The sequence below is a fragment of the Pongo abelii genome, chromosome 1 (genome assembly GCF_028885655.2).
Source record: "Pongo abelii isolate AG06213 chromosome 1, NHGRI_mPonAbe1-v2.0_pri, whole genome shotgun sequence".
NCBI lineage: Eukaryota > Metazoa > Chordata > Mammalia > Primates > Hominidae > Pongo > Pongo abelii.
The window spans coordinates 190,279,736-190,351,824 of record NC_071985.2 but is presented as its reverse complement, the minus strand read 5'-3'; the positions used below and the strand labels follow the sequence as shown (position 1 = coordinate 190,351,824).

The 72,089-nt window shown below is 41.8% G+C and overlaps 1 protein-coding gene across 1 annotated transcript; it reads right to left on the bottom strand.

The window, feature by feature from the left end:
- Window positions 1-42,486: 42,486 nt before the first annotated feature.
- On the bottom strand, window positions 42,487-65,163 carry LOC100451284 (L-amino acid oxidase-like). The gene is given in 12 exon segments (XM_054549378.1): window positions 42,487-42,871; window positions 43,682-44,503; window positions 44,506-44,695; window positions 44,697-44,738; window positions 45,030-45,110; window positions 45,637-45,705; window positions 46,165-46,344; window positions 46,791-46,857; window positions 52,172-52,380; window positions 52,682-52,896; window positions 64,463-64,587; window positions 65,114-65,163. Coding segments are annotated over 11 exon segments (1,842 nt in total). The 3' UTR covers window positions 42,487-42,871; window positions 43,682-43,889.
- Between the last annotated feature and the right edge of the window lie 6,926 nt (window positions 65,164-72,089).

The window sequence follows — 72,089 nt, the reverse complement described above, 5'->3', positions numbered from 1 at the left end:
AGATAGTCACATGCAGAAGAATGGAAGAAGGCCCATATCTCTCATCACATACAAAAATTAATGCAAGATGTGTTAAAGACTTAAATGTAAGACCTGAAACTGCAAAAATGCTAGAAGAAAACCCACGAAAAACTCTTCTGGATATTGGCCTAGGCAAACCACTTATGACTAAGACCTCAAAAGCAAATGCAACAAAACAAAAAATAGACAAATGAGACTTAATTAAACTAAAAAGATTCTGCACAGCAAAAGGAAAAATCGATGGAGTAAACAGACAACCTACAGAATGGGAGAAAATATTTTCAAACAATGCATCCAACAAAGGACTAATTTTCAGAATCTACAAGGAACTCAAACAATTCAACAACAAAAAAACAACCCCATCAAAAGTGGGCAAAGACATGAACAGACATTTTTAAAACGAAGATATACAAGTGGCCAACAAACATACAGAAAATGCTCAACATCACTAGTAAGATGAGAAATGCAAATTAAAACCACTATGAGATACCATCTTATACCAGTCAGAATGGCTATTATTAAAAAGACAAAAAAGAACAGATGTTGATGTGGGTGTGGAGAAAAGGGAATGCTTACACACTGTTGGTGGGAATGTAAATTAATACAACCTTTGTGGAAAACAGTATGAAGATTCCTCAAGGAGCTAAAAATAGAACTACCATTCTATCCACAGTCTCACTACTGTGTATCTACCCAAGGAAAAGAAATAATTTTACAAAAAAAACAACTGCACTTGTATGTTCATCACTGCACTATTCAGAATAACAAAGTCATGGAATCAACCTAAGTGTCTGTCAGTAATGACTGGATATATACCATGCAATACTGTGTAGCTGTAAAATGAATGAAATGGTGTCTTTTGCAGCAACATGGATGAAACTGGAGGTCACTGTCCTAAATGAAATAACTCAGGAACAGAAAGTCAAATACCACATGTTCTCACTTATAAGTGGGAGCTAAACAATACTTTCACATGGACATACAGAGTGGAATCATAGACATTGGTCCCTCCAAAATGTGGGAGGGTGGGAGGAAGGTGAGGGGTGAAAAATTATCTACTGGGCACAATGTGCACTATTTGGGTTATGGGTATACTAAAAGCCTAGACTTCACAACTACACAATATATTCATGTAACAAAAGTGCACTTCTACCCTCTAAATCTATAAAATAAAAATTAAAATGAAAGAAATGAATTGAGGATCAGAAACTTGCTTTGCATCACATGGTTGGTGAGTGATGATGACACCAGGAATCAGATCCAGGATTTCCTAGCTCCATAGCCCATGCTTTTTACACTTACATTGCAAAGCCCACTTCAACCAAATTTCTCTGATTCCTCACATCCTCTTCTCACACGATTATACCCCAAAATAATCCAACCTTTCCTGGATGAACTCTTAGCCATGGCTTCCTCAAGCTAAGGTTTTGAAGCATGGCAGGTTAGCAGAGCCAAAAGAGAGTTGAGTTTTGCTTTAAGTGTTTTCTCAAGTTGTTAAAACTGGCTCTCAAATTGGTATCTTTAATTAGTAATTGAATTTACTAACATTGTATAAAGTTTGTGAATTCAGAGTGAGTAGAGCCCATTGCCTTTTCTTTGCTTATTTGCCTTATTATAGAATTTCCAAAGTTTATCTTGGTCGTAACTCCTGACTTGGGGCCTTCAAGTGATATTAGGCCCCTGAGAGTAATTCTCCTTTGAATCCAGAGCCTTCTGACCTTACGAAAAAGGAGATGTTTGTCTTTCCCTAGACTTTTTTTTTTTTTTGAGACGGAGTCTCACTCTGTCACCCAGGTTGGAGAGCAGTGGCACCAGCTTGGCTCACTGCAGCCTCTGCCTCTTGGGTTTAAATGATTCGTGTGCCTCAGCCTCCCGAGTAGCTGAGATTTCTCTAGACTTCTTGTGTCTTTCTTGTGGTAGAAGCAGGAAAAAAAAAAAAGAATTAAAATTGTTACAGCATATGAAAAAAAAATCTCGGGACTAGGTTCCCTAGAATTTGGAAACGTTTGTTTATGATTTTTTTTTCTTTTTTTGGGGGGGAAACATTTCTGGTTTTTCTCATCAGGAAGTTTGTTTGTATATACAATAGTTAGTTGCATGGGTAGTAGGTTGTGTTTAGCAATGTCCCTGAGTGTGGCTCACCAAGGGGTTGGCATTTGGTTTAGCTTTTGCAAATGAGATGTTCTTAGGAACTTTGATATTGATTGAAGATTTGGAGGTGATCAGAGGTGAGTTCATTGCAGCAAAGAATATTGTCGCATAGGTTAGTTTACTCTCTTTTTTCTTCTTATATGTGTGTATTTCTTTATTTTTAGCCTGTTCTTGCTATGTGATTATTTATTATGATTCCTGCTGCCTAGCATCAATTCTTCCCTATTTTCCAATCCTCATTCTCCAGCCTTTTATTATTTCTGTTAACCCCAATAACTTCCCTTATTGCTTAAAAAAAGCTCTTTCATATCAAGAGCCCTGATACAATTATTGCTGGTATATATAGCAAAACTATTGACTTCTATACTTTATTTTATTTTATTTTATTTTATTGAGACAAGGTCTCACTCTGTCACCCAGATTGGAGTGCAGTGGTGCAACCATGGCTCACTGCAGCCTAGACCTCCTGGACTCAAGCAACTTCCTGCCTTGGCCTCCCAAAGTGCCAGGATTACAGCTGTGAGCCACCATGACAGGCTTTATATGTTATATTTATATCAGGCCATCTCACTAAAAACTCAGTTTCAATGCTTGTCCTGAATTTTGAATGTTAATTCTAATAGTTTTCTCCATTGATTACTCTGCCTCAGAATTTCTGGCTATTCAGATTATCTGCAAACAATCTATAAGTAAGAGAAAATTTTGTCTCTTATTTTCTTAAATTTGTGCCTCTTGCTTCTTGCCCTTGTATTGAGTAAGACGTCCAGAAAAATACTGAAATAGTGGAGTGACAGAATGAGATTTGCTGTAGTTTTTAGTTTTGGGTACATATAAGGCTTACTTATATTTCTAGATTACTAAGCATTTTTAAAAGAAGTCAGTGTTGAATTTTATGGAATGTCTTTTCAGCAACAATTAAGTTGATCATGGTTTTTCTCTTTTCCTAAGGTTAAACCATCCTAACATTTCAGTGTTGATAGTAGTGGTAATCATAGCATTGATACTTGACGTTTTTTAAGTGTTATTATGCCATTCAGTATTCTTAGTTCTTTATGCTCAACTTAGCATCATAACTCTTTTACAAGATCTTTGGATGTCGCTCTTCTGGCCAGAAACCTCTGTGGCCCATGGCACCATTGCCCAATTTTTGCTTGGGCCGCTGGGCTCATTCTGCCCACTTGATCTGGCAGGCTGCACTTGGCTCATGTTACCCGGCTGGATCCTATGCCTGCCAAGGGCGAGCCAGGCATGGAGTGGTGAGGAGTGTGTGAGTGAGGGTGAGGTCCAGCCACTGCACACAGTCAGACATGCCAGCTGCTGCTGTGGGGCAGGCAGCTCCAAGTGCCATCATGGGTGCCAGCTCTGCAAGGCTGTGGCAGGTCCAGGTGCATGGCAAGCAGCTTCCTCATCTGGCACTGGGGAATGCAGTAGTGCCCGAAAGCTTGGAGATGCCAGGCACCACAGGACCACAAAGAGGGAGTCACAGCTTTGGCTCAGGGAGCTCCTAGGTCTGGGATCCCCAAGGGGTTGCAGCTCTTCTCTCCTTCCCTTTGCCCGCAATGTGGCAAGCAAGGGGCATGTTTCTGCCCTGTTTGTGTTACAGCTGTTAGTTCTGCCATTAGATCAGTCCTGAGTTCTTGTCCTGCAACCAGGAAGAATGAGGTAGGCAGAGAAGTGGAGGGTGAGCAAGATGAAGAAAAGGTTTATTGAACAATGGATGAGCTCACAGGACACCTGCAGGGGGTAGCTCCTTTCTGCAGCTGGGGTGTCCCAACAAGTGTTCAGCTCCTAGCAGTGGAGACCCTGGAGTGGAAAGCTCCTCTCTGCAGGCAGGTCATCCTGTCATCTCTGCAGCTCTCAGCAGACAGAAGGCCCTGGAGTGGGTTTCTTCTTTCTGCAGGCAGGCCTTCTGGTAGTCTCCTGGGGTAGTTCCTTTCTATAGCTGGTCTCTGCAGCTCTGGCTGAGCCAAGGGCTTTTATGGGCCTCAGAGGGGAGGAAGTGCCTGCCACTTGGTCCAAGGGTGGCCATGAGTGGCCAGGAAAAGGCACCACAAGTTTCCACTCCAGTCTGTGAAACTGGCAGCCCAGCCCTCAGCCTTCAGGCCCTTACTGGCCTGAAGGTGGGGCCTCACCACGGGCCCACCCCTTCCACCATCTTCTGTCTGCCTCCTGCCACCATTCATGGTTTCTGGGCTCATAGCAAATTTGCTTTGAGATCAGAGCCAGTGCTGACAGCAGGGAGAACCCAGGCAGCAGGAGCAGGCACTTCTGAGCCTGCAAGGGCAGGGGTACCTTCCTGGGCACCCAAGAGTACAAGGATGCCTGAGTCTGCAGCTGCAGTTTGTGTGGCTGCAGCTGCGCAGAACTGGGGAGGGGGGCAGGGATCCTGCCTGCTCCATGGAGGGGGAGACCTGGATGGGTAGCCATGGTTTGAGTGGCTGCAGCTGTACCTGAGAGTGCAGGGAGGCTGGGATCTGCAGCCATAACATGGAGGGCTGCAGCCACAACTTGAGCAGCTGTAGCCCAGCCCAGAAAGGCAGTAGGAAGCCCAGGTCTGCAGTGTGTTTTGGGTGGCTTTGAGTGGCTACAGCCGTGCCCAGTAGGGCAGAGATCCTGCCTGCTACATGGAGCAGGAGGCCCGGGTCTGCGGCCCTTGTTTAGGGGGCTGCAAGAGCACCTGGTGAGCTCCTGCCCCAACTCAGAAGGGGTGAGGCTCTCATTTGTCCCCAGCTCCTTTGGGCTCCATGGCGCATGCAGTCCCAGTGGCGCCTCCCTGCTGCAGTCCAAGTGATGGCAAAGGCAGGCCATCTGGAGCACCGCTACTATTGTATTATTACCATGTTGATTTATGAATGAAGAAAATGAGGTACTGAAAAACGTAAAAACTTGTCTCTAAATTACGTAGCCACCTTTTGGCCATGACATTATTATTCCTTTAGAACCCTGCTGATTTTAATTTTCCTGCTTTAATTTTCTTCAGAAATTTTACAACTATATTCATAAGTGAAATTAGTCTATGATTTTCTGTTTTTGTGTGCTATCATCCAGTTTTAATATAAAGATTATGTTTTTCTCGGCCGGGCACAGTGGCTCATGCCTGTAATCCCAGCACTTTGGGAGGCCGAGGCGGGTGGATGATGAGGTCAGGAGATCGAGACCATCCTGGCTAACATGGTGAAACCCCGTCTCTACTAAAAATACAAAAAAAATTAGCCAGGTGTGGTGGCAGGCGCCTGTAGTCCCAGCTACTCTGGAGGCTGAGGCAGGAGAATGGCCTGAACCCAGGAGGCAGAGCTGGCAGTGAGCCGAGATTGCACCACTGCACTCTAGCCTGGGTGACAGAGCAAGACTCCATCTCAAAAGAAAAAAAAAATTATGTTTTTCTCAAAGCATTAGCTTTGAAATGTTCTTCCTTTTTCTGTGCTCTGCTGTTTCCCATTTCATTTTCTAAATTAGTTTGTATTATATTTAATAACAGCAACCATTTACTGAGCACTTACTTGGGTTAGGCACTATGTAAAACCCTTAACATACATTAGGCTATTTGTTCGTCACAATTGAAAAACATTTTTTTTTATTTATAAGATGTATTAGTTCTTTCTCTTGCTGTTATATGGAACCGCCCAAGACTAGGTAATTTATAAAGAGAAGAGGTTTAATTGACTCACAGTTCCACATGGCTAGGAAGGCCTCAGGAAACTTACAATCATGGTGGAAGGCACCTCTTCACAGGGCGGCAGGAGAGAGAATAAGTGCAAGCAAGAGAAATGCCAGGCACTTGTAAACCATCAGATCTCGTGAGACTCACTCATCATTATGAGAAAAGCGTGGGGGAAACTGCCCCTATGATCCAATTACCTCCACCTGGTCCTGCCCTTGACAAGTAGGGATTATTACAATTCAAGGTGAGATTTGGGTGGGGACACAGAGCCAAACCATATTATAAGATTTTTTTTAAGTTCATTTGTCCAAGGTTACACAGCTAATATGGGTAGATAAGGGTGTGAATCTAGGCTATCTCACTCTACAGTTGGGTATATTCTTAACTTGAGTGTCAGGAGTGTGGGAGACTATAGCTACAGGTCCAGCTTGCTCCTGGACAGAGGATGTATGCAGAGGAGATGCCTCATAAATGCCCAGAGTGTGGTTGGAGATGCAGTCATAGCTCCCAACTTGCAGAACAAGAACAAGAACAAGAACCCACACAGAACAGAAACTGTATCATTGCTTCCAGTGTGGGGAAAGCTTCAGCCCCAGTTAATTTCTTTTTATGCATAAAAGAGCCCACACAGGGGAAAGGCCTTCAAGCATTTAGTATGTGGGAAAAACTTCAGTTAGAGCTCAAGTCTCATCGCTTATGAGAGAACCCATACTGGGGAGAGACCTTAAAAATGTCCCACTTGTGGGAAAGGTTTCAGCAACAGTTTTAATTGTATCACTCATCAGAAAACTCATAAAAAAGTGTTATATGACCAATATGGAAAAAGGCCTTGCAACAACTAGTGCCTTAATTGACTGGTTATGGGGTAGGAAGGGGGGAATCCAGACTGATTTAGAGTCAGACAATGTGTATCTCTCTCTCAAACCTGTGTAAAAAGTCTGTTTCTGAATTTAAAAAAAAAATTTTTTTTTTTGAGACAGAGTCTTGCTCTGTCACCAGGCTGGAGTGCAGTGGCGTGATCTCGGCTCACTACAACCTCCGCCTCCCTGGTTCAACTGATTCTCCTGCCTCAGCCTCACCAGTAGCTGGGACTACAGGTGTGCACTACCACACCCAGCTAATTTTTGTATTTTTAGCAGAGACAGGGTTTCACCACATTGGCCAGGATGGTCTCGATCTCTTGACCTCGTGATCCGCCCGCCTCGGCCTCCCAAAGTGCTGGGATTACAGGCATAAGCCACTGCACCAGCCCTCTGAATTATAATATTCACCTCTTTTGCTGCTGTGTCTGTCCCACAGACCCTGGCCAATGGATGAAATGAGTACTCAGACACAGGTATGCAGTGTAAGAGCAGCAAGGTGACTGTCTGGCTCTAGTGGCCAGAGAGCAACCCTGAGAAGCTGGAGCTGCTTGTTTTTATTCAGTGCAGGCACAGTGCGGAAAACCTGGAGGCCACACAACCTGTAGGTAATTAACATTTGTAGTTCCCCTTCCAGGGAATGTCATGCACGTGGATAATCAAAAATCAGTTCCTTGTCAACGTTAAGTAAACAAGCCTGTTTAAGATAAATTCCCCCACACTCCGTTATACCTACTCCTTGCCCCTCTGCCTCAAGATTATAGAACAGCTGCCTTCAGCTATTCTCCCCCAGGGCTCTGTGCAACCTTCCAACCTTTCAGAAGGTTTGCGTCCTTTCCCTATAGTTTTTCCCACCACTCTAACTGATCTCCCAGATGTTTTACATCTGATGTTGTTTGCTTATTGATTATCCAAGGGGACTTGGATTTTACTCTTGATTCCGTTTCAAACTGCCATCTTAAGTTCTCCCTCTCTGTGAAACACTTTTGTTAGCCTTTGTGGATATTTAGAGAAAGATTTTTACACACACCAAGTTGCCCATGAGGTCTTTACTTCATTTTCTTAATGTATTTATGGCGAGGTAGGGAATATCCCTTCCTGATGAGGCTGGTGAGAAACAGGAAAACCAGGGGATCAGTCATGAAGCAAAGATGACGTTCCTAAATTGAGTCATGGTACCTCTATTAGGGCAGCATTCATTTCCCTGACCACAGCTGAGGCACTGATGAGTTGCTTTGTTCACTTTTCTGACCAGGATAGAGGTAGTTGACTCTCTCATCCATATTGTCTACATGGGAACAGATTTTGTGGCTTTGTTCTGATGCTATTGAATCTTGAGTAGTAATCCTATGTGTGGGGTGGTACTGGATAGGGCAGGGAGGTTGTTTTGTGGAACTTAGCCTAGACTAGGTTAGTGGGCAGGAGAAGGAGCTTGGTGGAAGCAATGTATTCTACCCTCTGGGAAGAATGCTGTCTCCTCATAAACCTTCATCTCTCCTTGCTAGAAGAAAGCTTGCTTCTTCCGTCCTCAGTGTTTTACAAACTTAAGGTTGAGATGTATAATCTGACACAGGGCTGAATATTTGAAAGTCTGGAGAGTCCTTGAGTATAGTTTCAGATTTCCTATTCCTTCATAGAATCTACCGAAACCATTGGTCCTCAAAGCCTCAGAAATCACTGAGTTACTTATAATTCTCATACAAAAACTGTTTTGCTATCTCTGTTTACTCTTACAGGTTCTCTTAGACAATATCTGTATAAATACACTTGGCTGGGCATGGTGGCTCATGCCTGTAATCCCAGCACTTTGGGAGCCCGAGGCGGGTGGATCACCTGAGGTCAGGAGTTTGAGACAAGCTTGTCCAACATGGTGAAACCCTGTCTCTAATAAAAATACAAAAATTATCTGGCTGTGGTGGCGGGCGCCCATAATCCTAGCTACTTAGGAGGCTGAGGCATGAGAATTGCTTGAACCCGGGAGGGAGAGGTTGCAGTGAGCTGAGACTGTGCTACTGCACTCCATCCTGGGCAACAGAGTGAGACTTTGTCTCAAAGCAAAACAAAACAAAACAAAACAAAACAAACAAAGAAACAAAACACACTCAGTACAGTAGAAATATAAGCTAGTGATATAGTTTGGATCTGTGTCCCCACTCAAATCTCATGTCCAGTTGTAATTCCCAATGTTGGAGGTGGAGCCTGGTGGGAGGGGATTGGATCACGGGGGTGGATGTCCCCCCTTGGTGCTGTCCTGGTGTTAGTGAATGAGTTCTCATGAGATCTGGTTATTTAAAAGCGTGTGGCACCGTCCCGCCTCTCTTCCTCCTGCTTCATGAAGTGCTGGCTTCCCCTTTGCCTTCTGCCATGATTGCAAGTTTCCTAAGGCCCCACCAGAAGCCAAGCAGATGCTAGCATCATGCTTCCTATACAGTCTGTGGAACTGCGAGGCAATTAAACCTTTTTTCTTTATAAATTACCCAGTCTTAGGTATCTCTTTATAGCAGTGTGAGAACAGACTAATACAGCAGGTATGTAATAGGATGTTTTAAATCCTGTATCTGTTTATTTTATTTTATTTTAAAAATATGCCATATTATAAACCTTTTTATTAGGGAAAGCTTAATTTTTTTAATTTACCTTTCTTTTTGAGATGGGGTTTTCGCCCTTGTTGCCCAGGCTGGAGTGTAGTGACAAAATTTCGGCTCACTGCAAACTCTGCCTCCCAGGTTCAGGCAATTCTCCTGCCTCAGCCTCCCAATTAGCTGGGATTAGAGGCATGCGCCATCATGCCCAGCTGGTTTTTTGGTATTTTTTAGTAGAGACACGGTTTTACCATGTTGGCCAGGCTGGTCTTGAACTCCTTACCTCAGGTGATCTGCCCCCCTCAGCCTCCCAAAGTGCTGGCATTACAGGCGTGAGCCACCACCCCTGGCCTACTGTATCTGTTTTAAGTCTGTGTGCATATATTCCAGCATTATAGATTCTCTGTATTACATAAATCACATAAATTCTCCTGTTGGTAATTAATGACTAAGTTAATGTAGAATATACCCTTTAGACACTTAGATTCTCTGAGTGCAACTTTTTCTGTGAATTTTGCATATGACTTCATCCTTGTGGCCAACTACATTGCTGCAGAGAAAGTTGAAACTGGTACAGGTTGAGGTTGATCCAAAGTTGTCTCTGATTTGGAAATCAGGTGTAGAGATAGGATTGGTGAATATGATGTCATCATAGGTTTCTCTGTGAACCTGAATACAAAATAATGCTTGAAAAAAATTTTTGTTCTTATTATTCATGTTCATGATGTTGAAGCCAGAGCTCTTTTCCAAAACCTTCAAGGTGCCTCTGGAGTTACGAAGCTTGAGTTCACATTTGCATAAGTTGCAGCATAATGTCTTGTATGTTGTTAAACGGCCCAGTACTTCTTCCCCACACTCCTTGTTCAGCATCACACTGAAAACCTTTAGTATTTTTACTTTTTTGCATTTATATCCTTCATAGTTTATTCTGAAACCTTCAAAAGATATCAATCCATATCTGCCTAGAATCACTTGAGACCACCAAAAACAAACAAACAAACAAACAAAAAACCCAGAATACATTGGTCTATACTCTCAGGGAGTTTGCAAACCTATTTGGCTAGAGATTGACATCCTTGAATAGTTGGTAGAATTTACTATTGAAGGCACTTATACATTGAGTCTTCCTTGTGTGAAGATTTTAAAATTATGAATTTGATCTATATTATAATTATAGGACCATTCACAGTTTAAGTTCTTTTTGTGCCAGCTTTTCTATATTGTATTTTTCTAGAAATTTTTTCATTTCATCAAACTGTACAAATTTATGCCTTTTAATATCTATAACCATGTCTTTCTTTTCCTTAGAGGTCTTTTTTGTTTTGCTTTCTTTTTTTGCCTTCTCTCTTTTGTCTTCATTAGTCTTCCAAAAAGTTTACCAATTAGTCCTTCGGTTTTGTTGAGCCTTTCTATTGTATGTCTGCTTTTCATTTCATGAATTTCTAGTTTTTAATTATTTACTTTTCTTGAGTTTATATTTTATTCTTTTACTGATTTCTTGATTTCAATATTTTAAAATAATGATTTCATTATTTTAAAAGCTTTATGGTTTTAAATAAAGCTATTTTAAAATGATGATTTCATTATCATCATTTTAAAATAGCTTTATTTAAAACCATAAATTTTCCTCTAAGTACTGTTTTAGTTTTGCTTCCACAAATTTAGATTTATAGAATTTTCATTATCATAAGGTTCAACATATACTCATTTTCAGCTGTGGTTTTTCTCCTTTGGCCAGTGGGGGTTTAGAAATTTTTTTTGTCATGTATTTTTAAATTTTCAAATACATGAGGATTATTTGCTAGTTATCTTTAAAAATTGATTTCTGGACTAATTGTGGTAAAAAAAATACTCCATATGATTTCAACCCTTTGAAATTTGGGATTTGCTTTATGTCTCCGTATTTGGTCAGGTTTTACAAATGCTCCAAGGATGCTTGAAAAGAATATATATTCCACAGTTTTGGAGAGACAAAGTCTATGTATTTTCTATTGGGCATGATTATTAATTGCTCTTTTAAAATCCTTCATATATTACTGAATTTTTTGGTCTGGGTTTAGTATCAGTTACTAAGAGAAATGTGTTGAAATTTCCCACGCTAATTGTAGATTTATCTATTTTTCCTTGTAATTCTGCCAGTTTCTACACTATATGTTTTTGAGACCATGTTTTGATGCATACACAATAGAATTGTTATAACTTTTTGGCAAATTAAAACTGTTATCATTATGAAATATCTCTCTTCACCTCTAATACTACTTTCTTTCTCTTAAAGTGTATCCTGTCTAATATCACTAAAGACAACCCAGCTTCCTTTGGTTAAGTTTGCATGGTAGCTCTTTCCCATTGTTTGATATTCAAGCTGTCTATATTCTCATGTTTTAGATATATCTTATGAACAATATATCTAGTTTTTTTAGGGTAACAGATTTATGAAGATGTAATTCACATATCATACAATCTAACAGTTTACAGTGAATGATTTAATGCTTTTTTTAGTATATTCAGAGTTGTGCAACGATCACCACAATCAATTTTAGAACATTTTCAACATTGCCAAAAGAAACTCTGTATCCTTTATCAGTCATCTCCCAATCACCTTGCCACAATTGAGTTCCCTATTCTGCACATTTCATATCTATGGAATCAAACAATATGTGGTATTTTGGGTCTGGCTTCTTTTGCTTGCCATAATGTTTCAGCCGGGCATGGTGGCTCAGGCCTGTAATCCCAGCACTTTGGGAGGCTGAGGAGGGTGGATCACCTGAGGTCAGGAGTTCGAGACCAGCCTGGCCACATGGTGGAACCCCGTCTCTACTAAAAATACAAAAATTAGCTGGGCATGGTGGTGGGCACCTGTAATCCCAACTACTTTTGGGAGGCTGAGGCAGGAGAATCTCTTGAATCTAGGAAGTGGAGGTTGCAGTGAGTTGAGATCGCACCATTGCACTCCAGCTTGGGCAACAAGAGTGAAACTCCATCTAAAAAAAAAAAAAAAAAAGGTATAATGTTTCAAGGTTCATACAGGTTGTAACATATATCAAGTACTTCAATCATTTTTTATGGTCATATAATATTCCATTTTATGAATAGACCATTTTTTTTTTGCTCCATTTATCGGTTGATGGACATTTGCATTGTTTTCATTTTTGGCTATTATAAATAATGCTGCTCTAAACATTCATGTACAAGATTTTGTGTAGACATATGTTTTCATCTCACTTCAGTATATACTTAGAAGTAGAATTGCTGGTTATATAGTAACTCTATAACCTTTTGAGGAACCATTTTTCCAAGTTGGCTGTGCCATTTTCATTTCCACCAGTAATGTGTGAAAGTCCCAATTTCTCTTTTATCTCTGCCAATAAGTATTATTATATGTGGTTTTGATTATAGCCATCCTAATGGCGTGAAGTGGTATCTCATGGAGTTTTTGATTTTCATTTTACTGGAGGCTAATGGTGTTGAGCATCTTTTCATGTGTTTGCTGGACATCTGCATATCTTCTTTGGAACAATGTCTATTCAGATCCTTAGCCTACTTTTTCATTTGTTTGTCTCCTTATTATTGACTTGTAAGTGTTCTTTCTATATTGTAGATATAAGTTTCTTATCAGATATATAATTTGCAAGTATTTTCTCCCATTCTATAGGTTATCTTTTCGCTTTCTTGATAGTGTCCTTTGCAGCATAAAAGTTTTAATTTTGAGGAAATCCAATTTGTCTATTTTGTTTGTTTGTTTTTGCTTGTACTTTTGGGTCTGATTTAACAAATTATTGCCTAATCTGAGGCCATGAAGATTTACCCTTTATTTCCTTCTAAGAGCTTTATTTTATGTCATTTATATGTGTGTGTATGTATATTATATATATACTTTTTTTTTTTTTTGAGACAGTTTCCTGCTGCCACCCAGGCTGGAATGCAGTCGTATGAACACAGCTCACTGCAGCCTTGACTTCCTGAGCTCAAGCAATCTGCCCTCCTCAGGCCCCCAGCTAGCTGGGACTACAGGTGCGTGTCACCACATCCAGCTACCTAAGAGCTTTCTATTTTTAGCTCTTACATTGAGGTCTTTGATCCATTTTGAGGTAATTCTCATATATTATGTGAGGTGGGAGTCTGTATTAGTCAGTTCTCACATTGCTATGAAGAACTACCTGAGACTGGGTAATTTATAAAGAAGAGAGGTTTAATTGGCTCGTGGTTCCATGGGCTGTACCAGAAGCATGGGTGGGGGAGGCCTCAAGAAACTTACAATCATGGCGGAAGGTGAAGTGGAAGGAGGGACATCTTACATAGCCAGAACAGGAGGAAAAGAGCAAAGTTGGAAGTGCTAAACACGTTTAAACAACCCAATCTCATGAGAACTCACTATCATAAGAACAGTAAGGAGGAAATCTGCCCCAATGATCCAATCACCTCCCAGCAGGCGCCTCCTCCAGTACTGGGAATTACAATTTGACATGAGATTTCAGCAGGGACACAAATCCAAAGCATATCATTCTGCCTGCGGCCTCTCCTAAATCACATGTCTTTCTCACACTGCAGAATCCAATCATCCTTTCTCAACAGTCCCCCACATTTTAACTCATTTCAGCATTAACTCAAAAGTCCACAGTCCAAAGTCTCATCTGAGACAAGGTAAATCCCTTCCACTGATGAGCCTGTAAAGTCAAAAACAAGTTAGTTGTTTCCAAGATACAACAGGGGTACAGCGATTGGGTAAATACACCTGTTTAAAAAGGGAGAAATCGGCCAAAACAAAGGGTCTACAGGCCCCATGCGAGTCCAAAACCCAGAAGGGCGCTCATCACATCTTAAAGCTCCCAAATAATCTCCTTTGACTCCATGTCACACATCCAGGCCACACTGATACAAAAAGGGTGTGCTCCCAAGGCCTTGGGAAGCTCTGCCCCTGTGGCTCTGCAGGATACAGCCTCCCTCAGCTGTTTTTACAGGCTGGCATTGAGTGCCTGCAGCTTTTCCAGGTGCACAGTGCAAGCTATCACTGGATCTACCATTCTGGGATCTGGAGGATGGTGGCCCTCTTCTCACTAGGCAGTGCCCTAGTGGGCACTGTGTGGGGGCCCCAATCCCACATTTCTTCTCTGTACTGCCCTAGTAGAGGCTCTCCATGAGCACACCACCCCTGCAGCAGACTTCTGCCTGGACCTCCAGGTATTTCTATACATCCTCTGAAATCTAGGTGAAAGCTCCCAAGCCTCAACTCTTGCCCTCTGTGCACCCACAAACTTCTTACCATGTGGTAGCTGTCAAGACTTGTGCCTTGCACCCTCTGGAGCAGTGGCCTGAGACATATCTGGGGCACCTTTTAGCTATGGCTGGAGCTGGAGCAGATGAGACATAGGGAGCAGCATCCTGTGGTTGCACAGGGTAGTGGGGCTCTGGGTCCAGCCCATAAAACCATTCTTCCCTCCCAGGCCTCTGGGCCTGTGATGGGAGGAGCTGCTGCAAAGGTCTCTGAAATGTCTTAATTGCATTTTCCCCATTGTCTTGGCTATTAACATCTGGCTCCTCTTTACTTATGCAAATTTCTGCAGCCTAGCTTGAATTCCTCCCTAGAAAATGGGTGATATGGTTTGGCTGTGTCCTCACCCAAATCTCATTGTGAATTGTAGCTTCCATAATTCCTTCATGTTGTGGGAGGGACCCAGTGGGAGATAATAGAATCATGGTGGCAGTTTCACCCATACTGTTCTCGTGGTAGTGAACAGGTCTCATGAGATCTGATGGTTTTATAAGGGGAAACCCCTTTCACTTGGCTCTCATTCTCTTCTCTTGTCTGCTGCCATGTGAGATGTGCCCTTTTGCCGTCTGCCATGATTGTGAGGCCTCCCCAGCCATGGGGAATGTGAGCCAATTAAACCTCTTTCTTTTGTAAATTGTCCAGTCTTGGATATGTCTTTATCAGCAGCATGAAAAAGAACTAATACAATGGATTTTTCTTTTCTGCCACATAGTCAGGCTGCAAATTTTCCAAACTTTTATGCTCTGCTTCTTTTTCAAATCTAAGTTCCAGTTTTAGATCATCTCTTTGCTCACAAATATGGGCATAGGTTGCTAGAAGCAGCCAGGGCACATCTTGAACACTTTGCTGCTTAGACATTTCTTCTGCCAGATACCCTGAATCATTACTCTCAAGTTCAAAGTTACACAGATCCCTAGAGTAGGGGCACAATACTGCCAGTCTCTGCTAAAACATAACAAGAGTGACCCTTACTCCAGTTCCTAATAAGCTCCTCATCTCTAGTTGAGACCACCTCAGTCTGGACTTCATTGTCCATATCGCTATCAGCATTTTGGTCACAACAATGTAACAAGTCTCTATGAAGTTCCAAACTTTTCCTCATCTTCCAGACTTCTTCTAAGTCCTCCAAAGTGTTCCAACCTCTGCCCGTTTTCCAGTTCCAAAGCCACTTCCACATTTTCAGGTATCTTTATAGCAATGTCCCACTCTTGGTACCAATTTCTGTATTAGTTCTTGAATTGCTATGAGGAACTACCCAAGACTGGGTAATTTATAAAGAAAAGAGGTTTAATTGGTTCATTATTCTGCAGGCTATACAGGAAGCATGGGTGGGGAGGCCTCAGGAAACTTACAATCATAGCAGGGAAGACAAAGAGGAAGGAGGGATGTTTTACATGGCTGGAGCAGGAGGAAGAGAGCAAAGAGGGAGGTGCTATACATTTTTAAACAACCAGATCTTGTGAGAACTCACTATCACAAGAACAGCAAGGGGGAAATCCACCCCCATAATCTAATCACCTCCTACCAGGCCCCTCTTCCAATACTGGGAATTACAAATGGACTTGAGATTTGGGTGGAGACACAAATCCAAACCATATCAGGGTCCAACTTCATTCTTTTACATGTCACTATCCAGTTATGTTAGTACCATTTATTTAAAGACTATGCTTTTTGCATTGAATTGTCTTGGCTCCCTTGTCTAAAATCAACTGTTCATTAGTACATTTATTTCTGGACTATAAGTTTTAGCCCACTGATTTACATGTCTATCTTTATGCCAGTAGCTCACTGTCTTTTTTTTTTTTTTGAGTTGGAGTCTTACTCTGTCACCCACGCTGGAGTTCAGTGGTGCAATCTCAGCTCACTGCATGCTCTGCCTCCTGGGTTCACACCATTCTTCTGCATCAGCCTTCCGAGTAGCTGGGACTACAGGTGCCCACCACCATGCCTGCTAATTTTTTGTATTTTTAGTAGAGATGGGGTTTCACCATGTTAGCCAGGATGGTCTCGATCTCCTTACCTCATGATCCTCCCTCCTCGGCCTCCCAAAGTGCTGGGATTACAGTAGTGAGCCACCGTGCCCGGCCACAGCTCACTGTCTTTATTACATTAAATTTGCATAAGTTCTGATGTCAGGAGGTATGAATCTTCCAATCTTTTCCAAGATTGTTTTGCCTCTTCCAAGTCCTTGAACTTCCATATGAATTTTAGAATCAGTTTGTCAAATTTTGCAAAAATGCCAGCTGGGATTATGAAAGGGATTTTGTTGCAGGTATAGATAAATTTGGAGAATATTGTCATTTTAATAATATTGTCCTCTGGCTCATAAACAGGACATGTCTTTCCATTTATTTCAATCTTTAATTTCCTACATAATGTATTGCACTTTTCACAGAATAAATTTTGTATTTTTGTTAAATTTATTCCTAAGGATTTTATTCTTTTTGATGGCATTATAATAGATTTTCTTAGTTTCATTTTTAGATTCCTTATTGCCAGAATTGCTCTCTTGTATATTAATCTTGCATCCTGCAGCCTTGCTGAATTTATTAGTTCTAATAGTTTTTTATCCAATTCTTTAAAATTTTCTATATACTAGATTATGTCATCTGCAAATATAGATAATTTTACTTCTTCCTTTCCGTTCTGAATGTCTAATAAAATTTGATCTCTTGCCTAATTGTCCTGAATAGATAATCTGTGTAGTATTTTATTATGTGACTATACTATAATTTGTGTATCCATTTTACTATTGATGTGTATTCAACTTAGTTTTGGATTATTTTGGCTGTTACAAATAATACTGCTATAAGCATTTTTACATATCTTCTGGTGTGCATATGCATTAATTAATTGCTATTGGGTATATATTTAGGACTGGAATTACTGAATCATAAGGTATACATATGTTCAGCTTTACTATTTACTGATGAACAATTTTCTAAAGTGATTTTATCAAGTTTTACTCTCACCAGATGGACATGAGAGTTTCAGTTACTCCATGTTCTTAACAACTTTTGGTATTGTCAATTTCACACACTATGAACCATTCTGGTGGGTGTGTAATGGTATCTCATTGTGGTTTTATTTTTATTCTCCCAATGATTAATGATGCTGAACAACTTTTTACATGTTTATTGGTTATTTGAATTCCTCTATTGTAAAATACTGGCTCAAATATTTTATCCATTTTAAAAGAAGTTTGTCTTTTTCTTATTCATTTGAAGGAATCCTTTAGATATTCTAGATAGGACTCTTGCTAGATACTATACATGTATTACAAATTTCTTCTCTTACTCCTTCCTTCCTTCCTTCCTTCCTTCCTTCCTTCCCTCCCTGCCTCCCTCCCTCCCTCCCTCCCTCCCTCCCTCCTTTCTTTCTTTCTTTCTTTCTTTCTTTCTTTCTTTCTTTCTTTCTTTCTTTCTTTCTTTCTTTCTTTCTTTCTTTCTTTCCTTCTTTCCTTCTTTCCTTCTTTCTTTCTTTCGAGATGGGAGTCTTGCTATGTTGCCTAGGCTGGCCTCAGGTGATCCTCCCACCTCAGCCTCCTCAGTGGTTGTGACTACAGGCACACACCACTGTGCCTAGCTCACTCTTTTAATGGCACCTTTGGAATTTCTTAATTTTCTTATCCTTTCTTTTCTCTCTCTTTTTTTTTTTTTTTTTTTTTGAGACGGAGTCTCGCTCTGTCGCCCAGGCTGGAGTGCAGTGGCGCGATCTGGGCTCTCTGCAAGTTCCACCTCCCAGGTTCACGCCATTCTCTTGCCTCAGCCTCCTGAGTAGCTGGGACTACAGGTGCCCACCACCACACCCAGCTAACTTTTTGTATTTTTAGTAGAGACAGGGTTTCACCATGTTAGCCAGGATGGTCTCAATCTCCTGACCTCGTGATCCACCTGCCTTGGCCTCCCAAAGTGCTGGGATTACAGGCATGAGCCACTGTGCCTGGCCAATTTCTTAATTTTCAAACAATCAAAACTCAAATTTAAGAATATTTTTCCTTTCCTTATGGTGAATGCCTTTTGTGTGTTTTTAAATAAATCTTGCCTATCTTGAGGTCATATAGATATTTTTATCTTGCAAAACTAAAACTCTATATTCATTAAAAAAAAGCAATCTTCCCCCCAGCTTCTGGCAACCACCATTCTACACCTGTCTTTATGAATTTGACTATTCTAGGAACCTCATATAAGTGAAATTCATACAGTATTTGTCCTTTTGTGACTGGCTTATTTACTTAGCATACTGTCCTTAGGGTTCATCCATGTTGAAGTATGTGTCAGAATTTCCTTCCTTTAAGACTGAATAATATCCCATTGTATGTATGTACATTTTGTTTATTTGTTCATCTGTTGAAGGATACTCGAGTTGCTTCCACCTTTTGGCTATTGTAAATAATACTACTGTGAACATGGGTGTACAAACACGTTTGAGAGACCCCGCTTTCAATTCTTTTAGGTATACGCCTAGAAGTGGAATTGCTATGGTATGTCCATAATTCTGTTTTAAACTTTTTGGGGAGCTGCCATATCATTTTCCATAGTAGCTGCACCATTTTTACAATCCTACCAACAGTGCACAAGGATTCCAATTACTCTATATCCTTGCCAATACTTGTTATTTTCTGTTTATTTAAAAAATATAATAGCCACTGTAATGGATGTAAGATGATATCTCATTGTGGTTTTGATTTACATTTACATTTACCTAGTAGTTAGGGATGTTGAGCATCTCTTCATGTGTTTATTAGCAATTTGTATATCTTCTTTAGAAAAATGTCTAGTCATATCCTTTGCCCATTTTTTTTTTCAAGATAGAGTTTTGCTTTTGTTACCCAGGCTGGAGTGCAGTGGCATGATCTTGGCTCACTGCAACCTCCGCCTCCTGAGTTCAAGCCATTCTCCTGTCTCAGCCTCCCAGGTAGTTGAGATTACAGGCCCCTGCCACCATCCCCAGCTAACTTTTTTATTTTTGGTAGAGACAAGGTTTCACCATGTTGGCCAGGCTGGTCTTGGACTCTTGACCTCAGGTGATCTGCTTGCCTCGGCCTCCCAAAGTGCTGGGATTACAGGTGTGAGCCACCACGTCCAGCCCTCCTTTGCTCATTTTTAAATTGGAGTTTTTGCTGTTGTTGTAGAAATTCTTTTTACATTCTGGATATTAACCCCTTTTCAGATATATGATTTGCGAATATATTCACTCATTCCATTGGTTACCCTTTCACTGTGTTTCTTGTGTCTTTTGAGGCACAGGAATTTTAAATTTTGATGTAGTCCAAGTGATCTATATTTTATTTTGTTGCCTGTGCTTTTGATGTAGTATTCAAGAAATCACTGCCAAATCCAATGTCATGAAACTTCCCCTTTTGTTTTCTTCTACAAGTTTTATAGTTTTAGATCTTATGTTTAGGTCTGTGATCCATTTTGGGTTAATTTTTGTATGTGGTTTAAGGTCCAACTTCATTCTTTTGCATGTAGATATCCAGTTTTCACACCACCATTTGCAGAAAAGACTGTTCTTTTCCTGTTTAATGATACTGACACCCTTGTCAAACATCATTTGACCACATAGAGGTTTATTTTTGGGCTCCTCAGTCTATTCCATTGGTCTATATGTTTATCTTTATGCCAGTACCACACTGTTTTGATTACTGTGGCTTTATAGTAAGTTTTGAAATCAAGAGACCTCTGACTTTGTTTTTCAAGATTGTTTTGTCCCTTGAGATTTTATCTTAGTTTGAGGTGGATTTTTTTTTCATAGAATCATTGCCCAGGTAATTTTTTAATTTCTAAAAAGAAATCATTGGGATTTTGATAGACATTATATCAAATCTGTAGATCCCTTTTAGTAATATTGACTTCTTAACAATATTATATCTTCCAATCTATGAACATGGATTGGAAAGGATATTCTACTTAAGGGTGTCTTCCTTAATTTCTTTCACCAAAATTTGTAGTTTGCAGTGAACAAGTCTTTTGCCTCTAAGGTTATTCCTAAGTATTTTATTCCTTTGATGCTATTGTAAATAAAATTTTGTTCTTAATTTCCTTCTTGGATTGTTCGTTGTTAGTGCATAGAAAGACAACTGATATTTGCACATTGATTTTATATCTTGTAACTTTGCTAAATTGGTTTCTTAGTTTCAACACTGTTTTTGGTGGGATTTTTCGGGTTTTCTACATATAAGACCAAATTGTCTGTGAACAGAGATAATTTTACTTCTTCCTTTCCAACTTGGATGCCTTTTATTTCTTTTCCTTGCCTAATTTCTCTGGCTAAGACTTCTAGTACTATGTTGAATAGAGTGATGAAAAGAGACAATCTTGCTTCTAATTTAGAGGGAAAGCTTTCAGTCTTTCACCATTGAGTACGATGTTAGCTGTGGGCTTTTCAAAGATATACACAGCTGCTTTTAAATGTCTTGATTTTCCTAAGACTTTCACCCCTGCTTCTTCTCAGGGTCTTAGATGTTCCATTGTATTTCTCTGCCAGTAATCTCCCACTCCAAGTGCCCTTGGGTCTACAGTTCTCTGACAGTTTTCATGTGCCATGGCACCTGCTACTGCTTTTAGTGGGGTCCAACCTGCTATCCAACTATGCCACCGTTCCCATCTAAACTGAGTCAGATGAAATAAAAATCAGTTCCTCAGGCAGCCTCCAGACAAGACAGAACAGTGCAAACAAGTCCCAGTCTTTTCCCTCTGAAAGGGGAATTGTGTGACTTCCTCCTGACTGTGTTGCACTGGGGAAAAGGTAGGCAAGGGCTCAAAAAAAAAAAAAAAAAAAAAAAAAAGCTACACAATTTCCTACTGTGTCAAGTGTTGCTTTGTCTTGATTGGGTGTTTAATTGATTGGTTGCTGCAGATCCTTGACTGGTTTCTACAGCTCCTACAACACCTTTTTTTTTTTTTTTTTTTTTTTAGACAGAGTCTTGCTCTTGTCACCCAGGCTGGAGTGCGGTGGTACAATCTCAGCTCACTGCAACCTCTGCCTCCTGGGTTCAAGCAATTCTTGTGCCTGAGGCTCCCGAGTAGCTGGGACTACAGGCATGTGCCACCACGCCCAGCTAATTTTTGTATTTTTAGTAGACACAGGGTTTTGCCATGTTGGCCAGGCTGGTCTTGAACTCCTGACCTCGAGTGATCTGCCTGCCTTGGTCTCCCAGAGTGTTGGGATTACAGGCGAGAGTCGGCGCACCTGGCCTCTGATTTTTAGTAAATATGTTATCGTTTACTTGATGTTTCCATGGGAGAATGGGGACCTGGAGCTTCTGCCATCTTGCTGACATGACCATAACATAACTCTTTAGACTTCCAAGTCTTGTCTTTTTAAAAACGTTCACATTTAGGTCTATGATCCAATTTGAATTGGATTTTTGCATGAATACCTGGTTTTGAATTGTAACTCCACCATGTTATTTCAATGTGGCCTTAACCTCTCTGGTCCTCAGTTCCTTCATCAGTAAGATGAGGGGCAAAATAGCATTGGGAGGATTCTGCATTTACATCTAAAGAACTTAGAAACATGACTGAAAAATACTGTCGTTTTTCACACTGGATACATTCCTTATTCACACTGGATACATTCCAAGATCCCCAGTGGATGCCTGAAACCACAGATAGCACCATATCCTATATATACTATGTTTTTTCCTATAGATAGGTACCTATGATAAAGTTTAATTTGTAAATTAGGCACAGTAAGAGATTAACAATAGCTAGCAATAAAATAGAACAATTATAAGAATAGACTGTAATAGGCTGGGCGCAGTGGCTCACGCCTGTAATCCCAACACTTTGGGAGGCCAAGGTGGGTGGATCACTTGAGGTCAGGAGTTTGAGACCAGCCTGTCCAACATGGTAAAACCCTGTCTCTACTAAAAATACAAAAATTAGCTGGGTGAGGTGGTGCGTGCCTGTAATCCCAGCTACTCAGGATGCTGAGGCAGGAGAATTGCTGGAACCCGGGAGATGGAAGTTGCAGTGAGCCGAGATCATGCCACTGCACTTCAGCCTAGGAGACAGAGAGAGACAGTCTCAAAAAATATGTATACACACACATACATATATATATACCATAATAAAAATTATGTGAATGTAGTCCCTTTCTGTCTCAAAATATCTTATTGTGCTGTACTTACCTATTTTCAGACTGCAGTTGATCATGGGTAATTAAAACTATAAAAAGTGAAACCACAGATGAGGGGATACTGTAGTACATTTAATAAATGTTACTTGCCATTAATATTTCTGTAGTTTTTGGATCCACTTGTGCTCTGGAAGATCAGAGGGGACTGACCTAATTAGGTCTGATAAAAGGCTTAACTTTATCACTTAGCATTGCTTGAGTATTGTACTGGCCTGGTGGGTGTACTGAGAAAAGCAGGCTCATGTTTGAACAGTGGACTTTATTGTGCTAAATAAATATTAGTCTCCTCCCTCTTTTCTGTTTCCTTATTTGTACTAGCATGCCAGTTTGGATACACAGTGTTCATGTCAATATTTTTGTTGATCAATTTATCAGCTCAATTTATAGAAACTTTCAGAGTCTTCCTTATTGATGTGTTTCCTGGGGCAAGACCCATTATTTTGCTTAACATTTGCTAGAACCTAGATGGGCCTCTGTACTCAGTTGCCCCAAGAATTTTGATCAAAACATGGACCAGGCATTGGTATTAAATTTCCAAAGCCTGGAGGCTGAAAGCAGTTTGGAAAAGAGTTGATTCACTTTAAGCAGTTCTTCCTCATGGGGGAGTGTGTGTGTGTGTTTAATTTTAAAAATTTCTGGAATATTTTTTAAATACAGAAAAATATACAAATGAATATAACAAAAATATAACAATCATCCTTGTATCCATTATCCAGGTTTAACAACTTTTAACTTTTTGCTATAATTGTATCAATCCATTCTTCCCCAGAAGTAGACACTATTCTGAAATTAGTGTGTATTCTTCTGTTGATGTTTATAGTCTTTTATTGAATATGGATTTATTAAAAAATAATATTATATATAGTATTATTTTGTTCTCATATTTTAAATATAAAATAATATATGTTTTACTTTTTCCAATTTGTTTTTTTCACTCAACATTCTTGTTAATGACTTATCTATGCTGATACATGGATCGTTGTAGTGGGTTCGTTGTTAACTGTTGCATAGAATTTCATCCCCTAAATATTCCACAATTTATTTATTCACTCACCTACTGAAGGACACACACACGGTATAGATAGTGTTTAATTTCCATTTACTTTTCTTCTTTAGTTTTATATTTATTTATTACTAATTCATCTTCATACTTTCCCTGCTATTGTCTAAGTTTTTTCCCAAATTTAGACACACAAGATTTTCTTAAAACCTTATCTTGTTGAAGATCTCTTTTCTGGAGCCTTCTGAGTTGCTTGAACCTGGTTTGGTTACTCTGTTATCATCCTGAAATCTCACTTTTCTCTCATTTTGGGGATGCCTTCTTGGCTTCTCTCCTGTGCTAGAGTCTCTGTTCCTCTGCCCCTCATCTCTGCACCCATTCAGTGATGCTTCGTGTTTATGCAAGGAGCTGTGGTAGAGGGATTAGAAGCATAAGCTTCAGAAGACGACAGACCTAGGTTGAATCTTTATCACAATTATGAGCAAATGTATTATCTTCACTTAGCTTCAATTTCTACATTTATAAGGTGGACATAAAACACCCATCTCACAGGGTTGCCATGAAGATTAAGTGAAATGCTATTTCAGCTGATATTTGTGCTACAAATATTTTCCCCCAGACTATGCCATAACTTTTCAATTTGTTTGTTGTACCTTTAGATACATAGATACATTTTATTTGTAGTCAAATTTATTATCCTACATAATTTACATTTTATATGTTCTGTATCCTTCCCTACCCCAAGCTCATAAACAGATCATTATTATAATTTCTTTTAAAAGTTTAAAGTTTTGCTTTCACATCAAACTGATTATCTACCTGAAATGGATCTATATGTATGGTGTGATATATAAGGCTCTATTTTTTTAAATATGGGTAACCAATTGTCCTAAGATCAAATATTGAATAGACCATTTTTTCTACTTTGATTTGTAGTGCTTCCTTTTGTCATATTACTGTCCCATATATGAAGGTCTGTTTCTGGTGTCTTTATTCTGTTTCATTGGTCAAATACCACACAATTTTAATCATTATAATTTAAAAATAAACACTAATATCTTTAAAAATTGACCTTTCTGTTCATTCATAAAATTGATAAACTCTTATGTAAATTTACATCATACTTTGTATTTTCTCTGGTGTTTCTATGTACACAACCCAATTATTTATGAATGCTAGCAACTTTGTTTACTCATCAATTCTTAAACTCTATGTTTGTTTTTCTTGTCTTATTGCACTAGTCAGGACATCTAGTGCAATGTGAAGAGAAGTGGTAATTATGGGCATCTTTGTCTTGTTTCTGACTTAAATTATATCTAGTATTTTACCGTGAAGTTTGATGTTTGCTATAGATTTTTAGAAGACGTCCTTTTTAGGTTTAAGAAAGTTGCTGCTGGTTTTTTTTGTTGGTGGTGGTGGTGGTGGTTTTTTTTTTTTTTTTTTGAAATGAGTCTTGCTCTGTTGCCCAGGCTGGAATGTAGTGGCACAGTCATAGCTCACTGCAGCCTAGAACTCCTGGGCTCAAGTGATCTTCTGTCCTCAGCTGCCTGGGCTTCCTAAAGTGCTGGGATTACAGATGTGAGCCACTGCACCTGGCCAAGAAAGCTTCCTTTAATCCTTATTTGCTAAGATTTTTTTTTTTGTACATACGGGATATGGTTTGCTAATGTATTGAGGCTCTTTACATCTCTCTTCGTAAATGAAACTGGTCTATGTATTTTCTTTCTTCAGCTTTTTTCTGGCTTTTGTATCAAATTAGATTGATTACCTTAAATGAATTTGAGAGCATTTCCTGCCCAGTGTCCCCCTTTTTGGATTATTTGGAATAACTTGTGTAAAATCAGAATCATATGCCACTTGAATATTTGACAGAACTTGCCTTTAAAATATCCAAGGTCCTTTTTTTTAGTGGGGAGGGGGGCAGATTATTACAACCTATTAATACCATCTATTTAAAGGTTATAGATCAATGTAGGTTTTAAGACTGTTTTTGGTAAATTATATCCTTACATAAGATTGTCCATTTCATCTAAATTATATTTTTATATAAAATTGTCCTTTTCATCAATTTAAAAGTTATCTATTTTCAAATTTATTAGGATAAAGCTATTCATAGTATTTTTCTTGGGATTTTACCAAGCCTTATCTGTGACCATACTTTGTTATTTCTTTTCCTTGGGACACAGTATAGTTCATCTGCAGTCACCTTCCTCCTGACTTATAGGTTATTCTTGTTCAGAATTTTAGTGCTATTTTAAAATTTTTAACACAAAATTTGGTAATAACTATTTTTTTTCCATCTTAATGAGTTTTATTGATAGCTAGACCAAACCAGGATTCAAAACCAAATAAGCATTTTTTCATTTCCTGTAATCCTCATAACTACCTTGTGAGATACATTTTATAATCCCATTTTATAGATAAGAAACTGAAGTTAAGAGAAGTTAAATAATTTTTCTTATGTCAGCTTTTAAGTAACAAATGAAGGATGAAAACTCAAGGCTCTGGTTTCACATCAGGCTCTGTTTTGATTATACTTCAGCAAGATTACTGTGCTTTTTGCTTTTAGAGAGACAAGGAAGAAAAAAAGCATAATTCTCAAGTCCTTCGGAGGAACATGCTTACAAGATGTCTTTGTGGTATAGAGAAATAGGATTATACTAGTTTGAGAATTCTTGCTGTGCTCTATTATCTAGAATAGTCACTATTTCTCTTTTATAAATGTGGAAAATCTCTTTTCTGAAGGTGACAGTAATTAACATTCACACTCTGCAAATTTATTTTTCAAGGGGCCTATACGATACTCTGAAGACTGTGAAAAAATAAGAACTTTTGGACTCAGAGTCATGTTTCTTGCAATTTAATTGTGTGCCATGTATCTTGGATCAGTATCCTCATTGTATGTTTTATGTGCCTGCAGACAATTCATGAAATGACATGACAAATATTGGCCATGAATTCCTTAAATGTGCACTTGTGCCTTGTGTTTGACAGCTGACTTTTGACTAAACGAATGAATGAATGTTGGAGATCAATACTGTTGAATTCAAAGGGTAACAGAGATGCTATGCTGTACTTAGGGAATACCCTTGGAGGATGACAGCCTTTAAGAGCTAGAGTCTGACAGGGAAAGGGAGCCTGACAAGGGAAGGGAGGTGTCCTCATCTTCCCAGGGCCTGGTGACAATGTTTTTTGCTGTAAGTGCTGGATGCCTTTACTCATCTTAATTTCAAATTGATTCTTCATTTTGCATCAGTTAGACATTGCACTGTAGCAGTCCACACAATATCACTTGTCTTCTGGGCCTTCCTGGAGGTCATATCTTGGCAGCACTTCCAGCTGACTTGTAATTATCTTCACTTGCTTTTTAAAGAGGCATTTGACAAGCAAGTTCACATTGTGGAGACTGGGAAGTCTAACATCAAGGGGCCAGCATCTGGTGAGTGCCTTCTTGCTACACCATCCCCTCTGGGATTCAAAAAGCAGTGTACTTGCAGAGCTCAGTGTCTTCATTTCATTTAATCTGCCAGTAGTGGGAGTTTTGCCTTGGAGGAAAATGGAAATTGAGGTGGAAAAGGTGAGGATAAAGCTGCTTTGTCTTCCATGCTCTGGAGATGCTCCTCTCATCCAGCACTTTCTACTGCAGCCATGGGGAGCTGACATTCTTCTCTTACTGTCTTTTAAAAACATCAGCCTCTTTTTTTAGAAGGAACTGTTTTCATCTGTCTGAAGTCATGGATGGATTGTATTATGATTTGGAGCATCCTGTGAACACAAATAAAAATAAAGGCTGCCCTAGGCAACAATTTTGCCACTTCTTTCTTGGCAGGAAATTCAAAGATGGCTTTAATTCTCACAGGCAGTTGATCATAAAGTGGACACACACCTTTCACATAAGTTTCTTCTTGAAATTCAGCATGCTCTAAAGAGAGCTACTTTGGGAAACAGAAATGTCTTTGGTTTTTGATACAAAGTATGTGGGATGGGTAGAAACAAAGGCTATGGGAAGCTGAGGGAAAGTTTTCAATCACAGACTTTCAAGCATTGGGTGGTTCCTCCTTAAGGTTAGAGTCAAGATGCCTCTTAAACCCTGTCATTTCCCTGAATAGATTCGCCCAAGCACCTGTGGAACTCCTTTCTGCTTCGGTTTCCTCGTCTGTAAAATCAGGATAATAAAACCTACTTTGCACGGAGGTTGTAAAAGTTGCATAAAATCTTCCCTAATGTCTAAAACAGTAAATGGCACACAATAGATTGCAAGTTGTATTTAGAATACGTATGTATTTTGTTATAACTCTTATCTTGCTGATGGGGAGATATATCCTTGGTCTAAATGGGCTCCAGGAGATAAGGTGAAAAGATTTTTATAAATCCACAACAGTTACTAGGAAAAAAACAAAAACAAAAACCCAATACCCATTCCTTAATGGTAATAGATCTTATATGCAAAATAACAATCACATGAAAAGCCTCCTCAAATCTAACTTCTTCGAGAAGTTTTCTTGAAAGTTATGGATATCAATGACTTTTACATATCATTTTGAACAACCTCCCTAATTCCAGAAACCATGTACTCTAAAGCATCTGAAATAATTTACACATTTTGTGTAACGTTTTTGTTCAATGTTCTATCATTATTAATCCACAAATAGTCTCAAATGTCATTTAAATAAGTGGTTTCCAACTTTTTCCCAGCTGAAGCCTTTACTAAATTATTTTCGCTAATATCCAAAGAGACCGATTTGAGTTCTTCCTCGCCTGGGTAAGATGCTAATGAATACTAGCAAAAGCCAAATGTCAAAACACCAAAGGGAAACCAGGGTATTTAGATTGTCTGCTAAGGATAAATAATTAAACAGAAACTACATTTTAATTTCATACATTACTTGGCCTTGGCAAACTTTACATTTGGAGTCACTCTCAATAAAACCTCCCCTTACCTCATGCACCCCTCCAGCTATCACTCCATTTTCCTCCCTACTTATACCAGAACTTCTCTAAAGAGTTTTCTTTTTTTTTCTTTTTATTATTATTATTATTATTATTATACTTTAGGCTCTATGGTACATGTGCGCAACGTGCAGGTAAGTTACATATGTATACATGTGCCATGCTGGTGCGCTGCACCCACCAACTCGTCATCTAGCATTAGGTATATCTCCCAATGCTATCCCTCCCCACTCCTCCCCCCCCACAACAGCCCCCGAAGTGTGATGTTCCCCTTCCTGTGTCCATGTGTTCTCATTGTTCAATTCCCACCTATGAGTGAGAATATGCGGTGTTTGGTTTTTTGTTCTTGCGATAGTTTACTGAGAATGATGATTTCCAATTTCATCCATGTCCCTACAAAGGATGTGAACTCATCATTTTTTATGGCTGCATAGTATTCCATGGTGTATATGTGCCACATTTTCTTAATCCAGTCTATCATTGTTGGACATTTGGGTTGGTTCCAAGTCTTTGCTATTGTGAATAATGCCGCAATAAACATACGTGTGCATGTGTCTTTATAGCAGCATGATTTATAGTCCTTTGGGTATATACCCAGTAATGGGATGGCTGGGTCAAATGGAATTTCTAGTTCTAGATCCCTGAGGAATCGCCACACTGACTTCCACAAGGGTTGAACTAGTTTACAGTCCCACCAACAGTGTAAAAGTGTTCCTATTTCTCCACATCCTCTCCAGCACCTGTTGTTTCCTGACTTTTTAATGATTGCCATTCTAACTGGTGTGAGATGGTATCTCATTGTGGTTTTGATTTGCATTTCTCTGATGGCCAGTGATGGTGAGCATTTTTTCATGTGTTTTTTGGCTGCATAAATGTCTTCTTTTGAGAAGTGTCTGTTCATGTCCTTTGCCCACTTTTTGATGGGGTTGTTTGTTTTTTTCTTGTAAATTTGTTAGAGTTCATTGTAGATTCTGGATATTAGCCCTTTGTCAGATGAGTAGGTTGCGAAAATTTTCTTCCATTTTGTAGGTTGCCTGTTCACTCTGATGGTAGTTTCCTTTGCTGTGCAGAAGCTCTTTAGTTTAATTAGATCCCATTTGTCAATTTTGGCTTTTGTTGTCATTGCTTTTGGTGTTTTAGACATGAAGTCCTTGCCCATGCCTATGTCCTGAATGGTATTGCCTAGGTTTTCTTCTAGGGTTTTTATGGTTTTCGGTCTAACATTTAAGTCTTTAATCCATCTTGAATTGATTTTTGTATAAGGTGTAAGGAAGGGATCCAGTTTCAGCTTTCTACATATGGCTAGCCAGTTTTCCCAGCACCATTTATTAAACAGGGAATCCTTTCCCCATTTCTTGTTTTTGTCAGGTTTGTCAAAGATCAGATAGTTGTAGATATGTGGCATTATTTCTGATGGCTCTATTCTGTTCCATTGATCTATATCTCTATTTTGGTACCAGTACCATGCTGTTTTGGTTACTGTAGCCTTGTAGTATAGTCTAAAGTCAGGTAGCGTGATGCCTCCAGCTTTGTTCTTTTGGCTTAGGATTGACTTGGCCATGCGGGCTCTTTTTTGGTTCCATATGAACTTTAAAGTAGTTTTTTCCACTTCTGTGAAGAAAGTCATTGGTAACTTGATGGGGATGGCATTGAATCTGTAAATTACCTTGGGAAGGATGGCCATTTTCATGATATTGATTCTTCCTACCCATGAGCATGGAATGTTCTTCCATTTGTTTGTATCCTCTTTTATTTCCTTGAGCAGTGGTTTGTAGTTCTCCTTGAAGAGGTCCTTCACATCCCTTGTAAGTTGGATTCCTAGGTATTTTATTCTCTTTGAAGCAATTGTGAATGGGAGTTCACTCATGATTTGGCTCTCTGTTTGTCTGTTATTGATGTATAAGAATGCTTGTGATTTTTGTACATTGATTTTGTATCCTGAGACTTTGCTGAAGTTGCTTATTAGCTTAAGGAGATTTTGGGCTGAGACAATGGGGTTTTCTAGATATACTATCATGTCATCTGCAAACAGGGACAATTTGACTTCCTCTTTTCCTAATTGAATACCCTTGATTTCCTTCTCTTCCCTAATTGCCCTGGCCAGAACTTCCAACACTATGTTGAATAGAAGTGGTGAGAGAGGGCATCCCTGTCTTGTGCCAGTTTTCAAAGGGAATGCTTCCAGTTTTTGCCCATTCAGTATGATATTGGCTGTGGGTTTGTCATAAATAGCTCTTATTATTTTGAGATACGACCCATCAATACCTAATTTATTGAGAGTTTTTAGCATGAAGGGGTGTTGAATTTTGTCAAAGGCCTTTTCTGCATCTATTGAGATAATCATGTGGTTTTTGACTTTGGTTCTGTTTATATGCTGGATTACATTTATTGATTTGCGTATATTGAACCAGCCTTGCATCCCAGGGATGAAGCCCACTTGATCATGGTGGATAAGCTTTTTGATGTGCTGCTGGATTCTGTTTGCCAGTATTTTATTGAGGATTTTTGCATCAATGTTCATCAAGGATATTGGTCTAAAATTCTCTTTTTTTGTTGTGTCTCTGCCAGGCTTTGGTATCAGGATGATGCTGGCCTCATAAAATGAGTTAGGGAGGATTCCCTCTTTTTCTATTGATTGGAATAGTTTCAGAAGGAATGGTACCAGCTCCTCCTTGTACCTCTGGTAGAATTCGGCTGTGAACCCATCTGGTCCTGGACTTTTTTTGGTTGGTAAGCTATTGATTATTGCCACAATTTCAGCTCCTGTTATTGGTCTATTCAGAGATTCAACTTCTTCCTGGTTTAGTCTTGGGAGGGTGTATGTGTTGAGGAATTTATCCATTTCTTCTAGATTTTCTAGTTTATTTGCGTAGAGGTATTTGTAATATTCTCTGATGGTAGTTTGTATTTCTGTGGGATCGGTGGTGATATCCCCTTTATCATTTTTTATTGCATCTATTTGATTCTTCTCTCTTTTTTTCTTTATTAATCTTGCTAGCGGTCTATCAATTTTGTTGATCCTTTCAAAAAACCAGCTCCTGGATTCATTTATTTTTTGAAGGTTTTTTTGTGTCTCTATTTCCCTCAGTTCTGCTCTGATTTTAGTTATTTCTTGCCTTCTGCTAGCTTTTGAATGTGTTTGCTCTTGCTTTTCTAGTTCTTTTAATTGTGATGGTAGGGTGTCAATTTTGGATCTTTCCTGCTTTCTCTTATGGGCATTTAGTGCTATAAATTTCCCTCTACACACTGCTTTGAATGTGTCCCAGAGATTCTGGTATGTTGTGTCTTGGTTCTCGTTGGTTTCAAAGAACATCTTTATTTCTGCCTTCATTTCGTTATGTACCCAGTAGTCATTCAGGAGCAGGTTTGTTCAGTTTCCATGTAGTTGAGCGGTTTTGAGTGACATTCTTAATCCTGAGTTCTAGCTTGATTGCACTGTGATCTGAGAGATAGTTTGTTATAATTTCTGTTCTTTTACATTTACTGAGGAGAGCTTTACTTCCAAGTATGTGGTCAATTTTGGAATAGGTGTGGTGTGGTGCTGAAAAAAATGTATATTCTGTTGATTTGGGGTGGAGAGTTCTGTAGATGTCTATTAGGTCCGCTTGGTGCAGAGCTGAGTTCAATTCCTGGGTATCCTTGTTGACTTTCTGTCTGGTTGATCTGTCTAATGTTGACAGTGGGGTGTTAAAGTCTCCCATTATTAATGTGTGGGAGTCTAAGTCTCTTTGTAGGTCACTCAGGACTTGCTTTATGAATCTGGGTGCTCCTGTATTGGGTGCATATATATTTAGGATAGTTAGCTCTTCTTGTTGAATTAATCCCTTTACCATTATGTAATGGCCTTCTTTGTCTCTTTTGATCTTTGTTGGTTTAAAGTCTGTTTTATCAGAGACTAGGATTGCAACCCCTGCCTTTTTTTGTTTTCCATTTGCTTGGTAGATCTTCCTCCATCCTTTTATTTTGAGCCTATGTGTGTCTCTGCACGTGAGATGGGTTTCCTGAATACAGCACACTGATGGGTCTTGAGTCTTTATCCAATTTGCCAGTCTGTGTCTTTTAATTGGAGAATTTAGTCCATTTACATTTAAAGTTAATATTGTTATGTGTGAATCTGATCCTGTCATTATGATGTTAGCTGGTTATTTTGCTCGTTAGTTGATGCAGTCTCTTCCTAGTCTCGATGGTCTTTACATTTCGGTATGATTTTGCAGTGGCTGGTACCAGTTGTGCCTTTCCATGTTTAGTGCTTCCTTCAGGAGCTCTTTTAGGGCAGGCCTGGTGGTGACAAAATCTCTCAGCATTTGCTTGTCTGTAAAGTATTTTATTTCTCCTTCACTTATGAAGCTTAGTTTGGCAGGATATGAAATTCTGGGTTGAAAATTCTTTTCTTTAAGAATGTTGAATATTGGCCCCCACTCTCTTCTGGCTTGTAGGGTTTCTGCCGAGAGATCCGCTGTTAGTCTGATGGGCTTCCCTTTGAGGGTAACCCGACCTTTCTCTCTGGCTGCCCTTAACATTTTTTCTTTCATTTCAACTTTGGTTAATCTGACAATTATGTCTTGGAGTTGCTCTTCTCGAGGAGTATCTTTGTGGCGTTCTCTGTATTTCCTGAATCTGAATGTTGGCCTGCCTTGCTAGATTGGGGAAGTTCTCCTGGATAATATCCTGCAGAGTGTTTTCCAACTTGTTTCCATTCTCCCCGTCACTTTCAGGTACACCAATCAGACGTAGATTTGGTCTTTTCACATAGTCCCACATTTCTTGGAGGCTTTGCTCGTTTCTTTTTATTCTTTTTTCTCTAAACTTCCCTTCTCGCTTCATTTCATTCATTTCATCTTCCAGGGCTGATACCCTTTCTTCCATTTGATCGCATCGGCTCCTGAGGCTTCTGCATTCTTCACGTAGTTCTCGAGCCTTGGTTTTCAGCTCCATCAGCTCCTTTAAGCACTTCTCTGTATTGGTTATTCTAGTTATACATTCTTCTAAATTTTTTTCAAAGTTTTCAACTTCTTTGCCTTTGGTTTGAATATCCTCCCGTAGCTCGGAGTAATTTGATCGTCTGAGGGCTTCTTCTCTCAGCTCGTCAAAGTCATTCTCCGTCCAGCTTTGTTCCGTTGCTGGTGAGGAACTGCGTTCCTTTGGAGGAAGAGAGGTACTCTGCTTTTTAGAGTTTCCAGTTTTTCTGCTCTGTTTTTTCCCCATCTTTGTGGTTTTATCTACTTTTGGTCTTTGATGATGGTGATGTACGGATGGGTTTTTGGTGTGGATGTCCTTTCTGTTAGTTTTCCTTCTAACAGACAGGACCCTCAGCTGCAGGTCTGTTGGAGTACCTGGCTGGCCGTGTGAGGTGTCAGTCTGCCCCTGCTGGGGGGTGCCTCCCAGTTAGGCTGCTCAGGGGTCAGGGGTCAGGGACCCACTTGAGGAGACAGTCAGCCCGTTCTCAAATCTCCAGTTGCGTGCTGGGAGAACCACTGCTCTCCTCAAACCTGTCAGACAGGGACATTTAAGTCTGCAGAGGTTACTGCTGTCTTTTTGTTTGTCTGTGCCCTGCCCCCAGAGGTGGAGCCTACAGAGGCAGGCAGGCCTCCTTGAGCTGTGGTGGGCTCCACCCAGTTCAAGCTTCCCGGCTGCTTTGTTTACCTAAGCGAGCCTGGGCAATGGCGGGCACCCCTCCCCCAGCCTCGCTGCTGACTTGCTGTTTGATCTCAGACTGCTGTGCTAGCAATCAGCGAGACTCCGTGGGCGTAGGACCCTCTCAGCCAGGTGCGGGCTATACTCTCCTGGGGCACCGTTTCCTAAGCCCGTCGGAAAAGCACAGTATTCGGGTGGGAGTGGCCCGATTTTCCAGGTGCCGTCTGTCACCCCTGGAAAGGGAACTCCCTGACCCCTTGTGCTTCCCGAGTGAGGCAATGCCTCGCCCCTGCTTCGGCTGGCGCACGGTGCACTCACCCACTGACCTGCGCCCACTGTCTGGCACTCCCTAGTGAGATGAACACGGTACCTCAGATGGAAATGCAGAAATCACCTGTCTTCTGCGTCGCCGGCTCTGGGAGCTGTAGACCGGAGCTGTTCCTATTCGGCCATCTTCAAAATTTGGTAATAACTATTATTGTTGGCTGGGTTCAGTGGCTCACACCTGTAATCCCAACACTTTGGTAGGCTGAGACAGGAGGATTGCTTGAGCCCAGAAGTTCCAGACCAGCCTTGGCAACATAGGGAGACCCCATCTCTATAAAAAATTTAAAAATTAGCTGGGCAAGGTGGCACGTGCCTATAGTCCCAGCTACTCAGGAGGCTGAGGTGGGAGGATCACTTGAGCCCAGGAAGCTGAGGCTGCAGTGAACCATGATTGTGCCATTGCACTCCAAACTGGGTGACAGAGGGGGACTGTCTCAAACAATAATAATTATTATTACTTTACACACTTGATATTTGTTTGTCAATTTTTGTTGCCTGTAAATGTCTTTGTTTCACCCTTATTATTGAAAGATCATTTTGCTGGGTCTTGAACTCTAGGCTATTATTTTCTCTCAGCACTTTGCAGGTATTATTCCATTGTATTCTGACCTGTATTGCTGCTATGGAGTAGCCAGCTATCAATTTAATTGGCAGCCTTGCATAGGTAATCTCTCTTTTCTGGCTGCTTTTAAGACCTTTTGTTTGTCTTTGGTATTCAGTGTTACCACAACACCAGGAGCTTGGTCTTGGTCCTGCTGCTTGCCCCAGAGAAAGCCCATCACTGAGGCCAGGATTATTGCCAAGGAAGAAGACTTTAGGCTTTAATTGGGTGCTGTAGCCAAGGAGATGGGAGGTCAGTCTCAAATCTGTCTCCCCTGATGACTGGAATTGGAGGTTTATATGGCAGGGAAGAAATGTAACAATGTATAACAATGTATAGGGAGGGGTAAGGAAGCAATAGTGATGAATGAGGGGTCTGGCATTTCATTATCTGGATGCTGTGACCTGGTGAGTTTCAGCTCTTTGATACATTTTTTTTGAGTGGCCTGAGGGTGTTGCTAAGAAGGAACTCAGATAAAACAAATGCAAGTTTCAAGCTTTAAGAAATTGACTGGGCAGGGCTTGGTGGCTCACGCCTGTAATGCCAGCACTTTGGGAGGCTGAGGCAGGCGGATCACGAGGTCAGGAGATCAAGACCATCCTGGCTAACATGGTGAAACCCTGTTTCTACTAAAAATACAAAAAAAAAAAAAAAAAATTAGCTGGGCGTGGTGGTGGGTGCCTGTAGTCCCAGCTACTCTGGACGCTGAGGCAGGAGAATGGTGTGAACCCAGGAGGTGGAGCTTGCAGTGAGCTGAGATCATGCCACTGCACTCTAGCCTGGGTGACACAGCAAGACTCCATCTCAAAAAAAAAAAAAAAAAAAAGAGAAATTGACTAGAAGGGTCCATTTCTATGTTTATCCACAAACAAAAAAAAAAAAACAACAGAAAAAGTGTCTATGGGACTATTGGGTTGATTTCATCCAGCAATTGACCATGTTGTATCCAGATGTGGATTTCTTTTTACTTATCCAGCTTGAGAATTTGTCAGACTTCTTTAATCTGTTGTTTTGTCTTTCATCAATTTTGGGAAATTTCTTCAAGTATTATCTTTCTCCTATCTACTCTCTCCTGCTACATCAAATTTATACAACATGTTCTCTCCAATCGTATGTGGCTCTTAAGTTCTTTTTCATGTTGTTCATCTCTTTGTCTTGAAGTAATTTCTTCAGTTTTTTATTCCAATTTACTAATTACCTTTTCTTTTTCTTTTTCTTTTTTTTTTTTTTTTTTGAGATGGAGGTCTTACTTTGTTGCCCAGGCTAGAGTGCAGTGGCACAAGTCACTGCAGCCTCGACCACCCAGGTTCAAGCAATCCTCCTGCCTCAGCCCCCTAGTTAGCTGGGACTATAGGTGCGTGCCACCAGGACTGGCTAATTTTGTATATTTTGTAGACACAGGGTTTCACCATGTTGCCCAGGCTGGTCTCAAACTCCTGAGCTTAAGTGATCCACTTGCCTTGACCTCCCAAAATGTTAGGATTACAAGCATGAGCCACCATGCCTGGCCACTAATTACCTTTTCAATTAAGCCTAACTTTCTGTTAAACCTAACCTTTACGTTTTTATTTCATTTGTTATGTTTTTTCACATCTAAATGTTGTTTTTCAAATGAGATTGGCAAATTTGGACACCCTCATTTCCTTCATCATGTTTTCATTTCCTCTTTTATTTCTTTGTCGATATTAAACAGATTTATCTTACATTTTCTATCTGATAATTCTAATATCAACAGTTTTTAATGGGTTTTATTTGCATTTTTTCTTCTGATTCTTCCTTATGGTGGCTTATTTCCTCATATATTTAGGTGTTTTTAAATCCTGAGCTCCTGTTCCTTGGGACTTTATCCGCAGCATTCTTTGAAGCCTGGATTTAAAGGTTCTTTCCTTTAAAGAAGATTTACTTTTTATTTGTTCAGGATCCAAGGACATAACCCATCTGGGACCCTTTTAAACTAAAATTTTGGCTTTGGGTTTTTTAGGACGTAGTAGTATAATTACCTCAGCTAAATCTACGTAAATGTGAGCTTATGTATGAAAATTCTTATGGAATAAATTTTCTTTTTTCTTTTTCTTTTCCTGCTCTTCTCAGAGCCAAGACTAACACCAAATCCATTTTACTTTGTGGAGCAGGTTTTTTTTGGTTTTGTTTTGTTTTTTTCTTTAGTTTATCCATTGAGATTATCAACTATTGGCAGGGGAAGACCGGGGAGGAGCAGATCATACCTTCAGGTGACAGTCTGGTCTGACCTGTCTCTACTCAGGACTTTGTTTGTTTTTTAGAGATGAGGTATCTCTCTTCCAGGCTGGAGTGTAATGGCTCACCGAAGCCTCAATCTCCTGGGCTCAAGTGATCCTCCTGCCTCAGCCTCCTGCGTCTGCTCAGGACTTTGGCTTTAACTTCTGGTCCCTTCATTTATCGTCTATTAAACCCAGACCTGAGGCCACCAGGTATTGACAGACACCCTCAGAGCAAAGTTCAGCTCCAGCACTTAAATTCTCTGGTGGATTTGCCTTTTTCCTATTGTTTAAAGTTTCTAAATAATTCTCTTTCCTGATAGCTCAGTCATGTGTCAAAAAAGACTTGGAGGCCAGGCACAGTGGCTCACGCCTGTAATCCCAGCACTTTGCAAGGCAGAGACAGGTGGATCACCTGGGGTCAGGGGTTCAAAACCAGCCTGGCTAACATGGCGAAACCCTGTCTCTACTGAAAAAAACACCAAAAACAGAAAAACACAAAAATTAGCCAGGTGTGGTGGCGGGCGCCTGTAATCCCAGCTACTCGGGAGGCTGAGGCAAGAGAATCACTTGAACCCAGGAGGCAGAGGTTGTGGTGAGCCGAAATCACAACACTGCGCTCCAGCCTGGTAAACAGAGCAAGACTGTGTCTCAAAAAAAAAAAAAAAAAAAGAAGTAAAAGAAAAGACTTGGAGAAGTTTTTCTTGTAGAATTTTTAGGCATACTGTCTTGACCCGTTCCTCTTTCCATATTTAACATCCAATGTTTCTCAGAAAGTTCCTTCATTTGTAAAATAGAGATGATAATAATGCTTATTTCATAGAGTTGTTTTTTTTTCCTCGTGGGGGGTGAGGATTCAGTTAGAAAATGGTTGTATTCTCTTAACTCACTGCCTCCGAAGTAAGACTCAGTAATGATGGCTATTATTATTTTCATCTCCTCTGGGCTCTTCCACTTGTGTGGTTGGTAGCCCTGGGCCAGATGATCTCCCTCTCAGAGCCTTACTTCCTTATCTGTCAAGCAGGGAGAGAAAATTCAATGATGACTATAGAAGGGCTTGGAAAGGGAGAATGAAGAGAGGCTAAGTTGCTGCTCCTGGAAGGATTTACCTTGCCCTTTTCCCTGGGGCCTATTAGTGAATATTTGGCAGCCAAAGGGGCCCAGCTCCAAGTCCAGCTGCCTCTTTATCTGGCACCTGGCTCTTGCCTCGTTCACTGGGTTCTAAGAACAGCCCTGGGGGCAGGAAGAGAAGATGTCATGCCCAGGTGCTCCAAGTGAGGGTTTGTTCTAGACTCTTCATGCTCTTACAGCCAGCAGCAGCCTGGAATTCCCAGAGTCAGACCTTCAAATGGATCATGTGGATGGTGCTTTCTGGAGAGACTGGGGGATGCTTTTATCTCTTGATAGTTATTGGAGTCATTCTCGACGGTTGTTTCTGTTAAGGCATATGTTATGCATGACTGTTTTTTGTGCTCATGCTTCCATGAAGGTTCTCCAATTTTAATGTAGTAACATTAAAATAGTCACTCAAATTTGTAGCAAAGATTTTTAGAGAATCTGTTGGTTTTATGAGCTATAACTCAACTCTGTTTTTTTCCCCCTCAAGACAGTATGTAGGAAGGGACATGACAGAGTGTAACATTATGTAGATAATGTCACCCAGGCAAGCCGTCAGTTCTGGCCCATATTCATCTCAACCTTCACGGAGCTCCCACCACCTTACCTGCCTTGGCATCTGCTTGGTCTGAAATGTGCTTCATCTCTTTCAGGCCAGCCATTCCTCTCTCCAACTAGACTGGCAGCAGCATCTTACTGTGGGAAGAACTAGACTTCTGAGTCAGGCAGCGCTGGCTGCAAATCCTCTCCCCACCACTCACTGTCAAAGCTTTAGCCAGTCCCTCAACCTCACTGAGTCTGGGTATCCTCCTCTTTAGACTGAAAATAATTCCTCTCTCAGAGCATGAGAGGGCAAGGACCTACTGTGTGTTTTATACACCTAAATTCTCTGTGTGCGTTTTATACAGGATCTCCAGTCCCTTCAGCCATGATATAATGGGATGTCATTCTTATCATCCAGATGACGAATGAGTCTTACAGGGGTTAAATAGCTAACATAGCAGAGGTACGCTGTGTTCTATTCATCCCTTTGGGCCATACCTTATGTCTGCCCAACGTCAATATCTGTTTTCTGTGTTTGGCAAATCTATGATCCAAGGTTTTATGACAGGCAATGCCTCACCTCCCACTTCAAAAGCCAAAGAGTGTTGCTGGTTACATTCTTTCCCTGACGCTTGGCAGCCAGGGAGTGGGGACTGACCTAGATTGGAGGTGCTCATCTGGAACTTTGAAACTCGCTGAAATGACCTTAAGAAGCAGTGGACAGCTGAGAATTAGTTCTAGCAGCAATGGAAGCATCTTTTGGCTGGTGGTGGTCTCAGCAGCCAGGCCCAGTGCTCAGTTGCCATGGTGCCACCTGTGTAGGTCCTGGGGCATGACCTTGGCTGTGGCTCAGATCACTGAGTCTCCTTTGGCTTCCGACAACTCTCCAAGACTGGTTTTGAGACTTCTTGTTAATTTTGTGAGCTTCTTGATATTCTTTCTCAATTTTTTTTTCACTTGAGTTACTCAGATTTGGTTTCTGCTGTTTGTAATCAAGAAACCCATGTGGCAGCTCTGTGGACCCAGCAATGGTCTCTGGAGTCTCTGAGTCTTTTAATCTATGTCTAATACTCCCACACAAATGCTAGGCATCATTTGCCTCTAAAACACAAGTTGAATCAGGCTTCCACCATCGATTTTCTCCTCCCTCTGTTCCCTCCTCTCTGCATAGCTGTCTCCATGCCCCCGGGGCCTCATTTTTATAGCTAATGGATGGAGGTTAGCAAAGAAAACCTGCTGCCCAGCTTCTTGTCTGTGCTCTTCATGGACTTGTTTCTTTGGGATCCTGTTCTTAAGAATTCATGGAGATTCATGGTAAGCTCTTCCTCAGGGCCCTTGTTCTTCCCTGTTCTGCCTTCTGCCACTTTCTCTGCCTGGACTGAATTGGGTCAGGGTTCCTCCCAGGCTGGCTTGGAGAGTCTCAGAAAGGGATGACTTTTATCAAGACACTAAAGGGGATACCAAATCTAAACAGTTCAGGAGATGGTTTAGAAGAAGACTCCTCCCTGAATGGAACCAGCTTCTACAATATGGTTTACTATGCTTCTAGTTCCCCGTGTCTATTGTGCCTCTGTTGGTGGTGAGCCATCCAGCTTTGGAAGCTGCAAGGGAGCTGGGTTTTTGTTTGTTTGTTTGTTTGTTTTTGTTGTTGTTGTTGTTTTTGAGATGGAGTCTCGCTCTGTCACCAGGCTAGAGTGCAGTGGCGTGATCTCGGCTCACTGCCACCTCCGCCTCCCGGGTTCAAGCAATTCTCCTGCCTCAGCCTCCCATGTAGCTGGGATTACAGGCGCATGCCACCACGCCCGGCTAATTTTTTGTATTTTTAGAGACAAGGTTTCACAATGTTGGCCAGCATGGTCTCGATCTCCTGACCTCACGTGATCTGCCCGCCTCAGCCTCCCAAAGTGCTGGGATTATAGGCGTGAGCCACTGCGCCCAGCCTGGGAGCCAGTTTAACTAGGCCCTGAATCTCAGCTGAATTCCTTAGCCTACCTTGGGATCCAGAAGAGTTGAAGTTTGTAGTGTACATCCATTGTTTTTATCTGCTCAGGATACTCTTCTTAATAGATTGTCCCATTCCCCCTTTATGGTGGCCCCTGGGGCTGCTGGTCACAAGACCTACTTTCTAGGCCTAGAGGTGGATGGGCAAGATGGAAATAAATGCGAAGACTCTGGGAAAGAGGGACCCTTTCTTTTCTCTTGGATGGCAACCTATAAAGATATGATCTTGGAATTGCTTCTGTGTTCCTTGCCAGAAGAAAAAAGGAAGAAATAAAGAAGCTGTTAGTTTTCTAGGGCTGCTGTAACAAATCAGCACAAAATTGGACATCAGAAATTTATTTTCTCAGTTCTGAAGCCCAAAAGTTCAAAGGCAAGGTGCCAGCAGAGTTGGTTCCTTCTGGAGGCTCTAAGAGATAATCTGTGCCATGCCTCTCTCATAGCTTTTGGCAATCTTTGATGTTCCTAGTTTGTAGATGCATCACTCTGCATTCATCTTCACATAGCTGTCTTCCCTCTGTGTATGTTCATAATTAAAATTTTCTCTTTCTCCCAATCATTGAATTGGGGCTCACCCTAATCCATTATGACATTGTCTCTACTTGATTACATCTGCAAAGACCCAAATAAGGTCACATTCACAGGTTCTGAGTGGACTTGAATTTTGGGGGACACTATTCAACCCAATACAGAGGTGCTTTGAGAAAGCAGAGCCAAGAGGTGGAATGAGAGAGAACATTGATGACGTCTTTCAGTTCCTGAATCCAGTCACTGGGTGAAGCCAGCTTCTCCCTAGACTTCCCAGGTGTGCAAGCCAAAACACTTCCTTTTCCTTAAGCTGGTTCTGATTTCTGTCACTTGAAACTAAAGAAGTCTTGACTAAAATAGGGGCAAATGGAAGACCAGAATGCAGGCTTTTAACAAGAGACCAAATTGTAGTAATGAAATGTGAGTTTCCTTTCTTTAACCGCTTTCCTCCCGTACCATACACAGTCTTAATCCACAACACTCTATCCCAATACTTTATTGTGCTAGTCTCCAGAGTCCTCCAGGGGCTTCCTAGAGGGGATGTTCTCCAGGAAGAGGGTTTATGACATTGTTTATTCTTTCTTTTTGTCTAGTTGGACCCAAATACTGAAGAATGGCCCTTGGTCCCCAAGGATTTCTGATAACAAATGATCCAGATTTGGGAGCTGGTCCTTGGAGGCATGGGGACCCAGGTGGTGGTAAAGTTTCATTCAAGGTAATAATGTGGCTCCTTCTTTGTATTTCTGGTGCTCAGCACAGCGCCTGACATATGGTAGGTGTGTAGCAAATATTTATTGAGAGGCTGCAGGAAATAATACGTGTTTCATGGCTATTGAGGAAAACACAAAAAGGCATACAAGCTATAGTCCCAGTCCTTGGCAAAATAATACACCTTTATGAAGGAGTTACATAGCAGCATAATAAGATCTGCAGGCCAAATATTTGAAACTCTGGGGGAAAAGGGTTGTGGTTCAAAGGAGAGGTCCCTGGGGTTTGGGTGGGAATGTTAGGGGAAGATTTTGGGGGAGGGGAAAGAACTTCGACTGGGCCTGGAAGGACAGGCTGGGTTTAGAGAGGATAAGAGTGGGGAAGGAGCGTGCAGAACAAGCATGGTGTCCTCCCAGGGTCATGTGTGGGCTAGGCAGGCAGAGATGGGTCTTCTGGTTGGTGATGGAGGGATGAAGGTGGACAGGAAAAGTCTATTAGACAGGAGTCGTCTCTAAGGAGCCAATATCCCAGTCTTGCACACTAAAAAAGAGCAAAAAACAACCCTCATCACTCTCATCCACCTAGACTCCATGTTGGTCCAAGACATGATGCCCTTGGCTCAGGCACACAATGGTGAGGTATGTGTGAGCTGTGGGTGTGTGTGTGCTGTGGGGTGTGTGTGCTGTGTGGTGTGTGCTGTGGGGTGTGTTCTGTGCTGTGTGTGCTGTGGGGTGTGTTCTGTGCTGTGTGTGCTGTGGGGTGTGTGCTGTGTGGCGTGTGCTGTGGGGTGTGTGCTGTGTGGTGTGTGCTGTGTGGCGTGTGCTGTGGGGTGTGTGCTGTGGGGTTTGTGCTGTGGGGTTTGTGCTGTGTGGTGTGTGCTGTGGGTGTGTGCTGTGGGGTGTGTGCTGTGTGGTGTGTTCTGTGCTGTGTGTGCTGTGGGGCGTGTAGTGTAGGGTGTGTGCTGTGAAGTGTGTGTGCTGTGGGGTGTGTAGTATAGGGTGTGTGCTGAGGTATGTGCTGTGGGGTGTGTGCTGTGGGGTGTGTAGTATAGGGTGTGTGCTGAGGTATGTGCTGTGGGGTGTGTGCTGTGGGGTGTGTAGTGTAGGGTGTGTGCTGTGTATTGTGTACTATGGGGTGTGTACTGTGCAGTGTGTGCTGTGGGGTGTGTGCTGTGGCCATGTGGCCAGTTTGTGGTTGAATGATACTGTGGATTTGCTTTGCTTTTGTCTGTTTCTTTAGGGGCTTTTGCTTGTAGGTGACAAGAATTTTGCTTCTTGTTATAGCAGGAGACAATCTCCTCCAAGCCACAGGTGGATTCTGTCATTCTCCATCCTTGTTTTTTTTCCTTACCTCTCCATATACCCTGGCTCTGCTGTTTCCTTCCTGCAAGAAAAGAGGAGAAAAAGGAGAGGGGGTGATGTTTCCTGAGGACTTGTCAACTGGGTTCTTTGGGATTTCGGGTTCCTGTTTGTGGGCCGGGGCGGGGGACTAAAAATGACCTCTCTCCTGGGTATCTGCCTCCTCCGCCTACCTCCCAGCCTGCACCTGCCAGACTCCTTCAGGGATAGCTCTCGGGGGAGGAACCCTTCTCGAGATTGGTGAAGAGCTTCTGTCCCTGCCCTACCATGGCCTCCTGGTCCACAGCAGCCTGGATGTTCCTGGTGGCCCGGAGGCCGGTCTTGATGGCAGTGTCCACCCAGCCAGGTGGCAGGCCGGTGTGCTCGCCGGTGAAGTGGATGCGGCCCTCTGGCTGTGAGAGCTGCTCCGACTAATGCACAAATTGGTAGGGTGTGAAATCTGCAAAGGCGCCCATGGCGAGGGAGTCCAGAGACCACTGCTTGACCACGGAGGAGGGGCACATGCGCCGCAGCTCCTCCTTAGGTATCTGGTGCACAGCCGCCAGGTCGTCCAGGACGATGTCCACCACCTGGTCGTGCTTCAGCACCGTGAAGAAGAGGGAGTCGTCATCCAAGGTGTAGGAGGCCAGCAGGACGCCCTTGCCGTCGAGGAGGCTGCGGCTGGTGTAGATGATGTAGCGCGAGGGACGGTAGGTGATGGACACTCCGCCCCGGATGCCTTCCTGTTCCCAGAAGCGCTGGTCAGAGGCCAAAACCACCTTGGTAGCGCCGGTGTAGTGCACGGAGCGGAGGGCATCAGTCTTGTCCGTGGACGGGGCGGCTGGAAGGCGATGAGGCGCACTGCCTTGGCCGAGGCGGAGACCACCACGTAATCTGCTGTGAGGTTGCGCTGCACAGAGGCGGGCGGGTCCGCCCGGTATGAGACCCGGACTTTGGGCCCGTCCCTCACCACCGTCTCCACCTTGGACCTCAGGTGGAGGGTGCCGGGCTTCAAGCTGGCGCCGAGGGCCTTGGGGAGCTGCTCAAAGCCACCGGTGATCTCGAAAAAGCTGCAGGGGTGAACGGGGTAGTGAGGGTGGGAGGCACCTGCGCCCGCGGGCCAGATACCAGCAGTGCTCCTGGCCTGGAAAGGGATGGACTGGCTCCCTGCACCCTGTGCGGGACACTTCGTATGCATCGCCTTAATTAATATACAGCCCTTGGACAGAGAGGGATTTGATCGTTTGGAAAGATGACGCCCAGAGAGAAGTGACTTTCCCAGGATGACAGAGGCAGCCCAGCTCCACAGCCCATGGATTCGGCCACCTTGCATTTCTGCTTCCCAGGAGGAGTGCGCTGACCTTGCCCAAGCTGTCTGAACTTGGGGAGGCTCCATAGCTTGTCAGCAGCTCCACCTCTGAAATGGCTCTGAACAATAGGGCCTGCCTCACAGAGGCTCATAAGGATTAAAGGCCACAATTCTTGGCAAGCGCTCAGCACAGCTTCTGCACACGGTAAGTACTCAATAAATCCCAGGTCTCTTTCTCTGCTCTGAGTGCTGGATGAGAGGCTGACTCCAGTCTCAACCCCAGATCAGCCTTACTTGTCATTCTTGGTTACGAGGTTCTGAGCCCACAGGGACTCCAAGAAGGACTTTTAGTATCCAGCATGCTGGTTCATCATATCTCCAATCATGTTAACTGCTCCTCGGCTCAGCTTCCCTTCCTTCAGCAGATAAGCCTGTGGAGACGGGTCTCAGTAAATGGAAGTGTAGGGTGGAGGGCCCGGTAGGTAGGGTGGGGCTTCAGCAGGGGACGGGGCGAGGCAAGGGTGGGGCAGGACTCCAGAAATGTGACAGTTTTGACAGTGGGAAGAGAACATCCAGATAGGCAGGGACAACCCCAGGGCCTAGGCTGAACATGGACCCCTCCCCTTATCCCCATTCTGGGGCTTCTTTGCCTCACACACCTTGGTGGAGTAAGAATCATAAAAGGACATCAGGTGGCTGCAGTTGAATGTTTTCAGACTATGTTTGAACTGCAGGAGGGTAAGAGAGAGAAGGAGCTTTAGATTAGAGCAGAATTCCTGGGTGGGCGCAAGGTGATGGGAGTTGAAGAACCAGGGCAAGTGTAGTTTCAGGAGCTCCTCTTTTCCCAAGTATCTCACCTTCATTTAAAGACCTTTTGAAGACTAAACTTTAAGGTGAAGGCATTCACTGCTACCCAGGAGGACTAATTCATTACCAAGAATTGGGTTATCTGGTGGTCCCCTTTCCTCCCAATGCCACTAATCAAACCACCCAGGGACAGGAGAAGAGAGGGGACTGGGCAGTGGGATTGGTGGCAACATTCTTGGAGATTCTTAGAAGAGATGTGGCCCAATCACAAGAGCACTGAATAGGAGTCAGATGACCTGGGTTGGTCCACTAACTTGCCAGGTGACCTTAGGCCAAACCCTCTTCCTCCCCGACCCATGCTGGGGTAAGGCAGAAGGCACCTTGTCGATGGACTCGTAGAAGAGATTCATAGCACTCTTGCCCTTCTCTGTGGGGCTTACGGAATAGCCCAAGAGATCTGGGTTGGCCTTGACCTCCCAGCTACAGTAACATCGTCCTTTGATGAGGTACCAGGTGTTGTCATCATACTGGATGAACTTGTTCAGCTTCAGACCAAGCTTCTAGATATAGGTGTAGACAAGGCTGGAGCAGAGACAGGCGTAACATGATCCCCTTCCCCATGGCATCTTGTTCCTGCTGGCCTCACAACAGAAACTAGTTACAGCAAAAGCAATTTCTTTGTGTGCCCAGGGACTTCAGACCAACTCCTTCCTTAGCTCTCATCCTGTTTCCACTTGCTGTGGGCATTCCTTCTTTTCCTTCTGTCATGGCCTGGAGGGATATGGGGTGGGGAGTTCACCCATCTCTGAATTAAGATCCTTTAGGAAATCTCAGTTTATAGAACTCCAAAGTAGACATAGATGCCTTTTGTTTCAGACAGAATTTGAAATTTAATTTTCCATTTCTGAGTAGGTCTAAGGCCATATGTAAAGACTCCTGGTTTGGGCTAGTTCAGCTGGTTTTTGTTTTGAGTGGTGTTTGGAGGGAAATCTTGGGTTCAGTTTACATTTAAGGCAAAAAAAGAGACCATATTTCCAATAACAGGCTCTGAAATTGACACAACAATTAATACCCTACCAACCAAAAAGAGTCCAGGACCAGACGGATTCACAGCCGAATTCTACCAGAGGTATAAAGAGGAGCTGGTACCATTCCTTCTGAAACTATTCCAATCAATAGAAAAAGAGGGAATCCTCCCTAACTCATTTTATGAGGCCAGCATCATCCTGACATCAAAGCCTGGCAGAGACACATCAAAAAAAGAGAATTTTAGACCAATATCCCTGATGAACATGGATGCAAAAATCCTCAATAAAATAGTGGCAAACCAATCCAGCAGCACATCAAAAAGCTTATCCACCACGATCAAGTCAGCTTCATCCCTGGGATGAAAGGCTGGTTCAACATACTCAAATCAATAAACGTAATCCAGCATATAAACAGAACCAATGACAAAAACCACATGATTATCTCAATAGATGCAGAAAAGGCCTTCAACAAAATTCAACAGCCCTTCATGCTAACAACTCTCAATAAACTAGGTATTGATGAAACATATCTCAAAATAATAAGAGCTATTTATGACAAACCCACAGCCAATATCATACTGAATGGGCAAAAACCGGAGGCATTCCCTTTGAAAACTGGCACAAGACAAGGATGCTCTCTCTCACCAGTCCTATTCAACATAGTGTTGGAAGTTCTGGCCAGGGCAATCAGGCAAGAGAAAGAAAGAAAGGGTATTCAATTAGGAAAAGAGGAAGTCAAATTGTCCCTGTTTGCAGCATGATTGTATATTTAGAAAACCCCATCATCTCAGCCCAAAATCTCCTTAAGCTGATAGGCAACTTCAGCAAAGTCTCAGGATACAAAATCAATGTGCAAAAATCACAAGCATTCCTATACACAAATAACAGATAAACAGAGAGCCAAATCATGAGTGAACTCCCATTCACAATTGCTACAAAGAGAATAAAATACCTAGGAATCCAACTTACAAGGGATGTGAAGGACCTTTTCAAGGAGAACTACAAACCACTGCTAAACAAAATAAAAGAAGACACAAACAAATGGAAGAACATTCCATGCTCATGGATAGGAAGAATCAATATCATGAAAATGGCCATACTGCCCAAGGTAATTTATAGATTCAATGTCATCCCCATCAAGCTACCAATGACTTTCTTCACAGAATTGGAAAAAACTACTTTAAAGTTCATATGGGACCAAAAAAGAGTCCACATTGCCAAGACAATCCTAAGCCAAAATAACAAAGCTGGAGGCATCATGCTACCTGACTTCAAACTATACTACAGGGCTACAGTAACCAAAACAGCATGGTACTGGTACCAAAACAGAGATATAGACCAATGGAACAGAACAGAGGCCTCAGAAATAACACCACAAATCTACAACTATGCTGGGAAAACTGGCTAGCCATATGTAGAAAGTTGAAACTGGATCCCTTACTTACACCTTATACAAAAATTAATTCAAGATGGATTAAAGATTTAAATGTTAGACCTAAAAACATAAAAACCCTAGAAGAAAACCTAGGCATTACCATTCAGGACATAGGCATGGGCAAGGACTTCATGTCTAAAACACCAAAACCAATGGCAACAAAAGCCAAAATTGGCAAATGGGATCTAATTAAACTAAAGAACTTCTGCACATCAAAAGAAACTACCATCAGAGTGAACATGCAACCTACAAAATGGGAGAAAATTTTCTCAACCTACTCATCTGACAAAGGGCTAATAACCAGAATCTACAATGAACTCAAACAAATTTACAAGAAAAAAACAAACAACTCCATCAAAAAGTGGGCAAAGGACATGAACAGACACTTCTCAAAAGAAGACATTAATGCAGCCAACAGGCACATGAAAAAATGCTCATCATCACTGGCCATCAGAGAAATGCAAATCAAAACCACAGTGAGATACCATCTCATGCCAGTTAGAATGGTGATCATTAAAAAGTCAGGAAACAACAGATGCTGGAGAGGATGTGGAGAAATAGGAATGCTTTTACACTGTTGGTGGGAGTATAAATTAGTTCAACCATTGTGGAAGACAGTGTGGTGATTCCTCAAGGATCTAGAACTAGAAATACCATTTGACCCAGCGATTCCATTACTGGGTATATACCCAAAGGATTTTAAATCATTCTACTATAAAGACACATGAACACGTATGTTTATTGCAGCACTATTCACAATAGCAAAGACTTGGAACCTACCCAAATGTCCATCAATGCTAGACTGGATAAAGGAAATGTGGCACATATACACCATGGAATACTATGCAGCAATAAAAAAGGATGAGTTCATGTCCCTTGCAAGGGAATGGATGAAGCTGGAAACCATCATTCTCAGCAAACTGTCACAAGGACAGAAAACCAAACACCGCATGTTCTCACTCATAGGTGGGAATTGAACAATGAAAACACTTGGACATAGGGTGGGGAACATCATACACTGGGGCCTGTCGGGGGGTGGGGGGCTGGGGGAGGGATAGCATTAGGAGAAATACCTAAGGTAAATGACTAGTTGATGGGTGCAGCAAACCAACATGGCACATGTATACCTATGTAACAAACCTGCACTTTGTGCACATGTACCCTAGAACTTAAAGTATATATATAAAAAAAGAACATAAAACAGAACTACCATTGAACTTAGCAATACCATTATTGTGTATATACTCAAAGGAAAATGAGTTCTACCCAAAAGACACATGCACTGTTATGTTCATTGCATCACTATTCACAATAGCAAAGACATGGAATTAGCATAGGTTCTCATCAATGGTGGACTGGGTAAAGAAACTGTGGTACATATACACCATGGAATAGTACACAGCCATAAAAGGAATAAAGTTATGTCCTTTGCAGCAACATGGATGCAACAGAAGGCCACTATCTTAAGCAAATTAACATAGGAACAGAAAAGCAAACACCACGTGTTCTCACTTATAAGTAAATGCCAAATATTGGGTACACGTGGACATAAAGATGGCAATAATAGAAGCTGGAGACTAGTAGAAGTGGGAGAGAGGAAGGGGGAAAGTGCTGAAAATCTACATATTAGGTACTATGCTCAGTACCTGGGTAACAGGGTCATTCATAACCCAAACCTCAGTATCATGTAATATACCCACCTAACAAACAAGCACATGTACCCTTTGAATCTGAAATAAAAGATGAAATCATAAAATTATATATTAGAAGAATTTAGTCTCCTGAGAAATGATGTGAAGTTTCTGAGGTCTGTGATTATAATTTCTAAATTAAATAAAGCTAAAAATCTGATCTAGTCATAAGGCACTAAAAATTAATTATGGCACTGCCTTTTTTGAACTTGTTTTAAAAGAAAATGTTGATGAGGTTTGTTTTCACCGATGATAAATAGAATAAGAAAAAATTTAAATGCACCTTTCAAATTCCTTATTATCTGTCAAATGTTTCATTGAGGTATTAATATTATTAAATATATTTTTATTTATACATTTCTTAAAAGTTAAGAACATGCATTATTTTCTCAAGGGTTTATTTTACCAAAAGTCACTAGATGGTCACTGCTTTTATATGGTTACTATCCCAGGGTAAGTCCCAGACATAACTAATTTCCACAGATCAGAAGTTAAAAAGTGATAATATAAATACCAACATAGATAAAATATTGACTTTTCAAAGTCCTCAGTCACTCAGTCAATCAAGATGTATATTTAATGAGTGTTTCCTATGGTTCAAGCACTGTTAAGCTACCTAGGCTGCAGTGGTGGTCAATTTTAGTTTAAAAAAAAAAACAAGCAGAAATTTTGAATTGCGTAGAAGTTGTCGTTTGCTCCCCAAGACTGTGTCTATCTCCAGTTTTTTTTTTTTTTAACTTTTATTTTAGGTTTGAGCATACATGTGAAGATTTGGGCAAACACGTGTCATAGGGGTTTATTGTACATACTATTTCGTCACCCAGATATTAAGCTCAGTACACAATAGTTATTTTTTCTGCTCTTCTCTCTCCTTCCACCCCCGCCTCAAGTAGACCCCAGTGTCTGCTATTTTCTTCTTTGTGTTCATAAGTTCTTCTTACCTTGGAATGATGACTGTACTTTTATGGCAATAAAAATCTAATCCCAAAGTCAAGTTTTCCTTCAAGAACATGAAGCTCATATTTGCTTTTTTCTCTTTCTCCTTCTCTCTTTCCATTTCTTAATTTTTCTCTACTTCCTTCTCATTCATCTTTAGTTCTTTTATTTTTGTCATGACAACATGTAAAGCCACATCTGGAATGATAATTTTATTTTATTTATTGTGTCAAGAGACTGAATGAAACCTTGAAGTATGTATGTTATGTCAATCGAAATACTAACAGTTACAGCTTTCCTTAAATCAAACTCAATGATTTTTTTTTATGTGTCAATGAAAATAAAAATCTACCCTCAATCCAGGGAAAATTCCCAGGCCCACATCTTTATAGCACACAGAAATAGCCAAGAATTATTACTACATACACAAGTTGCTGATTTCAGAGTTAATGGTTGCTTTCCTTTTTAAATAAAATTTGAACAAAAAGAAAAGGATTCAGAAAAGATACTATTTTAAATTATTGTTTTAAGCAAATGACATAATGGATTTAGTCAGATTTACTTAGCATCGTAAGAAACAACTCCTTATACTTCATTAAGACTATAATAAATCTCATTTTCACACACAAAAAAGGAGGTGATATTTGTGGAGGCATGTGGGATGCCGTCCCAGGGCTCTTTTCTCTTTTGGAAGCCTCAGAACAAGAGACCCTTCCATGAGTTGATACAGTCTAGAGTTCAGCACAGGCTTTTGTGCCAGGCACCTCCTTGATTTTGAAGGAGCTTTGTCATGTTCTCCTAAGAGAACCTGGGGTGAGTCACTTAATATCTCTGAACACAGTTTCTTGATTTGTAAATAGCAACAATAAGAGAGTATCAAACTGTAGGGCTGGGAGGATCAATTAAATAATATACATATAGCACTTGGCACAGGGCCTGGCACATAGTAAGTGCTCAAAAAGTGCTAGCTATTATTGTCAATAATTATTTTACAGCTTAACATGGCATAATTGACATATAAGAAACTGTTCATATTTAAAGCACACAATTTGCTGAGTTAATGGTAACTATTATGATTGTTAGTTTGGGAATCTATGGCTTTCTGTGTGATGCTGGACTCTGAGCCTCTGTCTTCTCTTCTGTTAAATGGGAGATGAGTGTTAGACCTGGCCCGTAGGGTTGAATCACGTAGCACAGTAAATCTGAAAGGGCCTTGACCTGATGGCAGCAGGTCCCCTCCTGCCGCTTCCTCATCTCTCCTCCTTGCCCTTTGCTCCCTCCCTTTCCCAGGACTTACCTGTGGGATTTGGGGAGGCGCATGGGCCCCAGATCATAATACCAGCCCTCCTCCTCATTCCTGAATGTCACCACTCGGCCCCCAATGTGGTCACTGGCTTCCAGGATGGCCACCTGGAGTGCAGAGACGCTTCTGTCATTTCCAGAGACATGCTGTCCCTTCTCCCCACCTTCTCCTCCCATTCCCACCTTCCACATGCTCTGGCATCCCTGAATGTGCAGGATAACCAAACCAGGGCTGCTCCCCGCCCCCGCCCCTGCCCCAAGCGCCCCTGACAAATGTAGGTGAAGCTGAATTCTCTCCATGGGCTGGGGAGAGAGCACCACGTGGCCCTTGCCTGTTAGCATAGAACACAAATTGTACTTAACGATATTTAAAGGTTAAGGGTTTAAAAGACCCAGGGGTTATGTACAGTTTTCCAAGAGTTGGCCGTAACCTGGCTCTTGTCTTTTCCCACCCAAGGAAGCAAACTGGAAGCAAGTGATTGAGGCCCCTCCATAGCCTCCTCACACGGTGGTCAGCGTCCTTCAGGGTCTTGGCTGCTACCAAGCCTGACATGCCGGCTCCCACTACCACCACATGCTTGGGCAGCGGGGAGGTATGGAGCCCCTCCTGGGCTGTGACGAGGAAGGACTCATAATCGGGGCCCTGGAAGCACTTGGCCAGGTCCTCAGAGTAGGCAAGGCAGCTGGGGGTAGCCAGGAGGAGCCCCAAGATCAGGATTTCTATGGGCAGAGAAGATAATGGGGGTGGCTTTTGGAGGCTCAGACTGTGAGCCCTGCCCGCCCTTCCCAGGATAAGCTTGGCTGTGTGAACCGATACAGGACAGTCAGGTCAGGGCAGTGGCTGGTGAATGTGTGGTTGTGAATATGTGTATTTGTGACTGTGTCTGCGTTTGGAAACTCATGGGTGTGTGCACGTTTGTATTTGACTGTAAATGTACCTCATGGTGAGTGTGTATGTGAGCTTGTCTGTGTAGGCTTGAGTGTGAAAGGGACTGTGGTTCTGTGTGTGGGTCAGTTTCAGTGTGAGACTGTGATATAAGCCTCTGTGAGTATGAGTTTGTGATTGCTGCCCTATGTGATTTTGTGTGGTCTGTGATTGTACGTGAGGGGCGTGTTTGTGGGTGGGCACCTGAGTCAATGTGCGTAGGGATCTGCATGGGAAGGTGAGACAGATTGCAGAACTGAGTGTCTGTTGTCTTGGATTTGGAAGGGTGAGGGTGATGGAATATGCACATTTGCTTGAGCTCGAATGAGAAAATGAGTGCCTGCGCTCTTGTGTTTGAGTCTGTGTGTGCACTTTTAGTGTGAGGCTGGGTGGGAGAGCCTGAAGGTATCTCCATTCTTTGGGAATGTATGAGTTTGTGAGAGAATGTGTGTGTTTGGGGGGAGGAGCCGTGGTGTCCGTGTGTGTGTCAGCAAGAGTATGTGAATGAGGTGGGCATGGTTTTCTTAGGGGATGAGTGAGGAGTGACCCAAGGGAAATTGACAGCTCTATTGTTCTCTGACCTCACAATATTTTTTTTCAGAGCTTTTCAGTTATTTAATGGAAAATCAAGATTGAAAACCATTGGTCAGATAGTTAATAACTACCATGCAACAAGTTCTGAGTGACTTGACTTTCTTCTCCATGATGAAATGCTCTGATGGACAGAGAAATTCATCTGGGAGTCTGAAACAAGGGGCTGTGGGGTTTCCTATGTCCCCACTTCAAAGGGGAGCAGCCAGGAACTATGACACAGTGTACTCCTTTCCACTATCCCTAGGTTTTTTGAGTGGGTAAGAACGCCTTTAGTCCAGTCTTTGTGCAAGTGAACCAGCCAAAGCTCCCAGAAAGAAACAGATCTTCAGGAACCAGCTGCTGAGGAAAGGCGGAAGACCTAGCTGGCTCCAAGGGCAGGCCCTTCTCAGTGCTGACAAAGCCTTCTGTGGGGTGACTCCTCAGGAAAGAGGAGAGGGGTACACATGCCCATGGGAGAGACTCCCCAAACCTCGTCCCCTCACTCCATTCCCCAGACTTACCTCAACTTCCCTAATCCATTCTCAGTCCTTGAAAATTTTCCCATCTCTTTGAGCTATTGCCATTTCTGTCTCAGTCCCCATGTCCTTCCCCTTGAATGGACTGAACCCCTAACTTATTCTCCAGACCCGCTTTCAATCCCTCGCTCTATCCCTGGCCTTCAATTGAGCTCCTATCTTTATCTCAGTCCCCACCCTCCTTCCCCTTGCAAGGCCCGCCTTGCAACCTCCTCCTCAGACCCGTCTCAGACCCTTTGGCCATTCTCACCCCCAGTCTAATTCCTCTCCCATTTCAATGTCCAGCACCTCCTTCCTTGGGCTCCTGTCTCTGAGGCCCAGAGACCCCACTTACTACTCATCTTGACCTTGGCCCTGCATCTTATGGCGAGCTAGGCAGCTTTCCCTCTCTTTATGAGGAGCCAGCTCCAGCCCTGCAGTAATTGGCCTCTGTCCCACTACCTGCCCCCAGTCCTATTGGCTGGACCAAGCAGGGAAGCATTGCCCTCAAAGCCTGGCCTCTCAAGCGAGATGATTACAGTGACTCATTCCATCCTCAGCCTCATCTTCTGCATCTTCACTTCCTCCTGAGTGTTTCCCCAACTAGGGAAAGCCACTCCTCCCAGCTCAGACCTTACACTTGGTGCTAAGGGGGAGCAGGGTTATGGGAGCCAGGTAGGCCATCCCAAACCTGCTGGGATCACCCCCAAGGAAAGGGTGAGGGCTGGGACTGAGCATCGGGGCTTATTTGGAAGTCCAGTGTCTGGGCTGTCAGCACAGGCCGAAGCTCCTGGCTGATGCCCCCAGCAAATGTTGCTGCTGCCACTGCTGTCCCACTGTGGAGTCTTCTGCTCCTCTGGGAGTCTGTTCAGAGGGGAGATTATGGCCCAGGGCTCCATGGGAGAACTGTGTCCCCCCCTGCCCCTCTCAGGGGCTCACTGGGCAGGCAGGGTAGAGGTTTCTTGCCTGGCCCATTTGCCATAAAGAGTGTTTTTTCCCAGCCAGGCACGGTGGCTCACGCCTGTAATCCCAGCACTTTGGGAGGCTGAGGCAGGTGGATCACAAGGTCAGGAGATCAAGACCATCCTGGCTAACATGATGAAACCCCGTCTCTACTAAAAATACAAAAAATTAGCCGGGCATGGTGGCATGTGCCTGTAGTCCCAGCTACTAGGGAGGCTGAGGCAGGAGAATCGCTTGAATCTGGGAGGCAGAGGTTGCAGTGAGCCGAGATCGCGCCACTGCACTCTAGCCTGGGAGACAGAGCGAGACTCCGTCTCAGAAAAAAGAGTGTTTTTTCCCTATCCTCTGGGCTCCCATGGGGATTCCTAAGGCACAAGCAGACATCTCTGGCACTGAAATTTCTTCCCCAGAGGAGTGGGGCCAGCTGGCTATGGTGCCAAGGCTAGCTCTTTGCCATCTGTGTGCAGTGGATGGCCAGAGAAGTGGGCAGAAAGCATTCACAGCATGGAGCAGGAGAAGGGCAGGAGAGGGCCAGTGGTGGCACTCAGCAGCCGGGGCTCAAAGTGGCATAGAGGAGAGGGCACTAACAATGGAATCCAACAGAACTGGAATTGAATCCTGCTGTGTTGTGTCCTAGCCATGTGGGTTATACCTCTCTGAGCCTAGGTTTCCTTATCTGTAACATGGGAGCAATAATATCATCTTCATAAGGTGTTTCAAGGATTAACTGAGATACTGTATGGGAAGAGCCTGGCATAGCACCTTACACTTGGTAATTATACAAGCTCGTTTGCTTCTTTCTTCTGGAGCTCAGTTTTGGGTGGAGACCAGACCGCACACAACCGTCTTATCTTGAAAACGGAGGTAATTTCTCCACCACAAGGTGGCTGGGAGGACCGAGTAAAAGAGCACATAGAGAGTTACTGTGCGAACAACTGAGCTTTAGACGCAGGCCATGGACTCTGTCTTTTCTGTCTCTGTCTCTCTCTTTGCTGTTTATTGCAGTTTACAGTAAGTTTGAAATTCTGAGGTGTGAGTCCTTCAACATTGTTCTTCTTTTTCAAGATTGTTTTACCTATTCTGGGTCCCTTGAAGTTCCATAGGAATTCTAAGATCAGCTTGTCAATTTCATTTTTTTTTTCTTTCTTTTTTGAGACAGGGTGTCTCTCTGTCACTCAGGCTGGAGTGCAGTGCCACTGTCATGGCTCACTTCAGCTTCAACCTCCTGGGCTCAAAGAATCCTCCCACCTCAGCCTCCTGAATAGCTGGGACTATAGGCACATACCACCATGCCCAGGTAATTTTTAAATTTTTTGTCGAGACGGGGTCTCACTATGTTGTCCACGCTGGTCTTGACTTCCTGGACTCACAGCTTGTCAATTTCTATGAAACTGTCATCTAGGATTGTGGTAGGGATGATGTTGAATCTGTAGTTCAATATAAGGAGTACGGATGTCTTAACAACATTTGTTTTGTTTGTTCGTTTGTTTTTTGAGACGGAGTTTTGCTCTTGTCACCCAGGCTGGAATGCAATGGTGTGATCTTGGCTCACTGCAACCTCTGCCTCCTGGGTTCAAGTGATTCTCCTGCCTTAGCCTCCCAAGTAACTGGCATTACAGGTGCCCACCAGCACGCCTGGCTAATTTTTGTATTTTTAGTAGAGACGGGGTTTCACCATGTTGGCCAGGCTGGTCTTGAACGCCTGACCTTGTGATCTGCCTGCCTTGGCCTCCCAAAGTGCTGGGATTACAGGCTTGAGCCACCATGCCCAGCCTTAACAACATTAAGTCTTCTGATCCATGAACTATCATGAGCCACCAAATTACCACGTGGTCTGAGTGCCTATCAGGAACTAGGTGTTGTTTGACTTACCAAGTCATAAAGCTGGCATGCACTCCATCATCAAATGGAAGTGGTATATACAAAATTGGGCTCTGGTAGTCCCTGAAAACACAAGAAGTTTGCATGGGGAAGTGGCCCAGATGCCCTACTCTTGCTACGTTACCCTCCATTGTATGTACCTATTGTCTTCTGGGGTGTTCCCCAACATTAGGAACTGACAAAGAAGAGAAAACTCAGGCCTGGTTAGGCATGATGTGTGGGCACTGCCTGAGGGTGGACAGCTGTAGTACTAAAGCTCCTTTCTGGGACGTCCCTGAAGGACAACGGTGAAGAGGAATCCTCCTGGGGAGCAGAACATCAACAAACATTAGTTGTTTATTTTGTCTGGAAGGAGAAATGGACCAAGATAAAAGTCTATATTGATTAATGGACTGTGGCCAATGGTTTAGCTGGATGATCAGGGATGTTATTAGAAAACTGGTGAGAATGAGTTCAGGGAACAGCGATATATGGATAGTCCTTAAGTCCTTAATACACAAGAAACTGGTCTGACCTAAAAATAATAATAATAATAAAATAAAATAAAAGGAAGACATTTGCATTCTGATATATTTGGTTTTGTAAAGAAAAATTGTGACCGGGCGCGATGGCCCATACCTGTAATTCCAGCACTTTGGGAGGCCGAGGGAGGCGGATCACCTGAAGTCAGGAGTTCAAGACCAACCTGGCCAACATGGTGAAACCTCGTCTGAACAAAAACACAAAAATTAGTCAGGCATGGTGGCGGGCACCTGTAATCCCAGCTATTCAGGAGGCTGAAGCAAGAGAGTTGCTTGAACCAGGGAGGCGGAGGTTGCAGTGAGCCGAGGTTGCACCACTGCACTCCAGCCTGGGTGACAGAGTGAGACTCCATCTCAAATAAAAAAAAAAAAAGAAAGAAAATTGTGTCAGGATTAATAGGTGGCAGTCATTAAGTCAAATATGAGGTTGCAAAAACTGGCAGAGTGGTATCCTTCCAAGAAAGATGTCTTGGCCAGGCGCGGTGGCTCACGCCTGTAATCCCAGCACTTTGGGAAGCCGAGGAGGGTGGATCACGAGGTCAGGAGATCGAGACCATCCTGGATAACACGGTGAAACCCTGTCTCTACTAAAAATACAAAAAATTAGCCGGGCGAGGTGGCGGATGCCTATAGTCCCAGCTACGCGGGAGGCTGAGGCAGGAGAATGGCGTGAACCCTGGGGGGCGGAGCCTGCAGTGAGCCGAGATGGTGCCACTGCACTCCAGCCTGGGCGACAGTGAGACTCTGTCTCAAAAAAAAAAAAAAAAAAAAGAAAACGAAAGAAAGATGTCGTCCATTTATCTTGAAACTGCCATCCACAAACCAAGCAGCTCTTGTCAATAAGTCCAGAGCTGTTTATAGGGAACTGTAGAATCCAGCAGTCCTAGGGGAAAAGAGGCTTCTTGCTTCTAAGTGTCTCCTCCTTGCATTCCTCAGGTATCATGATCCTGTATTAACCATTTGCGTTTTGTGATGGAACTCTTCCAGGCGTTGCCATCCTCATTGGGGTATTTCTCTGACATCACCCCAGACATTGTGGGTATTTCAGGTTTCAGGATTATTTTATGTCCTTTATTCATGTGAGTAGCTTCAGTTAATGTCCCACAGTGAAGTGGTAAATGCCCCTCCAGTGGAAATTCTCTAGTCCAAAGAGCCAGTAGTTGTCACTGGGAGGCACTTACAGGCTTTTGCCATAAGCCCCAATCTATGTTCTGCACGGAACTATCAAACAGAGAATTTGTCTATATCACCACCCCAGCTTCTATTCTACACTGTGTGGGCTTGGGCAATGTTACTGGTTCTCACTGAAAATGTCCAGTTAGTGTTACTTGAAGGATTTACATGTCTTCTGTTTTACAATACTAGGTAGGGAAAGGTAGGGTTTTTTTCTTTCTTAGTGGTATATAAAATAATGATGCATCTTAAAATTGATCATGTCTTAGATCTAATAAAATGCAGCAATACATAATAGAGCACTTAGAATTGTGTCAGGTATATAGTAAGTACTAAAAAAATTAGCTGTTATTATTATTGCATCATTTTCATTCTTTTTCTGGAAGGGAGGAAGAGAACTCACATTTTTGTGTCAGTCAAGTGTAGGCACTTTTACTGCAATGCCACATCCTGAAAATTCTTGCATTGTACAAAATCAGGTACTGAACATAGCAATGTGTGGGGAAAATAGGTGTGGAGAAAACCTCTCAAAAACTATTGCACCATCACCTGGTGCGGTGGCTCATGCCTGTAATCCCAGCACTTTGGGAGGCTGAGGTGGGCGAATCACCTGAGGTCAGGAGTTCAAGACTAGCCTGACCAAGATGGTGAAACCCCATCTGTACTAAAAATACAAAAATTAGCTGGGCATGGTGGAGGGCGCCTGTAATCCCAGCTACTCAGGAGGCTGAGGCAGGAGAATTGCTTGAACCTGAGAGGCGGAGGTTGCGGTTAGCCAAGATTGTGCCACTGCACTCCAGCCTGGGAGACAGAGCCAGAATCCATCTCAAAAAGCAAACAAACAAACAAACAAAAAACTGTTGCAGCTTTGTAATCCCGGCAATAACAAATGCAAGAATGATCCTAATGACAAAATGTAAATACTTAAGACTTGTTAAACTTCTGTTGAATAAAGAAATGACTGAATTTAGGACTTCAGCTTATTAAAAAGGTGAAGGTAGCTTGATGAAGAGGATGTAAAGAAGGGATGTAGGTGCTGACTTATGGAGATAAAGGCAAAACGCACAAATACTAGGGGAAACTTCACATCAGTTACTTTCATGACAGAGCTGTGGCCAAAAGGAAGAATGTGGAGTGAGTGAGTATGATGTACATGGTGCGTTGTATACAATTACGCCTTAGCTTGCTACAGTCAGTCATGTTAGTGCTTCAATTCAGATGCTGTTTGTTGGTGGTACAAAGCATTAACATTCCGGAAAAATAATATATGAACCAGTGTAACTTCTGCATAACTATGGCTTCATTTTCCTATATGTATGTTAGTCAGATTAAGCCAACTTAATTTACAGACACATGTTTTAGAGCAGAACAGACTGAACTTTACATTGTCCCCTAGTATCCTTGCCAGGAGGTGCTATTTACATTTTACAGATAAGAAAATGGATTCAGGATCAGACACTTGCTCTTCATCACAGGATTGGTGAGTGATGATGATGATAGCAATCAAATCTAGGTCTTCCTAGTTCCAGACCTTTTTACATGTACGTCGCAAAGCCTGCTTTCTACCAAATTTCCCTGATTCCTTCTCCTGTGATTATTCCAAGAATAATCATACATTTTCTGATGAACCGTTAGCCTTGGCTTCATCAGGCTGATGTTTTGGAATCTGGCAGACTAGCAGAAGCAAAAGATAGTTGATTTTTGTTTTCAGTGTTTTCTCAAGTTGTTTGTTAAGTTTGGCTCTCAAATTTCTACATGTAATTAGTAACTGAATTTCCTCATGTTGTCAGGTTTGTGAGTTCAAAGTGAGTAAAATATTGCCTTTTCTTTGCTTATTTACCTTATCATAGAATTTTCAAAGTTTATCTTGCTCATTTGGGGCCTTTATATGATATTAAGAGATAATTGTTTTAACCAGATAATTGATATTATCTGATTAAAGGAGAGTAACTTGATCCAGAGCCTTTTGACCTTATGAGAAAAATGTGTTTTTTTTCCCTCTAAGAATTCTTGTATCCTTCCTGTGTTAGAAGTGGGGAAAAAAGAGTTAAAATTATTACAAAGTTTGAAAAAAAATTTCAGGATTAGGTTCCCTAGAATTTGGAAAAGTTTCTTCCTTTATTTTTTTTTTCTTTTTAGAGATGGGGATCTTGCTATGTTGCCCAGGCTGGTCTCCAACTTCTGGCTTCAAGCCATCCTCCCATCTCAGCTTCCTGAGTAGCTGAGATCACAGACAGGAGCCACCAAGCCCAGCCAGAAAAGTTTCTTTGTGACTTTTTTTCTTTTCCTTTTTGGGAAACATTTCTGCTTTTCCTCATCAGGAAGTATTTGCTTGTGTATACAGTAGTTGTGTACATGGGTAGTAGGTTGTGTTTAGCAAATAATTACTGTTTGAAACCATAAACCTTAATGACCTCAGTGCACACAGGAATAAGACCCCAACAGCCTAATGCAGACGATGGATGACCCTGGCCAGGCGTCGGCCAAAGGGAGAGCTGCCAACTGAAGTGGACCAAGGCTTTGCTCAGTCCTAAGCTGATTGGTTTCAGGCAGTAAAGCAGACCCAATGCTGCCAGGTCTTCTCAGTTTTCAAGAGAGGATAGAAATCACAGTATTTTTCTTTGTGAAATCTGATACTTAAATGCTGGCAATTAATTACATTTTTTTCCCCCTAACAATGCTGAGCAGGTTGGTGGGAGCAGCTCAAGCCCTGCCAGTTGTTGCAACCTCATGTCTGACTTAATGATTGTCATCTGCCAATCTGGACACAATTTTTCTTTACAGAGCCAATATATCAAAATGTAAATGTCTTTTTTTTTTTTTAAGTCAGACTGTTTACTTGTATATTAAAATTTTCTAGAACTTTTGACTTTGAAAAATGTCAAACCAATGAAAAAGTTGAATGAATAATACAGGGGACACCTGCATATTCCCCACCTTTCACCTGGGCATGGTAAATTAGATTTACCAACTCTTAATATTTTGCCAAATTTATTTCATTGCTCCTATTTTGTTGGACCAGTTTAAAGTAAGTTGCAAAAGTCATAGTATTTTACACCTAGATTTTCTGTCATGTTATTTCCCAAGAACAAGAATATTCTTCTACATAATGATAATGCTGTTATCACGTCTAATAATTTTTTTTTTTTTTTTTTTTTGAGATGTAGTCTCACTCTGTCACCCAGGCTGGAGTGCAATGGCACGATCTTGGCTCACTGCAACCTCCGCCTCCTGGGTTCAAACGATTCTCCTGTCTCAACCTCCCGAGTAGCTGGGATTACAGGTGCCCGCCACCATACACAGCTAATTTTTGTATTTTTAGTACAGACGGGGTTTCACCATGTTGGCCAGGCTGGTCATGAACTCCTGATCTCAGGTGATCTGCCTGCCTCAGCCTCCCAAAGTGCTGGGATTACAGGCATGAGCCACTGTGACCATCCCTGTGTGTGTATTTAAAAGACCTTTATGAGAGATTTCTATAATTTTGTTTAATTGACAATTAAACCAATTTTAATTTCCCTCTAGCACGCCAGACTTTTTCTCTCTGTACTTTGAGATGTAAATTTTGCTACCTGATTTTTCACCTAAGAGTTGTTTCCTTTAATATGCAAATTTAGGGTTATTTAGCTGGCAACTGTCTAGGGTAATGAAATAGTTTATCGAGAGTTTGAAAGTCTAAGATACTGTTAACCCAAAATATCTAAGTCAGATCTCAGTCAATTTAGAAAGTTTATTTAGCCAAGGTTAAAGGACGCGCCCATGACCCAGCCTCAGGAGGTCCTGATGACATATGCCCAAGGTGATTGGGATACAGCTTGGTTTTGATACATTTTGGGGAGACATGAGACATCAATCAATATATGTAAGATGTACATTGGCTTGGTCCAGAAAGGCAGGACAAATTGAAGCGGAGAAAGGGCTTCCAGGCCGTAAGTAGATAAGAGACAAATTCATTTGAGTTTCTGATTAGCTTTTGCAAAAGAAGCAATCAGATATGCATTTATTTCAATGAGCAGAGGGACGACTTTGAATAGAGTGGGAGGCAGATTTGCCCTAAGCAGTTCCCAGCTTGACTTTTCTCTTTAGCTTAGTGATTTTGGGGTCTCAAGATTTATTTTCTTTCACATGTCTCCTTTTTTCTTTTTAAAATCTTTTGGAGAAAGCATCTTAGAAGAAAATAAGTCTCTGGTCTCAGGTTTCATCTGATCTCTCATAGCTAGGACAGTTTATTCATAGATAGGAGGTTCCCATGTTATCAGGAAAGCTTATTTTCAGCAGATTGTGAAGTCTCACATCCTATGAAGAGAAATAGAGAAAGGAAGGGAAAAAACAGTAGCAAACAAACAAACAAAAAGAACAATTCTGGAAAATCAATATAGGCCATGTTACTCTGAAGCCCATACATCAGTAGGCAGGTATGAAAGTAGCTTGTGTATGTAAATAGGTTGTGGTTATTTTCTTTGAAGTTTAAGTTGTCTGGCATCAGTTTGCAGGATTTTAAGAAAGCAAAGCTTAGTTTTCAGTGATTTCAAATTAGGAATAATGGTGGGGGGAGGGGGGAAGGAAAAGAAGAAGAAAAAAAATGGAAAACATTGTTTTAGAGACTTGTAGCCAGGAAAAATTTTAGAATTCAGTCAAAGTTGTAGAAAATAACAAAAATTGGAAAACGTTAAGCAAAACTCGAATCTAATAACAGATCTACTATAGTTTATTTTGAAGCATCATTTTTCTCTCTCCATTTTCCATTTTCACTAAAGACAAGTTGTAGTACAAATTCATTTGCAAAATAAGTTTTAGTCTTATTATACTTGGCCTGAGTATTTGCATAAAGTCAGAAAGAATAATCATTTGCCAAATAGGCTTTTTTTTTTTTTTTTTTTTGAGTCAGAGTCTCACTCTGTTGCCCAGGCTGGAGTGCAGTGACGTGATCTTGGCTCACTGCGAGTTCTGCCTCCTGGGTTCACGCCATCCTCTTGCCTCAGCCTCCCTAGTAGCTGGGACTACAGGTGCACGCCGCCACGCCTGGCTAATTTTTTGTATTTTTAGTAGAGACAGGGTTTCACCGTGTTAGCCAGGATGGTCTCAATCTCCTGACCTTGTGATCCATCTGCCTCAGCCTCTCAAAGTGCTGGGACTACAGGCGCCCGCCACCATGCCTAGCTAATTTTTTGTATTTTTAGTAGAGACGGGGTTTCACCGTGTTAGCCAGGATGGTCTCGATCTCCTGACCTCGTGATCCACCCGCCTCGGCCTCCCAAAGTGCTGGGATTACAGTTGTGAGCCACCACGCCCGGCAGCTCATTTTTTTAAATTGGCTTTGCTGGAACTTTATTTCATAAGAAATCTCAGATTCAACTTCAATGCCTTAAGCCCAGCCTGTGCCTGCAAATACCTGTATTAACTGGGTGAATTCCTCACTTTGAGATCCCAAGAAAACTTTGGGCTCCTGGGCCTGTCAGAAAGTGACATTCTTGCCACAGGTCAGGAAACTGTACAGGGCCTGCGTAGACAAGGTATTGTTGCAGGATCCTTGGGGTGTCATTTTTCTGGCCAGAAACCTCTGTGGCTGGTGGTGCCTTTGCCCAAGTTTTGCTCAGGCTTGCTGGGGTCATTTTGCTCACTTGGCCTGGCAGGCTGTGCTCAGCTCACACTACTGGCCTGGGTCCCACACCTGTCAAGGGTGAGTCAGGGGTGGAATGGTGAGGGGTGTGTGAGTGAGCACGGGGTCCCACTACTGCGCACAGTCAGACATGCCAGCTGCTGTAGCAGGGTGGGCAGCTCCAGGTGCCAGCATGAGTGCTGGCTCTCTGTGAGGCTGTGGACAGCCCAGGTGTACCACAAACAGCTTCCATAGCTGGCACTGGGGAACACAGTGGCACCTGGAAGCTTGGAGATGCCAGGAACTGCAGAGCAGAGCCTCCAGGTCTGGGCTCCCTGAAGGGCTGCAGCTCTTCTTTCCTTCTCTCCACCTGCAATGTGGTGAGTAAGGAGCATGTCTCAGGCCTGTTTGTGTTACAGCTCTTTTAGCCTCGCCATTCGGTGGGTCCTGAGTTCCTGTCCTGCAACCAGGAAGAATGAGGTACTCAGACAAGTGGAGGGTGAGCAAGATGAAGAGCAGCTTTATTGAACAATGGAACTGCTCACAGGAGACCTGCAGGTGGTAGTTCCTTTCCACAGCCAGGGTGTCTTGATGAGTGTTCAGCTCCTAGTGGATAGGGTAGGTCCTCTCTGCTAGGCAAGTCATCCTGACAAGTGTTCAGCTATCAGCAGAGAGGGTAGCTCCTCTCTGTAGCTGGTCATTCCATTGTCTGCACAACTCTCAGCAGAGAGGAGGCCCTACACTGGGTAGATCCTCTCTGCAGCTGGTTGCTCCATTGTCTGCTCACCTCTGGCTGAGCCCAGGGTTTTTATGGGCCTCAGAGGGGAGGAAGGGCATGCCGATTGGTTTATGGACAGTCATGGGTGGGCCAGGAAAAAGCACCACAAGTTCCTACTCCATCTGTAGGAGTGGCAGCCCAGCCACCAGCCTTCAGGCCCTCCCTGGCCTGTTGATGGGGCCTCACCAGAGATCTGCCCCCTTCCACCCAGGAGTCTGTCTGCTTCCTCCTGTCATTCATGGCACCCAGGTTGTAGGTGCCAAGGGTCACCTACAGGCCAGTGCTGAGCTTCCTTCAGCCCCCCCATTGGCTTCCCTTCTATGCTTGTTTGTGCCCAAAGTCAGAGGGGCTGAGGCGGCAGGGAGCTGGTGTGTCAGCCCTGCCGCAAGCATGTGCACACCCAGCTGGGCTGTGACAGTGCTGGGGTTCAGCTCCAACTTTGCTCCATGATCAGAGTGGAGGCCAATAGCAGGGAGAAGCCAGGCAGTGGGAGCAGGCATTTCTGAATCTGCAAAAGCTGGCCCCCAAGAGAGCAGGGATACCTGCTCAGCATTAATAATGTATAATCATTTAGGTCAATGTACTAATTTCCATTTTGATTTTTCTTTATTCCATAAATTATTTAGAAGTGTATCACTAATTTCAAAGGAGTGAGGTACTTTCCCATTATATTTAGTGTAACCTTGATTTCTGGGTAATTTCATTATAATCAGAAAATCTATTCCAAATGATTTCTCTTTTTCGAATTTTTTTTTTTGAGCTCACATTTATGATGCAGCATATGACCAATTTTGGCAAATGTTTATGAAGCTACATGGTTTTTTTTTTTGTTTTTTTTTTGAGATGGAGTCTCACTCTGTTGCCTGGGCTGGAGTGCAGTGGTGCTATCTCGGCTCACTGCAACCTCTGCCTCTCGGATTCAAGCAATTCTCTGCCTCAGCCTCCCAGGTAGCTGGGATTACAGGCGCCTGCCACCACACCCGGCTAATTTTTTTGTATTTTTACTAGTGACAGGGTTTCACCATATTGGCCAGGCTGGTCTTGAACTCCTGACCTGGTGATTCACCCACCTCTGCCTCCCAAAGTGCTGGGATTACAGGCATGAGCCACCGCGCCCAGCCTACATGTTTCTTTTAATTAGTATGTACATGGTGTATTTTCTCCCATACTATCTTCCCAAAGTGCTTATGTCCTTAATATTAAAATGTGCTTTTTGTGGGTAATTTGTAGGGTTTTTAAAAACTCCATCTGGAAATGTGTTTTTTTAATTAAAATACTTAGTTTATTTGCACTTAAAGTAATTATATACTGAAGTCATATTTGCCATCTTTCTATTTTCTATTTGAACTACTTGTTTTATGTTTGGTTTCTCCTTCTCTCAAAAGAGCATTATTTTGGGGTAAAATGCATTATCAGTTCATGTATCTTATTTTAGCTTGTTAAACATTTTTTTAATGATTTCTCTAGATATTAAAACGTAAATCTTTGACTTAGCACAGTTCAACACAAATGATTAGTTTTATACTTTTCTAATTTTGATAAATAATTAGGTTACTCTAACTTCATTTACTCTCTTTATTTTTCATGCTATTTTTGTCATAATCTTTCATTTTCAATAGTTTTAAGTCCCACAAGATCTTATTATTATGTTGTAATTATTATTAATTTATATCCACATACATATTTTCCCTGCCCCCGAGGTAATCTTTATTCTTTTTTGCATTTTTGTGTTTCTTCCTTTTTTTTCTGCCTGAAGAACTTCCTTTAAATTATCACGCTTTTTGTTTGTCTGGAAAAATTTTTATTTCACATTTAAAACATTGTAATTTAAAATAATTTTTATTCTGAAATAACTTCAAACTTAGGGAAAAGTTGAAAGAATAGTACAAAGCAATCCTGTATGCCCCATACCTAGAGTTATTAATTTTTAACATTTTATAACATTTACTTTATCATTCTATCTATATAAACATATTATTGTTGTTTTTATAATTTTCAGCACCATTCTAGAGTAATTTGCAAATATCATGCTCCTTTACCTTTTAATACTTCAGTGAATATTTCCTAAAAACAAAAATACTGTCTTATATAGGAGTTATCAAAATCAGGAAGTTAAATATTGAAATAATATATTTATATAATCTAATATCTAATTTATATTCCAATTTTGTCTATTGTCATAATAATGTCATTTATAGCATCCCTCTCTTCCAAGATTATATATTGCACTAGTGATTTTTCTTTTAGTCTCTATTATTGATTCTCAACATTTCTTTGTTTTTCATGACTTTTTTAAGATTAGAAACTAGTTATTTTATGGAACATTCCTCAATTTGGGTTTCTTTGATGTTTCTTCATGATTAGATTCAGGTTTTACATTTTTGGCTAAATATAAATGGTGTACTCTTCTTAGGATTCCACATCTGGACATACACTGTATCTATTTATTCCTTGCTGGTGCTGTTGTGATCACTAAGTTTAGATGTTGTCCAGTTTCTCTATTATAGATCTACTATTTTTAACCTTTATAATCAATAAATCTTTAGTGGATAGATAGCTTGCAACTACATAAACAAAAAGTTTGAGATTCAGATTTTTTCATAAGTTTTGGTAAGTTACATTGCTACATTAACTCCAGGAGTGTTTATGTAGATTTTTTGTGTTTGTTTTTGTTTTACGTTGACAATTAGGTTAGCTGCAAACAAATAGAAAGAGTTTTACTTCTTCCTTTTCAATCTCTTTTCTTGCCTTATTGCACTGGTTAGAATTTCCAGTACTGTTTTGAATAAAGGTCAATGACAGCAAACATCTTTGTCTGCATACTGATTTAGGGGGAGAGCGTTCAGTCTTTCATCATAATGTGTGAGTTTGCGGGAAATTTTTGTAGATGGTCTTTATCAGAGTGAAGAAGTTTCTTTCTATACCCAGTTTATGGAGTTTTTGTGTGTGTGTTTATCATGAATGACAGAATGCACAGTCCAAGCCACAAGCATTTGAAATAGCCTTATGCAAATATATTTGAATGACAAGTTAGCAGTTCTTTTTTTCGAGGGGACTCAAGGCCAAGATGTGGACTGGGCTGTAGAAGATCTCTTCCAGTCTGGTATTCTGTTTGTTTCTGAGGCCAGAGTTAGGTGCCGAGAGTTCATGGGGATGCAAAAGCTTTCATCTGAACTAAACATAGTTAGAAAACATCTTGAAGAAGAGACCTTTATGAGACATTTGTGAATGAGTAAGGAGACAGTTGGGAAGTGGGAGGAGAGGGCATTCCACGTGGAACAGCCTGTACAAAGACCTGAAAAGTCAGGACTGGCTGGAGTAGAACGATCATGTTGGGAGGTGGGAAAATTAGGTGGGCCTGCTGTGGGTTTCTACTGCTCTCAGAGCTCTAAGAAGGAAACCCCATTAGTTCTAGCAAATGATTCTCATATGCCTCCTCTAATGACCCTAGGGCAATTTTCTTAACAAGCCCCCAAGAAACACAATCAGCATGATTTGCTGACAATTCTGTCTTCAGAAAATCAAGGCTCTTTTTACCCTAGGGCTTATCTCCTTAGGGGCTGTGGTGTTCAGGCAGGAAACTCTGGCACTGGAGACTCTTCCCTTCTCAAAATTACACATCACTCTTATAACTTGTATTCCTCTAATGCTTGGGGAATGCTAAGAGTTCTCTAGGCTGGCAATTTCCCTAAATTTATCTTCTGAAGAAAGTTGTTAATGAACAAACTACACTCTTAGCATTTATTAATCTTTTGGGTTTTCTTCACATTCAGATCATTCTGGGTTTTCAGATAAAACTTCTTTCAAAGCAGTTAAAAACAACTGGAATATTTAAAAAACAGAATCCTATCAGAAAAACATGTAAAGACTAAACTAATTTAAAAGATTCACCCTGTGTCACCTTTTGCAAAGCAATTTAATATCTGAAACTTGAGCTATAGAAATTTGATTTGCTTTAACAGCAGTAGAAATAGTTTAGTTCCTGGTTAATGTGGCATCTGATGTGATTGTGTCTCACTAATTTGGGTGTGTGTGTGTATGTGTGTTGTGTGTTGAAGACATGACTCTCTGGATATGCAGTCAATTGTCACCATGAGTATCCAACCCATACCTCCTGACTTCCCAATAAGCCTGATCTTAACATGTGAAGTTGACAAATACAAGCTACTATCAATAATGAACATTTTCTAAGATAATAGTTTGAAGTTAGTGAGTCTTTGATGATAACATATACAATTATTTAACTTTTAAGTCCTGTTACCTTTTGAGCTTAAAAATAATTTTATTATACCTCCTGTAAGAGTTAAAGAAAGAGGAAAAGAAACATGAAACAGGGCTGTCAGTTAAAGCCAGGTTTTCTTTAGATAAAACCTGAGAGGTGCTCCTGGTTGATTTCAGTCAAGAGCACTTTCTCTTATAGACTAAGAGTATACATTGGTTTTAGGGTGAGGGGGCTTATCAGAAGCTTGGAATGTTTATGTGTGTGGAGAAGTTTATGGCGGGGTTGGAATCTCTCTGGGAGAAGGGGAGGTTATCTTGGGGCAGATATCTTTCCAGCTCAGAGGGGAGTTATCTCGGCTAGCATGTCTCTGGTCAGGGAGGAGTTTGGAATGTTTCTGGTTGGAGATGTTATTTGTGGTTTATGGCCGTGCTGACCTTAGCCATTAGGCAGATGCCCTTTAGATTTAGGCGGTTATTTATTAAGGCGAATTTTAAAATAAGGGGCTTGTCCAAGATGGCGATGCTCCTGCTCTGTCACCTCCAAAGTCAGATATGGTCATTAACTCCATTTTAAATATGGGAGAACTGCGCTCCAAAGAGATAAGGTGTTTTTTCTAAGATCTTCACAAATTAAGTCAAGGCTAAATTTCAGGGCATTTCCCACTGTCTTCAAGATTTCTGGTAGCAGAGAAAGTTTAAGGCTAAGTCATTTGTGGAAACCAAGACACTCTCCTTGTAAATAAAAGTCTGAGTTACTGGAAATCACAGTTGGGGTAGACATAATGGAAACAGGAGAGGAGCTCATGAAAGTGAAATAGATCTGAAAGAAGAGTTTGGGAGACTGCAGACTAAGAATGGGGGTGGAGCTGGGGAAAAATCACTCAACAAACATTTATTGTGAAGTTAATGTTCCATTCTACAGTGCTGTTTGTTTAGGCTACAGAATGCTGGTGAGGATGATCTAAAGCACCCATCAGAGCAACTTTCTTAACAAGTTCCCAAGAAACACATCTGAATGTCAAGAATCTGGCCCAATAGTTGTGACTTAGAATAATAATCCTAAGTCTTTTCAACTTTCCTCAGTAGTATCCCATCCATTATGCCAGCTAAGTTTCAGAAATCTCAGTTGGCTACTTGGGATGTGGCACAATATAATAGATAAGAGCCTGGGCCTTGGAACTATTCTACCTGGGTTCAACTCTCACCCATGTAACTTTCTAGCTGGGGCACATTTGGAAATTTATTCGATCTTCTCATGCCTCTATTTCTTTATCCGTATAAAGGAGATAATAGTATCTACCTCTAGAGTTTTGGGCTTTTGGGTTTTTTTCTTTTCTTTTCTTTTTTGGGACAAGGGCTCACTCTGTCACCGAGGTTGGAGTGCAGTGGTACGATCTCGGCTCACTGCAACCTCTGCCTCCCAGGCTCAAATGATCCTCCCACCTCAGCCTCCTGAGTAGCTGGGACTACAGGCATGTGCCACCATGCCCAGTTAATTTTTAAAAATATTTTTTGTAGAGACAGGGTCTCACTATGTTGCTCAGGCTGGTCTTGAATTCCTGGGCTCAGGAGATCTGCCTGTCTTGTCTTCCTGTGAGAAAGGCACTTTATCATGACAGTGGACCACTGTGTACATTATTTCCTTCGATTCCCTCCTCTTTTTCTTTTTACTCCTATTGGTCCCATTTCCACCTTTATTTTTGAGTCCTTTGGTCCTGAAATCATTTCAAGAGCTGTTGACTCTCTTCATTACAAGAGAGTAGATCTGATTTAGTTTCTAATAATAGTTGATATGTTATGGGCATTTGTCTGTTGATGACTGTTTCGATTAATTTTTGGGTTAACCCTCTAACACGGGATAATGCAACACCCTACAGCTGTTAGGACTCTAGCCACTATTATAAGGAATGTTAGAATGGAGGGTAACATTCCTTCCCATTTCGCGAACCAACTCTCTAGCCAATCAGTAAATGGGTCATTAATTCTGGCATTTTCTGCCAATTCATTGGCTAAAGTTCTTAACCCTTATAATGTCTTTGTGATGGTTTTATCTGGGGGAGTATTGTTAGGAATGAAAGTGCAACACTTTTCCACCCAGCATGATGCATACGTTCCCTTTTTCTGCTAAGATCATGTCTAGTGCAAGTCTGTTCTCCCAGGCCATTTGGCTGGTGGCATCGAACTGACTAGCCACTCCTTTGAGAACATCTCAAGTATAGTTGATGAATCTTTGTTGATTATAATAGAGGTAATTAATCCAATTCACATTTTTATTAGTAGTTGACCACCAGAAGATTGCTGATTTAAACCCAGCAGTTGTTTGGCTTTGGGCCTTATATTTATTAGGTACTCCTTTAGGGACTCCTATTAAGTCAATATAAATGTTGGGATCAAAAGAATTTTTAGATCTCTCCGACTTCAGTGGCCACGTGGATTCTCGAGGATCTTATGGAATGCCAGGGTGAATGGAATGACCAATTGAACTAAGGCACAAGTCCTGGTCCAATTGGATGGTAATAGGTCATGGAGGTTCCTCTTTCCACAATACCAGCAGACATCAGCCCAGGGTATATGAATAGCCGAGTAGTCGCCTTTGTTTGACTCACCAGTAACATTTAGTATGTGGGTAAAAGTTGAGAGTTCTCCTACGGGCTTATTGAACTCTACCCCCTGCCTATAGAGGCAAGAGGAGTGGTTCATATTGCCTATGGAGAATGAGGGGATTGCTCTAGGGTCTGATCTCCGCAAGGTGAGAAAGAGCAAT